At 37.9% G+C, this 72,089-nt stretch overlaps 2 protein-coding genes and 1 long non-coding RNA gene across 5 annotated transcripts; 2 read left to right on the top strand and 1 right to left on the bottom strand.

Moving 5' to 3' along the window:
• Window positions 1-15,265: 15,265 nt before the first annotated feature.
• On the bottom strand, window positions 15,266-42,968 carry LOC103445282 (uncharacterized). Of its 3 annotated transcripts, XR_011579917.1 has the most exons (32): window positions 42,692-42,968; window positions 42,276-42,605; window positions 41,934-42,096; window positions 41,660-41,797; window positions 41,192-41,273; window positions 30,714-30,988; window positions 30,482-30,595; window positions 29,760-30,019; window positions 29,292-29,540; window positions 29,022-29,183; window positions 28,249-28,386; window positions 27,886-28,122; window positions 27,269-27,396; window positions 26,725-26,848; window positions 24,789-24,950; window positions 23,644-23,791; window positions 23,449-23,549; window positions 22,771-22,932; window positions 22,414-22,461; window positions 21,963-22,070; window positions 21,760-21,834; window positions 21,160-21,210; window positions 19,859-20,002; window positions 19,626-19,756; window positions 19,024-19,111; window positions 17,962-18,021; window positions 17,636-17,888; window positions 17,186-17,337; window positions 17,009-17,079; window positions 16,211-16,288; window positions 15,958-16,114; window positions 15,266-15,845 (listed from the first exon to the last, which is right to left on the bottom strand). XR_011579917.1 is itself a non-coding variant. In XM_029100968.2 (31 exons), the coding sequence occupies exons 1-31, from the start codon at window positions 42,761-42,763 to the stop codon at window positions 15,678-15,680; spliced, it is 4,551 nt and encodes a 1,516-aa protein (XP_028956801.1). In that variant the 5' UTR covers window positions 42,764-42,968; the 3' UTR covers window positions 15,266-15,677. The 3 variants fall into 3 exon arrangements, 2 of the variants coding, with proteins under 2 accessions (XP_028956801.1, XP_028956803.1); XM_029100968.2 differs by lacking the exon at window positions 16,211-16,288; XM_029100970.2 differs by lacking the exons at window positions 16,211-16,288; window positions 41,934-42,096; window positions 42,276-42,605; window positions 42,692-42,968 and having other exon boundaries at window positions 30,714-30,890; window positions 41,660-41,693.
• A 2,341-nt stretch (window positions 42,969-45,309) lies between these two features.
• On the top strand, window positions 45,310-50,073 carry LOC103431465 ((S)-ureidoglycine aminohydrolase). Its single transcript, XM_029100967.2, has 13 exons — window positions 45,310-45,513; window positions 45,754-45,882; window positions 46,419-46,506; window positions 46,580-46,656; window positions 46,743-46,782; window positions 46,917-46,983; window positions 47,592-47,677; window positions 47,943-48,024; window positions 48,258-48,314; window positions 48,398-48,436; window positions 49,147-49,217; window positions 49,715-49,768; window positions 49,895-50,073. The coding sequence occupies exons 1-13, from the start codon at window positions 45,477-45,479 to the stop codon at window positions 49,962-49,964; spliced, it is 897 nt and encodes a 298-aa protein (XP_028956800.1). The 5' UTR covers window positions 45,310-45,476; the 3' UTR covers window positions 49,965-50,073.
• Window positions 50,074-57,616: 7,543 nt separating this feature from the next.
• LOC114824548 (uncharacterized) lies at window positions 57,617-62,943 on the top strand. Its single transcript, XR_003772836.2, has 5 exons — window positions 57,617-61,099; window positions 61,374-61,911; window positions 62,029-62,127; window positions 62,216-62,296; window positions 62,379-62,943. It is a non-coding gene; the product is annotated as an uncharacterized lncRNA (long non-coding RNA).
• The last annotated feature ends 9,146 nt before the right edge of the window (window positions 62,944-72,089 follow it).

Here is a 72,089-nt window from a genome sequence, read left to right as displayed (position 1 = left end):
TTCAACCTCCAGAGCAACCTCAACTTCTTCTCCCGGCACCTAGAACTGCCACAGACTCTCGCGATTCACCAACCTTCTCCGCAGCTCCCCTACAAGATCCCTTTGTTCCCTCATCGGTGGCTATTGCTGTTGTAACGACCAGGAAGATTGATTAAGATGTGTCTGCTGCTGCGGATCCGATGAAACCAGGGAGCTCTTCGTCCATGCTCGTTTTCTTCAACGGCCATCGTCAAACTCTTCGTCCAAACTTCACGACCTCACCGACCCTCAGGCCAAGCTAGTGTTGCCCGCCGTGCAGGGTACCTTCAATGTGCTCCAAGCCTCCTCGTCGTCTTCATCTCCTCAATCTAATACATGCAGGTCCAGTCTTCGATCCCTCACTCTTTAAGCCCAGCAACCAGGCCAAGGTTTCTCTCCGTGTTCAGAGCCCTAACGCTGCTTCTCTGCCGACTTCGTTCATTTCCAATAAGTCGATTGAGTTAACTCAGGACGCGAACTCGGTGTTAAAGTCGAGCACTGTGAGATCAAGGACGAGGATTATGGTGAACTCGACGCAAGTAGTGGATCAGCCGTCGAGTAAAACAAGTCATGTGGCTCCTAACGTGGTGGACGTCAATTTGGGTAATCAAAGCTACTCGATTTATGTCGGATCTGGAATGCTTGAGCAAGCCGAACTTCTTCAAAGGCATGGAGGTGGTGGGTCGCAAAAAGAGAGTGTAGTCTCTCAGCAAATCGAAGGATGGCGCCGCCATAACAGTCAGAGTTCTTCTCGGCTGCGTCTTCATCATCTGCTTCCCTAGTGGCTCCCTTTCTGTTTCCAATCCGGCCTCTATTCTCAATTGCAACTTCGCTAAGTCGATCGCCCAGCAGCGTCTCTCTCTCTCCTCTGCATGGCACAGCACCATTTCGTCAAGCTAGCTGCTGCTCCGTCAAGTTCCATCCCTGCAAAGCACCATATATATAAAAAAATAATAATAAAAAAAAAGAAAGATGACAGCCATTGGTGGTGCTAGCAAAAATAAATAAAAAATAAAAAAAATTGAGTGATAGTGGTAGTGCCAGCAAAAAGAAAAAAAAAATATATATATATATATATAAAATAAAAAAGAGGAGAAGGGAATGGTGGTGTCGGCATAGGCATCATGTAAATATATATATATAATGGATTGCGGGTCTTCATCATTAAAAAAAATAAAAAAATAAAAAATATATATATATATAAAAAAAAATTCTTTATGCTTTTGGCACTAAGAAATATATATATATATACATAGAATGAAATAAGGCTCATTTATTGATTTCTTTGAAAATTTACATAAGTGTACGTTTTTACATAAGTAAAAAAAAATGAAATAAAAAAAATTACAAGAAAGTGCAAACAAACAAGAGGGAGCCTTCATTGCTCACGAGAAGCCTCAGTACTCGGCGGAGCTCCAGGAAGAAGAGGCGCCGGAGGTTGACTGTTTGAAGCCTCACCACTCGGCGAAGCTTCAGGAAGAAGAAGCACCGGAGGTTGACTGTTTGGAGCCTCAACACTCGGTAGAACTCTAGAGGACAAAGGCAATAGGTGCCTCTGCAGTGAAGCCACAAAAATCTGATAGTCACTCTGAATCCGACCTTCGGATTCCTGCAGCTGGTCGAGCTTTCTCTTCATGCTCGTCGAGTAACTATTGGCAAGCATGTGCAACTCTCTGTTTTCACGCTTAAGCCATCTAATCTCTTGTTTGAGACTCATCACTTCAGCCGCCAATGATTCAACTTGACGGGTTCGAGCAAATAGACGTCGGGCCATATTAGACACGGAACTTGCACACTGCACACTGAGAGCCAGAGAATCCTTAACAGCCAACTCATCAGACCGTTTGGAAAGTAGTCTGTTATCTTTGGGAGTGACAAGATTCCTGGCCACCACCGTAGCGGTCATATCATTCTTCATCACCGAATCCCCAACGGTAAGAGGACCCGTAGGGGATATGAAGGATGGGCGTCATATGTTGTCTGGAAAATGCGGGACTGCCTCTTCACCAAGGTTCAAGTCAAAACGACAGTCGGAGGGGCCAGACATTTTCAAAGGTGTTGAAAGAAAGAAAAGGTCGGACAAGTCAAGATCGTAGAAGTGTAAGAAGGGAGTTTCTACAGGCAGAAATTCAAGTGTGCTTTAAAACGAACTGCGTTCCTCTATAAAAATCAGCACTCGACGGGATTTCAGAGATCGAATAGGCGAGCTCAGAATTCGAAGAGGCCAATTCAAAAATCGAAGAGGTGCTAGCTTTCTCAAAAGCTGGGCTTGCTCAGAAACCGTGGGCCAATCTTCCTTTCCAGACTTGTCTACACTTGTCACATGCAACCTCTGCACTCGACGGAGCTAAGAAATAGAAGAGGCCAATTCAAAAATCGAAGAGGCAAGCTCAGAAATCAGAGAGGCATCTTGCTTTTCCAGACGTGTCAGCACCTATCACACGTAAACTCAGCTTTGCGAAAATCACGGGTAATTTGTCAAAACGCCGATCCCAGATATCAAAGAGGCGCCGTCTTTTTCAGCCTCGTCAACACCTGTCACATGCACACTCAGCATGGCGGAAATTACGGACAATTTGTCGAAGATTTCTGATGAAGAAGAAAGCACGTGAAGCCATACTGATCAATCACTCAATGGTTGCCGACACGAGTGAAAGAATAGTACCTCTACAGGTATTAAAGAATTTCCTATAACTGTCCACCTTCACCCTCCATAACAAGGCAGACATACGGAACCTTTCTTCATCTCCGAGAATGTTTTCCCAACGAAGCCTCTCGAGTCGCTCAGTGTTCCTTATTCCTTGGGGTACCTCTACAAACAAATGACACCAAAAGCAAAAGTATCTCATATCACCAAGGTAGAAAGCAAGAGTATCTCATATCATGCTTTCTCCATGTCATTTCCTTTGTCCTTGTTCTTACCTGCAAAGACAAGGATAAAGAAAGCAATATGCTGAAACCTCCACTCAAACCCAGGTAAAGAATTGACTACCTGGAACCTTGGCCTGGTTGCTTACATGGTATTGCCCTCAGTACTCGTCTTCCACTGCTGCTGTACTTCCAAAGAAGCTGCCACATCTGCTTGAAGAACAGATAAGGCGAGAGAAAATGATACCTTGCAGTATATGGAGACAACGTGCAGAAGAAACAAGCAGAGAAGAATGCAGCCTGCACAGTCAACTCAGCAGAAGGAGTCTGAGTTGAGGAACTCGAGGAGATGCCACATTTCCCTGGAGAACAGATAAGGCAAGTGAAAATGATACCTTGAAGCATGTGGAGACAACGTGCTGATTTCCTTCAAAATCAAGTCTCCCCTTCCGTGCACAATCGACCAACCCAGCAAAAGGACTCTGAGTTGAATCCAAGAGCTCGAGAAGCTTCAACAATATATTGACGGCACCATCGTCGAAGAGCAAAGCCTCAATATGCAACGCTGTCAAATCGCCACCACTTCTTCGAAAGCAAGAGTATTTCATATCATGCTTTCTCCCTGTCATTTTCTTTGTCCTTGTTCTTACCTGCGGGACAAGGAGGAAAAAAGCAATCAGCCATCACTTGGTTTCAAAACTCCCAGTCAGGAACCGGCTGCTTGGAACCCTTCCCTGATTGCTTACCTAGCACTACTCTCGAAGTACCCATTATCTCAACATCTTATGCTTCCAGAGAAGATACCACATCTGCCCGAAGAACAGATAAGGCAAGGGAAAATGATACATTGAAGCATGTGGAGACAAGCACAACAAAACACGTGCCGATTCATCTGCTACTTCTTCAAAATCAAAATTATCTCATATCATCAGGGTTGCAATCACACTGGGTAGTGGACTTGTTTTGACCCTCAAATTCTCGGGTCGACTTGCTAGGCGTTGTGGGCGGCACGTGCCGATTCACCACCCTTGAATCAAATCCTTAAAGATCAAGTCACCAACTGGAAGAAGAGTCCATCAATCTTGAAGATCATATCGTTGACCAAACTGTTTAGGTGTGAATTAGAAAGATTGAACAAAGCAACAAGTCGTCACCTTCACCTCGTGCCCGCTTGCCATGTGTTCGAGTCAACCTTCAAGAATCAAGCCTCAACGACCCTTGAAGAAGCTTCCAGCCAAATTCAAGATCAAGCCTCGACGGCCCGTGAGGAAATCACAAGTCCGATTCAAGATCAAGTGTCTACCACCCTTGAATCAAATCCAGTTTAAGAATAAGCCTGTGGAAAGTCAACAATTGGAAGAATCCAAAAAATCCTCCAAACCCAGTTCAAGATCAAAGCTGTGGAAAGTTAACAAGCGCAACAAAATATGTGTCGATTCATCCACTACCAAAGCCAAAGATCATCTACCACATGAAGCTCCTTGTGGTCCGATTTCAACCCTCAAGATCAAGCATCGACGGCCCTTGAAGACATTTTCAGCCCATTCAAGATCAAGCCTTGATGGCCCTTGGATCGACATCTACAATAAGGGACTTCAAAACACATCTCCTACACATGACAAGCACATGTATGCGATGCACCTTGAAGTAGGGGCATTTGTAGTCATCAAAATTTCGGTAAATAAATGTTGACCGATAAATCAAAGTTTCAACGCTCATGTATTACATAAATTTTACACGTAACGTGTGTCTAAACAAAAAATCGAGAATCATCGGAAAAGTCATCAAACAAGACACGTGTCAACACCTGGCAGAAACGACTTATTTCATCTAGAATATTATATTCAAAATTAGGCCTTGGAAAATTCTATAAATAGAAGCCAATTTCATTCATTTCATCGGACCAATTCATATTACACCTTGAAGCTCTGAAGCTCTGAAACTCCGAAGCTCTCAAACATCCAGGTTCCCGAAGAATCAAGAAAGCCTTCTTCGTTCTTCGTTCGTCGTTCTTCCAAGATCAAGCCCCGACGGCCCTCTGATCAACAATCATCCACCTTCAAGATCAAGCCCCGACAGCCCTTGAAGAAAGTGTTCATCGTTCATCATCCGTTCATCCCGAAGAATCAAGAAAGCCTTCTTCGTTCTTTGTTCTTCGTTCTTCGTTCATCGTTCTTCCAAGATCAAGCCCCGACGGCCCTTGGATCAACAATCATCCATCTTCAAGATCAAGCCCCGACGGCCCTTTGAAGAACTTCCACCAATTCAAGATCAAGCCCCAAAGGCCCTTGAAGAACTTCCACCACTTCAAGATCAAACCCCAAAAGCCCTTGAAGATCCGTTCATCACTGTTCTTCAAAGATCAGGCCCAAAAGCCCCTTGAAGATCCGTTCATCACCGTTATTCAAGATCAAGCCTCAATGGCCCTTGAAGAAACACTCATCCTCAAGATCAAGCCCCAACGGCTCCTTGAAGATTAGCTCAAATCCACCTTCAAGATCAAACCCATGGCCCTTGAAGAACGTTCATCCTTAGATCAAGCCCAACGGCCCTTTGGATCAATCGCACATCCACAAATCAACACCTTACGGAGATCGAATCAGAGGATCAAATTTAAGAGAGATTGTAACCCAAAATCATCAAATACAAATATTATTTTGTGCACGTTGTTCTTGTCTATTTCCTTTTAGGAAATTTTCGTGTTCACATTTGTTTTTTACGATTTTTTAAGTTTGCAATCTCGGAATGTGTACAAATAAGTTTGACGGTTGGATCGTTGAAAAAAGTTTCGTAAAATGCATATTGCGTCAAAACAGTAGATTAAAGAAACACTTAGAGTTAATATTATACTTCTATTAAGTATAAAATAAGTTTTTGTGGTATCCACTAGTGTAAATACTGTAAATTAAAGATCAAATTTATTCATTACATTCTTATAGGGTTGAGGAGTGTATTTGTAAAAAATCATCAAAATCGGAGCTCAAATAACAGTTAAATTGTGATTTTTCGTTTATAACCGTCGAAAACTTTTGTTCTGTTACGTAATCTCTGAATGTTTGTTTTTTATGATTTTTTTTACGTATGCGATCTCAGAATGTGTACAAATAAGTTTGAAGGTTGGATTGTTGAAAAAAGTTTTGTAGAATGCATATTGCGTCAAAACAGTAAATTAAACAAACACTTAGAGTTAATATTATACTTCTATTAAGTATAAAATACGTTTTTGTGGTATCCACTAGTATAAATACTTTAAATTAAAGATCAAATTTATTCATTACATTCTTATAGGTCGAGGAATCTATCTGTAAAAAATCATCAAAATCGGAGATAAAATAACCGTTAAATTGTGATTTTTCGTTTATAACCGTCGAAAACTTTTGTTCCATTACGTAATCTTTGAATGTTTGTTTTTTACGATTTTTTACGTATGCGATCTCGGAATGTGTACAAATAAGTTTGCCGGTTGGATCGTTGAAAAAAGTTTCGTAGAATGCATATTGCGTCAAAATGGTAAATTAAACAAACACTTAGAGTTAATATTATACTTCTATTAAGCATAAAATAAGTTTTTGTGGTATCCACTAGTGTAAATACTTTAAATTAAAGATCAAATTTATTCATTACATTCTTATAGGGTCGAGGAGTGTATCTGTAAAAAATCATCAAAATCGGAGCTAAAATAACCGCTAAATTGTGATTTTTCATTTATAACCGTCGAAAACTTTTGTTCCGTTACGTAATCTCTGAATGTTTGTTTTTTACAATTTTTTACGTATGCAATCTTGGAATGTGTACAAATAAGTTTGACGGTTGGATCGTTGAAAAAAGTTTTTGGACCGCCAGCAATAAATAATTTTGTAGTAGTGAAACCTTAAATTTATTTAACCGTCGATTATCATTTACGCTTTATTCTTCTTACTTAATTTCATTTTTAAAATTTTATTTTTGAAAACATGATCATCTGGCGGATGTAAGAAGATGATATCATGTTTCGATATTTACGGTTAACTGAAATATGAGTCAATGTCATATAATTTGTAGAAACTTTATAAACGTCAAGCAATATTTTCACTAACCGTAAAACTCTAAATATAATATCAACGATCCAAACCATTCATCTACATGCACCCTCTAATAGATCATGTTTTCAAAAAGAAAATCTAAAAAAAACGAAATTTGATGAGAACAATGAAGCAAAAATGTAAACAACAATCAACGGTTAAATTTTGATATATGATTTATATGATTATAGTGGCGAATTTCGAAGTTAAGCTCTTCGTGAAAGTTATAAAGCTTGTCATTACGAGTGTTTATATATTTTTTTCTATATTTTTTAATACTTCTACATTAATTAAAAAACTATTAAAGACTTTAGGTAAGCGAAAATATACTTAAAACAAAATTGCGTTTTTATGTTTTCGATGTGATAATATGGAATGTATATACTTATTTAGTATTATGTTTTTCATTTCATTATTTATTGGTTTAAAATATATTTTCCTTAACGGGTAACGGGTCGGGTCATATTACCTGTTAATATTATCGAGTCGATTTCGGGTCGGATCATTTTACCCGTTTATTTTAACGGGTGTTACACGACACGACCCGTTAAGATATTGGGTATGACACGAAAACGACAGGAACACAGAAAACACGACACGAATGTCAAGTCTACACCAAACCTTATGGAACCAACTCTTGATAACCCATAGGAAAAATATCTAATGGAATGCAAGAACAAAATATAAAAGACACCAAGATTTTAACGAGGTTCCTCAACAGTCAGTATAACTGGAGTACGTCCTCAGAGCAGTAGGAGCTCACCCAATAATCCACTATCAACCAAATGGGAGTTTACAAAGTGTTGGCAAGCTCACAACCCAAAAACCCAATACACCCAATAGCTCTCACACACCACAAAAACAAATAGAGAAAAAAATATAATGAATAATTTCTTCTCTATACATATAGCTCAAAACTATTACAACAACAACTACTTTGGTGGATGATTACTAACCAAATGAAGTAGTAGCTTCTTCTTCCTTTTGGGCTCTCTGCAACTCTCCCTGCTCTCGACAGCTCTCACTTCTCTTTGCAGCTCTAAACTGAAAATGATCTCTCCTTCTCTTATTTCTTCTACCCGAAAAAAAAAAAACCAGTAATTATGGTTTTGAAAAAACCACAAAAGAAGGAAACATAATCATGATGCCTCCTCATCATGATGTTCCCTCATCATTTTGTCCTTCATTCTTTTGTTTTGTTTATTAGCCGAAAGTGGATGCCAAGTTGGCCACTAATTTGGCCACTATTCAACACCAAAATCAATCAAAGATGGTTGGAGAGTGGACTTAGTCTTTTGTTGAGGAGGGATGCACTGGAAGATTTGCCTAAATCCAACCTCGTCTATTTGATGTTGGAAATTTTTCTCGCTTTGAGGGAGTTGAATGCATAGAAGATTTTCTTGATTGTGTTGAAGTTGAGAAGCAATTCTTAGAGGAGATGACTACACAAAAGAAAATGGTCAAGTTAGCTACTTACCATTTAACGAGAAATCATGCTTTTTGGTGGGATCGGCTACAGAAGACGTGGAAGTAGAAGGAAAGTATCCAATCCGAATGTGGCATGGATGAAGTGACTTATTCTAAATACATGGTTTCTGTTTGAGTATGATTTGTAATTATTAAAAGGGTAATGTTAGGAAGATTAAATTTGGAGGCTAAATTTACAAATTAAATGATGTGTCACCAATATAAATGAGCACGTTTATCAACGCTTAAGTAATAAACCAATTATTAACTTCCATGTCTTTGAGTTTTCAAAATTTAGTCTACAAATTAAGTCATCCTAGACAAAAGTAAGCCAGAAACTGGGTTATTTTAAATGCAATGCAATTTAGAATAAAAAATGAAATGGCATTTAATCATGAAACCTAAATTATTTTTGGATATCATCGATGATTCAGAAGAATGTTGCACGCACTGTCTCTCCTTCACTTTGGTTTTGTCCCACTAAATTTTTCAAGCAAAGATTTAAAGAGGCAACTATATTATTGTATGGTGGACATCCAAAAGAGAGTATGATAAATGCATGACTTGGTGAATGACCACCATATCATACTAACTTCAATTCCTTGTAACTTATGCACCAAAAATAGGTGTCTCTACTAAAGATGAAATTAACAGGTTAGACCATCTCTAAAAAAAAGTCAAAAAGTCCACATCAGTAATAAAAGTAAAAAAAAAACAGCATTAGTGTTTTCAAATTGAAATTCTAATTCGTATGTGGCATGACATGGAATGGCAACTGAGGGAGTTGTTGTCAAATTTGACAACAACCTCAAATCTATTTTTAGTGGGTAATACATTTACAAAAAGATCAATGTGCTACATAAGCCTTCAAATTTAAATACATCTCATTTGGAGATGGTTTTAGAATGCAAAGTTTTTTTCTTTGTCATATCATTTTTCTCAATAATTTTTATTAGTTTTATAACAATGGAATTTTGTAGTTTTGAATTATAATATGGGTAATTGTAACATCTCACATCGTCTGGGGGAGTGATCGTTAAATGTATATTCTCATCTCTACCTAGCACGAGGCCTTTTGGGAGCTCACTGACTTCGAGTTCCGTCGGAACTCCGAAGTTAAGCGAGAAGGTGGCCAGAACACTCCCATGATGGGTGACCCACTGGGAAGTTGCTCGTGAGTTCTCAAAAACAAAACCGTGAGGGAATGGTAAGCCCAAAGCGGACAATATCGTGCTACGGTGGTGGAGCGGGCCCGGAAAGTGGTCCGCCCTGGGCCGGAATGTGACAAATGGTATCAGAGCTAATCCCTAGCCGGAAGTGTGCCGACAAGGACATCGGACCCCTAAGAGGGATGGATTTTAACATCCCACATCGCCCAGAAAAGTGATCCTTAAATGGGTTATCCATAAATTTCAACCCTCGTTTCTCATTTTCTAAAGAAACAGAGAGGAGAAAGTGAGAGATGGAGACAGATGGGGATATTCTGCTTGAAGTTGTGGTAGTGCTGCTACTGGTATGAGGATTGCTATAAGAATTACTCCACAACAACAAAAACCTCTGCATCAATTCTTCAGTGATGTGGGGGGAGTGGTTGCTCTCTCTCTTTCTCTCCCTCCCTCCATCCGTATTCGGATCTTCACAACAATAACAACAACCCATCTCTTTCCCTCCGTATTCGGATCTTCACAACAACAACAACCCATCTTTACTTTTTTCAACTCCCTTCCATTAATCGGATCTTCATAACAACAATCCATCTTCGCTTTTTTGGATATTTTTTTGTTTGGAAAAAATAAATTATTACCCAATTTGCGTCTCTTTCTCTCTCTCGATCTATTCTATTACTTTTCTTAGCACTTCCTATTGATACAATGGGTCATTTTTTTGGAACTCAAGGGTCATGGCAAAGATCGGAGCTTTCAATTTTTTAATTTGGGATTTTTGTTTTTAATGTGAGAAATTAGGGTTTTTGATGCAATATTTGGACTGTCAGTTTTGTTGTTGACGTGTATCATGCAATTAACGGCGTTGGGTGATAAATGGGGGCCTAGATTCTGAAAATATCTTAAAGATTTGTAGTTTAGATATGTAGTTTACAAATCTTTGACCAGAACTTAGATTTTAGAAATCCCATTAAAAATCATCTCTTTCCAGTGATATGAACAGAACATGCACACGACATGCTCATAGATATGAGTCAACCCAAAAACTCAGAGCTCACAACTTTCTCTTTGAAATAAAAAAAAAAGACATCATCACCTGTGAGCTTTTACATTTTATATGTGGGCATTTCTGTCATTTCGCTTTTGTGCATGGTCGGTTTGTCCTATTTCAATCTTAAGATTAAGAAAATTGGTCATTTTTTGGCAATTTCCCAAGAATTTAAGTAGTTCACCTCTAAAAAATAAGTTACGTTCACTGTAGTGATCAGATATATATTTAATGTGGCTTACTAGAGCATTTTACAACAGTGAAATGAAATTTTCCTCTTGTGGATCCAGTTGCTTATGAGGGGTACTCATATAAACCTTGAGTGAGCTCCTTAACTTTTAATTATCTACGGTCGTATTATTTGATGTGTGAACATGTGGATGTGGCCTATAATCTATTCCTCCATTATCTACTCGACATGCGGAGAGGAAGTTACATTTACACAGAGCGCATCTAAATTATTTACTGTTGACATGTAACGAGCGTAGTGGTCGTTAGAGAGTGGTCGAAGATCACTTTACTTGAGCGCTAGGTCTAATAGTATTATGTCCCTTCATAGACTTCTATTCATGTCGATGTCTAACACGTGGCTCTAAGTTAACTCCTGAACAGACATGTATATGGAGATTTGCGCCATAAAGTTGTCTAGTCCGCTAACTAGCTTGAGCGGTTAGAAAGTACTTAAAGTTATGTGGTAGTCTTTTTTTGTCGGTAGACAATCCAAAGTTATGAGTGGTCATTTGATGATAGTCGTCTTTCATTCCCGTAGTGTTGTTTTGTCGTCAGGATTCTTTGGGCTGGATTGCAAGCCAAATGTCTTATCCTTTAATGGGCTCTCTCGAGGCCCATCCATTTGGCTAAAAAGAAACTATATATTATTTAGATAATGCTAGGTTAGACCATCTCTAAAAAAATGTCAAAAAGTCCACATCAGTAATAACAGTAAAAAAAGACAGCATTAGTGTTTTCAAACTGAAATTCCAATTCATATGTGGCATGACATGAAAAGGCAACTGAGGGAGTTGTTGTCAAATTTGACAGCAACCTCAAATCTATTTTTAGTGGGTAATACATTTACAAAAAGATCAATGTGCTACATAAGCCTTCAAATTTAAATACATCTCCTTTGGAGATGGTTTTAGAATGCAAAGTTTTTTTCTTTGTCATATCATTTTTCTCAATAATTTTTATTAGTTTTATAACAATGTAATTTTGTAGTTTTGAATTATAATATGGGTAATTGTAACATCCCACATCGTCCGGAGAAGTGATCCTTAAATGTATATTCTCATTTCTACCTAGCACGAGGCCTTTTAGGAACTCACTGGCTTCGAGTTCCGTCGGAACTCCGAAGTTAAGCGAGAAGGTGGCCAGAACACTCCCATGATGGGTGACCCACTAGAAAGTTGCTTGTGAGTTCCCAAAAACAAAACCGTAAGGGAATAGTAAGCCCAAAACAGACAATATCGTGCTACGGTGGTAGAGCGGGCCCGGAAAGTGGTCCGCCCTGGGCCGGGATGTGACCAATGGTATCAGAGCCAATCCCTGGCCGGAAGTGTGCCGACAAGGACATCGGGCGCCTAAGGGAATGGATTGTAACATCTCACATCGCTCAAGAAAGTGATGAAATTTCAACCCTCGATTCTCATTTTGTAAAGAAAGAAACAGAGAGGAGAAAGTGAGAGATGGAGACAGATGGGGATATTCTGCTTGAAGTGGTGGTAGTGCTGCTACTGGTATGAGGATTGCTATAAGAATTACTCCACAACAACAACAACCTCTGCATCAATTCTTCAGTGATGTGGGGGGAGTGGTTGCTCTCTCTCTTTCTCTCCCTCCCTCCATCCGTATTCGGATCTTCACAACAATAACAACAACCCATCTCTTTCCCTCCGTATTCGGATCTTCACAACAACAACAACCCATCTTTACTTTTTTCAACTCCCCTCCATTAATCGGATCTTCATAACAACAATCCATCTTCGCTTTTTTGGATATTTTTTTGTTTGGAAAAAATAAATTATTACCCAATTTGCGTCTCTTTCTCTCTCTCGATCGATTCTATTACTTTTCTTAGCACTTCCTATTGATACAATGATTCATTTTTTTGGAACTCAAGGGTCATGGCAAAGATCGGAGCTTTCAATTTTTTAATTTGGGATTTTTGTTTTTAATGTGAGAAATTAGGGTTTTTATGCAATATTTGGACTGTCTCAGTTTTGTTGTTGACATGTATCATGCAATTAACGGCGTTGGGTGATATATGGGGGCCTAGATTCTGGAAATCTCTTAAAGATTTGTAGTTTAGATATGTAGTTTACAAATCTTTGACCAGAACTTAGATTTTAGAAATCCCATTAAAAATCATCTCTTTCCAGTGACATGAACACGACATGCACACGACATGCTCATAGATATAAGTCAATCCAAAAACTCAGAGCTCACAACTTTCTCTTCGAAATAAAAAAAATGACGTCATCACCTGTGAGCTTTTACATTTTATATGTGGGTATTTCTGTCATTTCGCTTTTGTGCATGGTCGGTTTGTCCTATTTCAATCTTAAGATTAAAAAAATTGGTCATTTTTTGGCAATTTCCCAAGAATTTAAGTAGTTCACCTCTAAAAAATAAGTTACGTCCACTGTAGTGATCAGATATATATTTAATGTGGCTTACTAGAGCATTTTACAAAAGTGAAATGAAATTTTCCTCTTGTGGATCCAGTTGCTTATAAGGGGTACTCGACCCCATTATATAAACCTTGAGTGAGCTCCTTAACTTTTAATTATCTATTGTCGTATCATTTAATGTGTGAACATGTGGATGTGGCCTGTAATCTATTCCTCCATTACCTACTCGACATGCGAAGATGAAGTTACATTTACATAGAGCGCATCTAAACTATTTACTGGTCGACATGTAACGAGCGTAGTGGTCGTTAGAGAGTGGTCAAAAATCACTTTACTTGAACGCTAGGTCTAATAGTATTATGTCCCTTCATAGACTTCTATTCATGTCGATGTCTAACACGTGGCTCTAAGTTAACTCCTGGACTGACATGTCTATGAAGATCTGCGCCATAAAGTTGCCTAGTCCGCTAACTAGCTTGAGCGGTTGGAAAGTACTTAAGTTATGTGTTAGTCTTTTTTTGTCGGTAGACAATCCAGAGCTATGAGTGGTCATTTGATGATAGTCGTCTTTCATTCCCGTAGTGTTGTTTTGTCGTCAGGATTCTTTGGGCTGGATTGCAAGCCAAATGTCTTATCCTTTAATGGGCTCTCTTGAGGCCCATCCATTTGGCTAAAAAGAAACTATATATTATTTAGATAATGCTAGGGAGACCAAAGTTTTAAACCAAATTTACAAAACAAAATGATGTGTCACCAATAGAAAATAAGCACATTAATCAACATTTAAGTAGTAATCCAATCATCAACATCCACAACATTTGGTTTATAAATTTGGTCTCGCTATGTTACTATTTTAAGGGTAATGTTAGGGAGGCCAAATTTGTAAACCAAATGATATGGTGGTTGATGATTGAATATTACTTAAGTGTTGATTAACGTGCTTATATTCTATTGGTTACACATTATTTGGTTTGCAAATTTAATTTAAAATTTTGGTCTTTCTAGTTTTATCCTTATTTTAAATATTCTAAAAGGACTATGCGTTAACAACCCATTCAACATGCAACAACTTTAATAAAAACCCTTCTAATTTATTTGCCTATTTTACCGTTCATTAACCTATAAGAATTAATTAAAATTCTTAACTATGCATTCTTCTATTCCCTAATTTGAATTTTGAATTATTAACAATGATAATTACGTGTGTCTAAGATATTCAAACTCTTATTTAGATATGAAAAAGATTAAACTAATAACTAATAATGAAAGATTTAGCAACCAGGGAACTCTTCGGTGTTTTGGACCATTTAGATTTGAAGCAATGTGGCTGCTGCACGCTGAGTTTAAGGATTTTGTGAAGGAAGCCTGGAAGAGTGTGGATGGTCTCACCCCCTTGGATAGATTTAAGGGAACTTTAACAAAAAGCTCCTGATACTGTTCACTTTAACGAAAAACCATATTTTTACACTAAAAAATCAATCCTCATACTATTCACTTTACCCTTTATTTTGTCCTTATCGTTAAAACTCAAAGTTTTCAAATCATTTTCGTTAGTTTTCATTTTTTTTCAAACGTCAGCAACAATTAGGAAAAAGAGTAATGAAATTTGTAAGGTAAAAGATGGTGCTGGGTTCTGGTGGAAGATTGGTGAGGGGCTAGAACAAGTTTTTGTGCAAGACTTTAAATTGCGTTTTTCTTGTGCTAACCCTCCTAGGCTTGCCAACATTGAAGCAATGGCCAACATTATTGAGCCTTATATCTCAAGTGAGCAAAACAACAGGTTGCTTATGGTGGTAGAGGAAGCTGAAATTTGGGAAGCTGTCAAAGGGATAGGTGCGTTAAAGGCCCCAGGTCCTGATGGACTTTGTGCTGGATTCTACCATGAATGCTGGGATCTAATCAAGGACTCAATCATACCAATGGTAAAAGATTTCTTCCAGAATGGCTCAAGCTTAAGACTAATTAACCATACAAATATTACATTAATAACTAAAGTGGAAACTCCAGAAGTCGTAAACCACTATAAACCGATAAGTCTTTGCAATGTTAGCTACAAAATTATTACAAAAATTATAATCAAAAGGCTAAAGCCTTTACTGGACTTGTGTATCTCGAGCAACCAAGGTGCCTTCAAGATAATATATTAATAGCTCATGAAATATTTTCAAGTTTTAAAGGTAAGAAAGGTTCTATTGGTGCTCGTTAGGAATTTTCGATTCCCGAGAGCTAAAAACCTGGGAAGGCAGGCACACATCTTAATCAAAGTGAAAAGTGACGTTTGAAGATTACATCTAGCATATTTCAGTTAATGGTACAACAGCCTCTGAGTTCCATGTTGCAAAATTGGCTGTTCAGAACTGCCCGTGTCTTGGGTTGAGAACGTTACTTGTATATAACCAAGCCAACAGAGCACGTGAGATGCCTACTGGGATGATCTCTGCTGTCGAGTATACTCCCACAGCGCAATGGCACCGCTGACATGAACATTTAAAGATCTAACAACTCCCAACTGTGGAATCTCAATGCAAGCATCCAGAATATGAATGATATCCACCGGTATACCTTCCTTTTCACGCCCAAGGACTAGTACCTATACAATTGATTGGATGAAAATTGAGTAAAGCTACAATGTCAACTGGACTTTCCCAAATCCGATCACTTGCTAGATTAAGATTAAAGACTGGGTTCACAGAGTAACGCACCGTCTTTTTAGGAAAGCTATACTGGTCAAGCGGTACACTATTTGCAGTTTGCTCCAGTCCCAAAATTGAAAAGCCTTCTCGTTTCTTTCTCTCAAGGAAGACCTTCAAACTATCCACTGGGACTTCAATGATAGGAACCCACTTTTCTGCAGTCACACTGGGGAAAAACAGTAACTAATTTACTAAGAACAACATTTGAAAAATCCACTTCAGAACACAAAATATAATAGACAAATAATAAGCCGAAATATACCATCATTAAAATGAATAGCCTTGTAGTATACAAGAGGGAGATCAGTTTGTCTTGCAACAAAATATGGACATACAAAACCTAATTGGCAATAAAGACATATTTAAATAATTTCTCTAGGGCAGTTACTACATTCTCTTAAAAGGAGGTTACATTGTTTTTACTTTAGATATTGTTGATAATTGGACCTTATAACCTTCAATTTGTTGCCGATAATCATATATCCTTCAAAAGTCTTCTATGTTTATATTATGTAAATGTATTGTGGATAACTCTTAAAAAAATAGAAGGTTTCGATCATTGGACAACATCTCAAGATTGGTCAACAACAATTCTTACTCAAATATAAACCAATATTCCAAGAAATAAGCAGTTTATTGCTCACCAGAAATCCCTATGTTGTGCCACAAGTAGACCACCAAAGTGACTGGAAATTCTTTTGCGAAGTCATAATGGTGTGCGACGTGCAGTGTGTCACAAGTGGGGGGCACAGATGTACCACACATTGGAAACCTAGAGGCTAGAAGGTCTTTTTAATGAAAGATTAACACCATTTTGGAATTTTTGTTTGATTTTATTTATGTGGGGGTTACTGATGAAGGACCAGGCTCTGCATCCCTAATTTTGGTACCCTCAGGTGTTATAAAACCCTGAGTTTACCAACCTATTTTACTTTTAAAAAGCTATACTATATTTCCGATATCAGCAAACCAACACAAAACAAAGCACTAGGATTAAGTAAGGACTTAGAGATGCATGTAATCTAAGTAACAAATGGATAGTGCCGAATTAGTAACAAACCTGATGAGCTGGAACTGTTTGTCATGTACTACGTTTGCATCCGCAACAGCCAAACCCGACACCTTAAACACCTGGAAAGAAAAATGAAGCAACAGAAACTCAGCTAAAATACTCTTCATGCATAAAATCAAGATCACAAGAGTGGATAAAATGCCCGTTATAATCCCCATCAAACACCTCACAAGTCCGTGCCAGGCCAGCAAGGTTAGGTATGCGATCAAGAAGAGATGCCACAAGAATGAGTTGTTGTCTGCTTGCTCTCTCTCTTTCCATTGCCTGACTTCTAGACTGCAGCACCTGAGCAAGAAGCTTATCTTCCTTCTCCATTTCTGTTTAATTTCAAATCAGATTACATTAATTTCATGTCTGTTAGAAGCCTGCTTTTAGAATGGAAACTGCTATGGAAGCCAACAGTTTTCCGAACTCTTGTTTTCTCAACCTACTAGGTATCTTCAAATTGAGCACTATAACAATGTCCCTTGCTTAACACAATGATCTGATGTGGTTATATCATGTGCAATGTGAGTTGGGAGAAACATGGAAATAGGTAGGCATTTTCCTTTAAAAGTTTGACTATTCACAAGAAATTTAACACCTAAGAAGTTATTCAACGAAGTTTTTACATACCTTCAAGTGGTTTGTAAGTGTCTTGGTTGCCAAAGAAGGAATTTACGGCTATATCATGCTTCTCATGTTTAGAGAGGGTAATCTTTTTTTGAAAATCCAGTGAAATATCTTTGGGCTGCTGGGTATGTGAGTTTCCTTCATTTGCATTAGATGGTATTGCTATGCAATTTTGATCTTCATCAGATCTTAAGCTTTCATTCTTAATAGCCGCAGCATCTTTTGCCATTGAACTCCGAAGATCTTCCCTGACATCCTACAATGCTAGAATCTGAGAAGCCGATCATAGAAGAAATAGCCAGTAGAAAAAAAATATAATATATACTTACATTTAAAAAGTTGAGCACTTGCTCCGTAAGTGACACTGGTACACATTCAAACTCGAGTGCCTTTAATACAACAAAAGAAAACTTGATTCAGATATCCCTGATTTACCAAAAGCAGAGGTAATCCTGACTATCAAGCACAAAGATTGTACACAACTGGCAGTAACAGGGAGGAAATGGCTTCGGTTGTCTTTGCATGTTAAAGTGTTACACAACTTTGTTAGGTTTTTCCAGCCCATGATAAGTTGTCCTAAGTCTATAAGGAATTATAGTCTTAAAGGATTAAATTGTTTTCCCAATTGGAGTTGTTTTCCCAATTGGAGTTGTTTACCCAATTGGAGTTAGTTTCTCAATTGGGGTAGGATTTATAACTAGATTCCAATTAGGATTAATAATCTTTATTGAAGAAGACCTTTATTATGTCTATATAAAGGGGCTATTGTACTAGTTTTGAATTGGAGGGAGCAAAACAATAAATTGTATACCACTCAAGGGATTAGAGTGAGAGAATATTGTAAAGTGTGTGCGAGAGAAAAGAAAAGAGATAAGTGTATTTCTTGTTCTTGTTCTTTCAGGTTTTTCGTCAAGTCCTAGTTCTAGAGATTTGGCAAGATTATTGGTTGTACCCATTATTGATATAGTGAAAGATTGTTGTTGCTGTCCCGTAGACATAGGCACATATTGCCGAACCACGTAAATTCTTGGTGTTATTTATCTTGGTTATTTGTTTTTCGATTTCCGGAGTTTGTTCTATTTTTCCCATTCTTAAATGCGATATTCTCAACAAACTTTATATTATATATATATATATGTGTGTGTGTGTGTGTAGAAATAAGATATGCGTATTATTCTTGCTTTATATTCTTTCAATTGTCTCATATTTTGATTATGCTTCAAATCCATCTTTCACTTTCTAGAATATTTTACTGTTACCTTTTCAACAACATATTAACAAGAGGAAAAGACAGAAATGTACAACTTTAAAGAAGGTAAGAACTACAGTGCTAAAAAAATACTTAATGCGAAGGATATTGTAACCTAACTGTAGCCCATCAAAAGACCCACCTCAACCCGGTTGATGAAAATCCCAGCAGGAGTGACAGAGCTACTGGGACTGTAGGCATCAAGAAATCCTCCCATTGATGCTCGTAGGCTGAAATGTAAACAAATCAAACTGATATCTCGGATCCCATTAAAATCATATGTATATGAGGCATGAACCAAAAGAGCCTTCCTTATGCTAAACTTGATTGCAAGCCAAAATACATACATTTGTACATATGTTTCACATGTAAATTGATTGACTAATCTACCAGTGAACAAACTTATTCCAAGTATATGGTCTGCTAGAAATCCATATATGTTGGATATAAATCTGATCTGATCATCCTACTTAATCAACTTGATCAATAGCCATTTATTTTTATTTATTTAATTTACCATTTTGGTTAACTTATTCTATCCTCGTATATGTACACCCAGGCACATAACAGCCATCCTCACCAGGTTAAGTAATGAAAATGTAGATCTTAACCAATAAAGCACAAACTTAACCCTAAACACTCTTAGGAATAGATAACTGGTAATGACAGTTTTTGGACAAAGAATTAATAAAAATGCAGGTGACAGTATAGTTTAGGGAGGAAAACCACATTGGGATATCATACCGCACACAATCATAGTTCTTTGCCAGGTAGGATTTCAAATCCTCAAAACACCTCTTCTCTAAAGTCATAGTTCCAGAGGCCCTAGAGTCCAATGGAGGAAACAATTTGCAGAGAACTTGGTAAACCAATAACTGCAAACATAATCAACACACAAGAAATGAATGAGCACTACAAAAAAAAAAATTAGAATAGAGTTAATTAACTATTTATTCACCAACTTTGAAATAGCCAACCTGGGCGAAACCACGCAAACTGTGGTGATGGGATGTTAGTAGTGGAAATATAGGAGGAAGTAATTCATTCAAATGCTTGTCTTGAACAGCTTGAGATGCATGGAGGATGACATTGGCTGCTATAAATACATATGAAGAGAGCGCCTGCATTTAATGTTTAGTAATTAGTAGAATTAATGTCTACTATACATCAAAGCATATTAACCTCGACTAATTGTACCAATGCACACAAATACAAGGAATTAAAGGGAACTTAAATCTCCTTAGTAAGTAATGGATCCGTGCACTTACAACAATCAATTGGAATGGTTAACCAATTCCTCTGACATCAACCAATGAGCCTTATATCGCATACCATTCTAAGATGCAATTCTGAAGAAAATGACTAACCAACGAAGAAACAAATAAGGTTTCTTATCGAAGATAAGATGTTTCTATAATTAGTATGACTAAGTTGTACCCACAACACAGCATGGAACAGCACCATTACATCAAAATTTCTAATTACACTGTTAAATGCTTTACAGTCACTTGGTCCATAGAGATTTGTTGATATTGGCATTATTTCTAGAATTTTCATCATATTTGCCGCCCCTTGCACTGAAACATGGGAAGTAAAACGAAGACAACCAAGAAAGAACTGCACAGGTTCAACTGACACACTCATATCATGTAACCATTCAATAGGCTCATCAATTTGGAGTACAATTTTCTATTCACTTTATTTTTCAATATTCAGTCTGTGGATCGGTCGTGGCAAAAATGCATAAGCTATATGCACCTCTTCGTATTGTGGCAGAAGCTATGCGATAGAAACACATTAGCAGCAAAGGTTAAATGAAACTGATCAGGAAAGTCCTAATTCAGCAAGTGAATTAAATGGGTTAAGTTCTTTTGAAAAATCAGGGATACAGGTTTTAATTTCAGTCTCAAGTAAAGTTCACCAATATTAACAGCTTAGGTGTCTTGTGTCCAAGCTTACAACGAATATTCATAAAAGTGACTGTAAGTTTCATCAACTTGGATTTGCATGAAAGAGGGTTCTAAATTACATCTACAAGGAACATAACGTTGTCAATAGACAACTGCAATCCCCAGAAGCTCTTCAGTAAGGTACCATTTAAAAGTGTGGTTCTGAGCAACAGTGTTCCCTTCTAACATCTCTTGCTCCTATAAAATCTAAAGATTCCAAGAGGTACTAAAAAACACTTTTCAACCAATAAGAATACGAGAGAACTGCAATAGTCAGAAACTGAGTAGTAAGGCCATAAACTCATAATGACTCCAAAATAATATTATACCTGAGGCCTCATCTCATAATCTCTTAATACAGGGACTAGTTGCTCCCCAACCTGCAAGTCCACCAATAATGTAGGAATTTATAAGTGTCGATCTCAGTTTTTAAAAGTGAGGATAGCCAAAAGGTAGTTTAAAAATTCATCGAAGACAAAAATTAAGAATCCAAACAGGAACGAAAGATCTCATCCTTCACTTAGGTCTTTGATCCAAACTACACAAACATAGTGCGACTGTCCAAAATATCTCCTCTGTCATTATCACTCAAACTCAACTTACGACCCGAGCCGAACCAAATAAGCAGATTTTCTTAATCAAAGTTTGTAAAGTTCAGTTTTAGTTACATGTCAATTAAATGAAAGTTATTTTATAATTAGACAAACCACATGCACAAGCCTACTTGTTCCCAAATATACACTTAAAAGTAGAGTAAGTGGGAATGTTACAGTTTAGCCACCTCCTCTAAAAACAAGTGCCGTGCAAAACATGTCCACTCTCATTGAATGAGGAAAAAAACATCCTTAAATGCCATAACTAATCAAACTACACCCGCATGCTCCCCTCGCTCTCTCACAACTATTATGAAATGCAAAAGAAAGCCTTACCAATGATGGGAACTTCAAGTACATATTAATTGCGAATGTTTCCAAGTATTGACGAACTGCAGGTAAATTGTTCATCTGCAATTAATTTTACAAGTAATTAATTAAACTAACAGATGAGTAACATTGTATCTCCCAAACAGTTACTTGCAGAGGGATATCTGCAGAGGAACGAGACCAATTGTTATGAGGCATTGTTTACTTACATAAAGGCATATGTGCAGGCAACGTGAAACTTCAGAAACTATATCTTGACATATGAAACGTGACAAAATACATATCATTTGCCACGCACGTACCTTACGCCTGTGGATCTGTTAAGATCAACAAAAATAAAAGTAAAATAAAAGAAATAAACATAAACAAACAGAGAGGTTGTAATCCCCACCTAATTATCCACAACCTATCTGCTTATTGGAAAAGTACAGTGTTAACACGTCTTATTATTGATTCAAGCCTGTTAACATGTCGTATTATTGTAAAAAAGTACAGTGTTAACTTGCATTTTATTTTCTTAATAACATCTTTCACTAGTCATTGACAGGAATTTCCATTGTAATTTTGTTTTTAACTTCAAACAATTACCATGGTTACAGTTTGAGCACTGAAAAAACTGAGCTCCCTATTCTAAAAAATTTAGAGGGAAAGGATACTCACTGCACTGTATTTCTTATACAGCTCTTTCGAAAGATCCTTGTCGTTTACCTACATTGGCAAATGATGTAATGGACATCAACACACCATGTTCACAATTTGTAGCATTCTATAGACAAAAGTAATATGAACCAGAGCAATGTATGGATAATGCATTGCAAGGAATTACCATTTTTGGAGATTTGAACATAATAGGATTACCTATTGTATGTTATAACACAATAGAAATTTCAAATGGGCATATGATATCTAATCAGTTACCAAGTAAATAATGCCTAAGTGCATATGGGGAAGCACATCAAGAAACATGGGAAAGCTATAAATTAGAAGACTCGGAAAACAAATTAACAAAATAAATACCGCAGAATCTAGAAGCTCAAGCAAAAATATTTTTCCAGATTCCAAAGCTGCATGGCAATCTTCATTTTCATTTGGTGATCCCACCATATCAGACAAGTCTGCTAGCTTGTAAAACAGAACAGCAACAGAGGCACGTGCATACAATTCTGTGTTGATAAATTCCTGATAAGAGATTCCAAAAGAATATTTAGATTATAAACTTCAAAAGTATTTAAGAAGTAACCTGGAGAGATTAAATGTGCCTACAATTCTGTTCAAGTTGTAACCAGAAAACATATGCTATCTAAGTGAACCAAAACAAATATAAAAACAAAAGAAAAAGAAAAGAAACAATTCCCTGCAGAGACTTATTATACTTGTATATGTTTTAAAGGTCCAGGTATTTGACTTGACCAAATTCGAGAAAAACATAATAAAAATAAATGACCTAAGGCAAGCAAGTTGCTTCTAAATGGAAAACCGATAAATATAGAAGTTTCTTAGTCATATGAACAAACTAAATTATTCAATACCAAAGGATCCATGTTGAAGGTGCCCAATGAAACTCTAAAGTATGCATATCAAAGGGACTATGCTGATGTCAAGGGTAAATTATTTGAAGGTGCCACAAAGCAGCTGTAAAGTACATATTTTCAACAACATATTATCAACAGTAATTCAATTACTAATGTAGCCTACTTTGGTAAGCTCAGGATCAGGGCCTTTCGCCAATAAAGAAACTTCAGTCCTTGTATCATGATTGTCAGCTAATTCACCTTCAAAGTCCTCATCGAATGCAACTGGGACAGTAAACATTCAGGTTAAAATTATATTGTATGAGAAGGAACTACATAAAGATCAACACAGCTCAATCATATAAGATGTGTAACCCACCAGAACCATGTAGTGACAGCAGCTTCAACTCCTTCACATAGTACTTTATAATCCTAGGATATGATAGAAAGAGGCCCGTTAAGTGTAATGCAGCAAGACGAATTGTGCGGGGACTTTTTGTGCCTTCCTCCAGAATTTTCTCAACAAACTGTACAAAACAAAAGGAAAAAAAAAAAAAACATGAGCAACAACCTTATACCTGTACATCGGTATTCAACAGAAATTCACTAGTGTGCATACATATGTGAACAAATTGTACATAGAACATCCTTCTATTGAGGGGTCCCTGAAATAACCTTGCGAGGCTCACTTCGTTATTTTTTCCAATGATCCAACCCCTATATTTTAATTCATACATCGTTGCAAAATTCTAGACAAATCTGAATCCAGTTGAAGTGAAGAATAGGCAAACATGGTGGTTCCAAGAAACATTAATATGACCACCAATTAATCCAATGGTCATATGGTTTCTGATTTGTGTGAATTTTTCCATAGATATGATCTTTGAGGGAAGACCTAAAAACTACACAGTTTAGATCAGTGAAATACAATTTGGTGTGGACGATACAAGGGTGCCCCTCAAATAAGCTTATTTGAGGGATACCTCAACCAGCTCACTAGATTATCTTTTAGGTCTTCCCATAAAGATCATCTCTACCTAAAATAACCTAAATCGGAAATCATTTAATTGTTTGATTAAATGGTGGTCATTTTAGTGTATCATTGAATCACCGTATTCGTCTATTTTCTTCACTACATTTAGATTATCTTTTAAGTCTTCCCATAAAGATCATCTCTACCTAAAATAACCCAAATCAGAAATCATTTAATGGTTTGAATAAATGGTGGTCATTTTAGTGTTTCATGGAATCACCGTATTCGTCTATTTTCTTCACTACATTTGGATGTCTCAATGGTTTTGAATATTTCTAACTTTTTGCAAGGATAACCTATGAATGAGAAATTAAATATAAATGGTTAGGATCGTTGGAAAAAGTGGCTGAGTGGGCCCCACATGTGTCCCTCAAATAAGGTTATTTCAGAGATCCCTCAATAAAACAGGACTGTACATATACATACATATATATATATAGATATATATAGAGAGAGAGAGAGAGAGAGAGAGAGAGAGAGAGACTACACACCCACTTCAGAGGCCCAGGTGCATTGTCATTCATATGCATGCTCTCATCACTAAATAGGGATGAATGCAGAACAGAAGACAAAAGTGCAGCAATAGGTGCAACCTTCCTCTTGTTACAACTGACATGCAAAATCCAAGAAGACTGAACCAACTGCCACATCATCTGAATAAAGCAAAAGTAAAATGAAGGTTTAGCTATTTCACCTGAAAATTTATCTATGAATACTTAAGACATCAATTTTGACAGAGGCGACTTATGCATTAAAATCAAATGGGTATATCAACAAAAATGAAAGCAAGAACACAGGAAAACAATGTAACAATCCTCATTATCCGGGAAGTTGTTCTACCATTTAACACCAATGGAAACAACATATCAGCTTCATACCAGGTTAGCTTATGATGTGGGCTTTTGAAAGCTTAACTTCTTCCCGGGTTAATAGAACTAAATTAACCAGTTAAACCTTGATTTTTGTTGCCCCCATTCGCATCCAGAATTTCCTTAACCATGGCGTATAGAGTACATATGAGTACCACCAAAGTTTCTGTATTTTTAAGGAGAACACTTCTATTGTAAGGGGCTTGGGGCCCAAATTGTTAAGAGCCTTTACCCCTCCATCCAAGGTCCTAGGTTCGAATCCTCCCTCCCCCACTACAGCATGTGTCAAAAAGGAAAATACTTTAAAAACACAATAGTAAAGATAGTAACAAGATATCCACCAAAAAACAGATACTGCAAATAAATTAAAGACTTATTAGCAGCCACAAACCAAACTTTAACAGTCAAATCATCCCATAGCTGCCTTCCAATGTAGCAGAATAGACTAACAAGAAAATCCCTGAAATTCTGACGAAACAGAAGGCCAAAGTGAAGACCAAAACCTCACCCTTTCCCACAGCCCTTCTACCCCTACCCCCTTATTTTTGTCAAAAATCCCCCTATACCTATCTATCCAAATCACCCACAAAATAGCCATCCAACAGCATCCCCACAACACTTTAGCCTTCTATCCTTTTGCCAAACCCACCATCTCCTGAGCAGATCCCTTCTTTCATTTTCTTGAGTAGATCCTACATATTGATCCGCTTATTAGCCACAAACCAACCCAGAATCTTCACCTTTGTTGGGACCTTTGCACCCCCACAACCGCGCCCCCCCCCCCCCCCCCCCCCAACCCCACCCCCCAAATCACCTTGGCTAGAATAAAGGCTGGATTCCGAAGAATTCATCAAAATGAATTAAGATTTGCAAGAGAAATCTCATAATGTTCCAACTTCCAATGCCTCCTATCCCCTCCCATTTTAACACACAACTCCTTCTAGAAGTGCCAATGGAGCTGATAGTTCATCTATCTCTTCATCATTCAAATTATTTCTAAACCCAAAACCCCAACTTCGCCGATAAAAGGGCAAAGATACAAATTTGGCAACTATATTCTGAAACCTGAATAATCTAAATAGCCTTCGAAAAAGCATGGCCAGTTCCCCCACCCACGAACCTCCAATAATCTAAACCACTGTAGTTAAAAAGGACATTAACTGAAATGCTTATATATGCAATTATACCATTTGAAAGGGGTAATTTTCTGAGTCCAGAAAGCAGTACTCCAAAACCATTTGAAAGCCAAAAAAGAATATGCAAAATTCACAGACATTTCTTTTCCCCATAAAAATATCCCAGATAAGTTAATGAGCTCTCACAAAGAACCATGTATGTGAACATTCTGAAGAGTGCAAAACCAATAGCCAAGAACAGTTTTACAGACAACATAGAAGGATTGACCCCAAATCCATGATTTCCACAGAGGGGAAATGGTTCAGAATGGGACTGAAAATTTATTTATAATTAAATGGTAGTTGACCAGTGCAATATAACTAAGTTGTCCATAGACACAAAGCATCCACACAGCCACACTTATTGGAGTTTCGGAATGAACCTGGGCATCCACCCCATCACATGAATAGACAAGTGAACCAGACTTTCCCTCGGACAATAGGCCCAAAACTAATCGGACAGATCTGAGCATTGGTAGAACAGAATTTTCTCCAGCATTCTCTAGGCTGCACATTTAGCGGAAGAAAGTCGGTGAGTCAAAAAGGAAAACTAACATCTCTGTTGGCAAAAGCTATTGCCATGCACTTAGACATCAGGCAATGGGAAACGAGTATCTAAAGTACATGTCTCAGCTATTCAGAGAAGCCAAGAAAATCTTTTTCTCATTGCATAAATATGTAAAAAAGAGTAATATCTAGGAAACCTATATGTAGTTAAACCAAATAAAAGTAAAACATGAACTAACAATTATAAAAATAAAAATAAAAATGAATTGAGCAAAAATTGCTGAATCTGGGAAAATAATAATGCTGGATAACAGCATTCTTCCCCAACCCCAAAACGAAAACCCAACAAAAGTTAGATCTCTAATGAGAGCAGAACAAAACAACAAAAGTGGTGGTACCAGTAGGCTTCTTATTTCTTACCTCTCAAGAAGATCAGTAAAAATCAATCTGAGAGTATCACCTGAGAGCAAAAAAGTATTGTCCTCTAAATGAAGCCCTTTTTTTAAAGCATAGCAAGGAATTGACAGTAGAGATTCTAGGCAAATCCACTGCACCAGTAACAGGAAACTAGTTAATATAGAAAGATCCATCAATACCATAAGAAATTAAGAATAAATTAAGGGACCGTTTGGGAAGTGCTTTTAAATGACTATAAGCGCTTTTAGAGAAAATGTTTTTGGGTTCCAAAAGCACTTGAAGTGCTTCCTGCAAGAAGAAACAGTTATGTGCTTCTTGTAGGAAGTACTTCAAGTGCTTTTCCAGGATTAACTTGCATTTTTACTAAGGATTGGTTCCAAAAACATTTCTCTAAAAGCTCTTTTAGTCATTTAAAAGTACTTCCCAAACGAGCCCTAAGCTTTGTAAAAATGACAAGCACCAGTACAAAAATGCCATAGAATATTAAGGAGAGAGAATAATAGCTGATGTGTTAGTAGTATATAGCAGAGAGACTTCATTTATGAAATTCCAATTTTCAAGATTGTAACAAAAAATTTCTCTTTTTAAATACATGTAGCCAAGACATTAAGATTCCTCACCTTCCAATTCATTAAAACTGCACGTCGAGTCCGTACAAATACTCCAATTGCTAGGAGATTATTTATGTTCTGAAGAAAAGAAAGAACCAAGGAATCTAACAGAGGTTTTCCATCTGATAGAAACAGATTGCCATTGTTCTTGACAAGATCCAACGATTTAGGAGAAAACATAGACACTAGTGCTGTGAGAGCAGGAGCTAATGCTTCATATGCTGCAAGACTTATTTCCGCCCCAGTCTGCTTTGAAGCACACAGACAAGAGACTAAATTAGCTCGTGAAAAACTAAAATCTTTATAAGTAAGTCTTCATTACAACAGAAATCTGCAATTACTTTGAAAAGATACAATTAACATGCAAATTACCTCTGAATCAGTAACTGGAGATGAAACAGTTTTCCAGTAGAATTCCCACATAAAATTAAAAGCAAGATCAAGTGATGCATCAGCTATAAATTGTGCACACCATGATGAGATAGTTGCAAGAGCCTTCATGGAAATTATCTGTTTTTACCAACAGAAGACAGAAAATAAAATATCAACACTAAGATTTTGTAAAAGCACTACCATTACTAAAAGGAAATAATCAATGGTTGCTGAAAGATATTGAAAATGAAAATGCACATAAAACCCTACGTGAATGTTTTAATCATATAAGGTACCACAGTGAAAAGGGCAAACACTAAAAAACGAATGCACTAGATTGAATCCAAAAACAGCTGCTACCAAAGTAAAAAAATTTCTTAAATAACAATCTAAAATATCAAGTTCCCATCATTGATGTAAATCACAATCACAACAAATAAAAACATGGAAAATGGAATAAACAAAAATGAAACATTCTATAAGAAGAGGCACCAGAAGGTGCATGAACAACAAAACATTGTTGACTAAGCTTAACTGTAAACATTTAAAGGTTGCAGTACCAAAATGAAAATGCTAAGGGAAAGTAAAAAGGATCACTCTTACGCTATTAAGTAGTCATATTAACAAAGATATCTGCCAACCGAAATTTGCATGAAGAAGTAAAACAGTAATTAGGTATATAAAACAAAAAGATAATATACACCCAATGTGTTTGCAGATGGTGTTTCAAATTTCAAGCAAGCAAAAGGTAACTAGAGGATACATAATCATACCGCTTGCAACACAGCAGTGGTGGTAGAGGATGACAAACGGCGTTGACTAGGGCCTCCAAGTTTTCCTTTCACTGAACCAGGAAGGCTGGCATCTGCCATCTTAGTGGTATTGGCATGTGAGAATATAGAACAGGACAAGTTTGCCAAAGACACCAACTCCTTCTGCAAGCCAGAGTCCAGACAAACAGAAGAGCCATCAATAACAACTCGAAGGGGAACCACATTATTAAGGAAGAAGTTTACAAGCTTAGTCCAATTTGTTCCCCATACCATTATAACAATAAAAACATTGGTAAACTTCTGGTATAAGTTAAGAGCATCTGGATGACCAAATTGATCCATTAATTCAAGCGCACGAGATTCTGATTTGGTTCTAACTGTAGATCTATATTCAGCGACTCTGTCTTGCATCATCTGAAGCTCCCGCACCAAGCTCAAAGTGACAATGAGAAACTTCACAGGAATTTGATCCAAATTGTTGTTTTCTTGGCAGAGACCAAGAGCATGAGTTTGAATAAACTGAATAAACCAGAAAAAGCAAAGTCAACACCTCCTAGTAGGAAAATCATGAGTAGTTCCACAGAAAAATATGTAAGAAACAGGCCCCAAAAAGATTTGATTTCTCAGACAGAGCATAGTCATGTACTAACCAAAACTGGAAAAATATAAAGGGGACAGAAGCAGAAATTAAATTTGAAGACTACAAAAAAAAAAAAAAAAAGAGGAGAAAAGGTTCACCATCAGTGTAGGTATCAATTGATATTCCTCCTGGCATGTAAGAAAAAGCACTCGTGCCCACCGCTTCGCTTCAAATTCCCAGGATTCCAAGTCTTCATCATCAAAAGTGATGGAACTATCAACTGAATAATGAACTGTAAAACTACTGGGGAATTCATGGAGACCCTTTAGAAGCTTCGTCTCAGTACTGCAGCAGTTGCCATAACAATTCTTCTTACTACACCCCATAAGCCATTCTTGTAATTTCACTCTTAAGGAACCTAGAATTAAGAGAGAGAGAGAGAGAGAGAGAGAGCGAAACGTTGTGAATATCGCGTTTAAGAATGGGAAATACAAGACAAACTCAGGAAACCGAAACACATAATCAAGATAAATAACACCAAGAATTTATGTGGTTCGGCTATGTGCCCACATCCACAGGGCAGCAACAACAAACTTTCACTATATCAATAATGAGTACAACATAATCTTGCCAAGCCTCTAGAATTAAAATAGTAAAGGTAAGACATGTACTTGAGTACATGGTGTACATTGCCAGAGAGTCCGGCAGGGAACATTTATTTATGTCTTGTATAATAAGTGAAAATAAAGACATGTACTCAAGTACACATGTGAACAAGTACGTGCCTGACACATGTGGCATACAATGGATAACTACCTTTACTATTTCAGAGATCCAAAGGAAATTAAGCTGAACAAAAAATGACAAGGATAAAACATACCACCGAAGTCGGTAAATTCCCAAGGAAATGTTGAAATGAAGTGCATAAGTATGTCAAGAGGGAGATCACATGCACACACCACTGAGGTAGCGGACTCCAGGATTTTCTCACAAACTGGAGATATGAAGATGATCAGCTATGCTCTGGTCGTTTAACATATAACAGTAGCAACAGAAGTATTCAATTGTAAGAGACAAAATATTATGATCTAACCGGATTAGTGATTAGAGACCTCGAAGGCGATAATTAGGATTGAAATGTTGTTTGCTGCTCTCGATAAGAAATCTCAGTGCATCAAGTAGAACAACTTTGTCATTGGGAACACTTTCCACTTGGATCATGCCAGGAATCACATCTTCAAGCCACTGTCCTTCACTTTCATTATTATCTGTACGAACTTGACAAGCAGCTGAAGAAATGCATTCAGCAAGACACATTAATCCAACTCTACCAAATGATTGCACCTTAGCAGTGCGTGCTAGATTGATCAGAAATGCAATGCACGTCCTGTCACAATAAGTAGGAAAACAGAAACAGATATCAACCTCATCAAAGCTCAATAAGTCTGTTAAAAAAATAGCAGGTGAGATGAACATGAAAACTGCCCTGAAATTGTAACCATAATTAATGATAACTTATCAATGACACAAGTACTTTCCATCCCTAGCAATAATATGCAATGTAACTTTGATAATAAAAAAACCTAATGAAGGGTGAAAACCAAGTAGATAGATAGTATACGAGAGAACAAGAAAACATAAAACTGAGTGTACAATCTAGTAGCTGCAGAACAAAGAAGTCGTCCAAAACTGACAAATAAAGGCAGGATAGATATCTAACAATAGAGAAAACATAAATATTAAATATTTAAAAAGGATCTGTGTTCCAACTAATTAAACTAATTATTCCCTTCTGAGTGTGCCAAGATTAATCCACTTCAAAGAAAAACAAAATATGACCTAATATAAAAAAGAGTGCAACACCTAATAAAAGGCAGGAACAGTTACAACATATGCATCAAAGCATAACAACAACAACAAAGCCTTATCCCACTAAGTGGGGTCAGCTGTATGAATCCTAGAATGCCATTGCTTTTGGTTTTGCACCAAGTCTTCCGTTAACTCCAAGTACTCCATGTCTTTTCTTAAAGTCTCTTTCCAAGTCTTCCTAGGTCTTCCTCTACCCCTTTTTCCCTAAGCCTCTGTCTCATAATCGCATTTTCTAACCAAAGCATTTGTAGGTCTTCATTTCACATGTCCAAACCACAAAACTGAGCGTAGTGACGTTCTAGGATTCATGTAGCCAACCCCACTTAGTGGGATCAACTAACTAAACTAATTATTCCCTTCTGAGTGTGCCAAGTCTTCCTAGGCATCAAAGCATAACAATCCAAAACAAAAAGTAATGCATTCAATCAGCCGTACATGTACTATAATTTTTTTTTAAATGTAAAATTTATAGTGCTATACCTAACCAATAAAAAAAAAAAAAAAGGTCGTACCCAGTGCACAAGGCTCCCGCTTTACGCAGGGTCTGGGAGAGGTGAAGTGCTATACCTAACCAATATGAGCAGAAATCAATTAAAATCAGAACAGAGGGCTTCCACACAAAAGGCACTAGATATAACACACAACATGAATCTTTTTTCATTTTTATCTAAAATAAAATCTTATTGACTTCTGATGAACCGAAGTTACATAAATAATCGAACAAGAAGGCAACTTCATTGTAATATTACAAAATCCCCACCCCCAGTAAAACAAACAGCCCCACTACATCCCTTAACAAATTAAAACACTCATTACCACAGACCCCAGTCCTATCTTACAGCAACCTCTGATCTGGCACTATGATAAAGACAGATAAATCCCCAAAAGCATGGAAGCCCATAACAATGACCACAATCGAACTTTTTCCCACAACACCTCCATATCATCCCCAATATGACCCTGAATAAAAATAAAAATAAAAACCTTAAATTTCTCCCCCTCCAAATCACCCAAACTATTGCCAACCGCCACAGTTCCACAACACATTACCAAGGCCTTACAGTTTTACCACAGAAAAAGGAGGAGGGGGAGGGCGTCAGGTAGTCGACAGCCGGCACTCCATGATCACGTTGAATCCTTATGAAAATGAATCCAGAACGAAATCGCGCTAAAGCTAGGGCGTCACCCGTAAGTGGCGCGCTGTGTGGCCCGAGCACAGTGATAAGTGAGCAAGGGTCGCTGTATCTCCATCGGCACCCGGATGCAGTGTTAAATGAGCAAGGGGGCCATAGAAACTTCTTTTCGAACGACTCCACTCAAAGTTGTTCGGGAGCATATGCTCCTATCAACTTTACACGGGACACACAAAAGAAGTACTTTGATCCTATTAGACGGGGGAGGGTGAAGAAGCTAGGATAGAAGGGTAGAGTTCAAGAGAGCAAAATGCGTTTAGGAACGTGGAATATAGGAACCTTGACGGGAAAATCTATGGAAGTAGTGGAAGTTATGGTGAGGAGAAGGATAAATATTATGTGCCTACAAGAAACTAAGTGGCTTGGTCGTAAGGCAAAGGATCTAGAAAACTCAGGGTTTAAACTATGGTATTCGGGCACAAATAGAACGAGAAACGGTGTTGGCATCATCGTGGACAAGACCTTGACACAAGATGTTGTAGATGTCAAGAGGGTAGGAGATAGAATCATGGCAATCAAGATTGTAATAGGACAAGAACTTATCAATGTGATTAGTGCGTACGCACCTCAAGTAGGGTTGGATACGAGTTCGAAGGAGAAATTTTGGGAAGACCTTGGAGACTTGGTGCAAGGAATTGCTCAGACGGAGAAGTTATTTATAGGAGGAGATTTAAATGGACACGTGGGCAGGGAGACAGGCAACTATGGAGGTTTTCATGGTGGCTATGGTTTTGGGGAGAGAAACGAGGATGGGGAAGCTATCTTGGATTTTGCAATGGCATATGATCTCTTCTTAGCCAACACCTTCTTTAAGAAGAGAGAAGAACATGTGATCACCTACAAGAGTGGGTCGTCAAAAACACAAATAGATTTTCTTCTAATGAGGAAAGGGGATCGTATAACTTGTAAGGATTGCAAAGTTATACCAGGAGAAAGCGTGGCTAATCAACATCGCTTGTTGGTGATGGATGTACATATCAAAAGAGTGAGAAAAAAGAACAAGACTTGGAAGTGCCCAAGGACTAGATGGTGGAATCTAAAAGAAGAAAAACAACCCATTTTCAAAGAGAAAGTAATCACCCAGTGTGTGTGGGATAGAGAGGGGGAAGCTAACCAAATGTGGGATTCCATGGCTAGTTGTATCCGAAAAGTAGCAAAAGAGGTATTAGGAGAGTCCAAGGGCTTTGCCCCACACCAAAAAAAATCTTGGTGGTGGAATGAGGAGGTACAAACAAAGGTGAAGGCTAAGAAGGAATGTTGTAAAGCCTTATACAAGGATAGGACCGATGAAAATGGTGAAAGGTATAGAAAAGCGAAGCAAGAGGCGAAGAAAGCTGTGAGAGAAGCTAAGTTAGCGGCTTATGACGATATGTATAAGCGACTAGATACCAAAGAAGGAGAGTTGGATATCTATAAACTAGCCAGAGCAAGGGAAAAGAAGACAAGGGACCTAAACCAAGTGAGGTGCATCAAGGATGAGGATGGAAAGGTTCTTGCTACAGAGAACGCGGTTAAAGACAGATGGAAAGGTTATTTTCATAATCTTTTCAATGAAGGACATGAAGGGAGTGCATCTTTAGGGGAGTTGAGTAACTCAGAAGAGTGTAGAAACTACTCTTTTTATCGTAGAATCCGGAAGGAAGAAGTGGTTGTAGCTTTGAAGAAGATGAAGCATAGAAAAGCAGTAGGCCCAGACAATATACCAATCGAAGTGTGGAAAGTTTTGGGAGAGACAGGTATAACATGGCTCACTGACCTTTTCAATAGGATTTTGAAAACGAAGAAGATGCCAAATGAGTGGCGAACGAGCACTTTGGTGCCTATCTACAAGAATAAGGGCGACGTACAAAATTGCATGAACTATAGGGGTATTAAGCTAATGAGTCATACAATGAAGCTCTGGGAGAGAGTCATTGAGCATAGATTGAGGCAAGAGACACGGGTTTCGGACAACCAATTCGGGTTCATGCCAGGGCGCTCAACCATGGAGGCAATCTATCTCTTACGAAGATTGATGGAAAGATATAGAGATGGGAAAAAGGATTTACACATGGTCTTTATAGATTTGGAAAAAGCGTATGATAGGGTCCCAAGAGACATTCTTTGGAGGATTTTAGAGAAGAAAGGAGTACGAGTAGCATATATCCAAGCTATAAAGGATATGTATGAAGGAGAAAAGACTGCTGTAAGAACTCATGAAGGACAAACCGAAAGCTTTCCCATAACTGTAGGATTACATCAAGGCTCATCCTTAAGTCCTTACCTTTTTGCGTTGGTAATGGATGAGTTAACAGGACATATTCAAGATGATATTCCTTGGTGTATGCTTTTCGCAGACGATATAGTGTTGATAGATGAAACTCATGAAGGAGTAAATGCAAAGCTTAACCTTTGGAGAGAAGTGTTGGAATCTAAAGGTCTTCGCCTAAGCCGATCAAAGACAGAATATATGGAGTGCAAGTTCAGTGCAAATGCAGGCCAAAACGAGTTAGGGGTGAGGATCGGAGATCAAGAAATACCAAAGAGTGACCGTTTTCGTTACCTAGGATCTATCTTGCAAAAGAACGGAGAATTAGATGGAGATCTCAACCATAGAATACAAGCTGGATGGATGAAGTGGAAGAGTGCATCCGGCGTGTTGTGTGACCGCTGTATGCCATTGAAGCTCAAGGGAAAATTTTATAGGACGGCAATAAGGCTGGCGATGCTGTATGGCACAGAATGTTGGGCGGTGAAGCATCAACACGTACACAAAATGGGTGTAGCGGAGATGAGGATGCTTCGTTGGATGTGTGGGCACACGAGAAAGGATAAGATTAGGAATGAGGATATCCGGGGTAAAGTAGGAGTAGCCGAAATTGAAGGAAAGATGAGAGAAAATCGGTTACGATGGTTTGGACATGTGCAAAGAAGGCCTACTGACGCTCCGATTAGAAGATGCGACTATGGGACAGAGGTTCAGGGCCGAAGGGGTAGAGGAAGACCTAGGAAAACTTTGGAAGAGACCCTAAGAAAAGACTTAGAATACTTGGATCTAACGGAGGACATGACACAGGACAGAACACAATGGCGTTCTAAGATTCATATAGCCGATCCCACTCAGTGACTTGGATTTTCCAAGTCTCCAACCGAGAAGTTTTCTTCACTCGGGAAATTAAGGGAACACTACCTCAACCTACATGCTCCACTCACAAAGCTTCAACATACAAGCTTCAACAAAAGAAAATTCAAAGAACTTAGCGAAGAAGGCTTTGGTGTATTTAACACAATACATTGAAATGAAGGAAAACTTATTTATTGATATCCCCGATAAGTTACAAATATGTACATATACATGAGTCAAAATAAACAAACAAGAGGGAGCCTTCACAAAGGTTGTTTAGGAGAAGTCTCAGCAGTCGGTAGAGCCCCAGAAAGAGACTCATTTATTGATCAGCAGTCGGTTGATCAGCACAAGAGGGAGGGGGATCATTCGGAGCCTCAGTACTGGACAGAACCCTAGAAGGAGAAGGCATCAGAGGTTGATCATTTGGAGCTTCATTATGCGGTACAGCCCCAGAAGACGAAGGCAATAAATGCCTTTGGAACAAACCCACAAATCTCTGATGATCAAGTAAAACCTGACCATCAGATTTCTTCATCTGGTCAAGCTTCCTCTTCATGTTTGTAGCATAGTCATGTGCGAGCCGGTGCAACTGTTTATTCTCATGCTTGAGCCCTCTAATCTCCTGTTTGAGACTCATCACTTCAGCCGCCAATGATTCAACTTGGTGGGTTCGAGCAAATAGGCGTTGGGTCATATTAGACACAGAACCTGCACACTGAGAGCCAGAGAATCCTTAATAGCCAACTCATCAGACCGTTTGGAAAGTAGTCTGTTATCTTTGGGAGTGAGAAGGTTCCTGGCCACTACCGCAGCGATCATATCATTCTTCATCACGGAATCCCCAACGGTAAGAGGACCAATAGGGGAGACGAAGGATGGGCGCCATATGTTGTCTGGAGAAGGCGGGGCTGCCTCTTCAACAAGGTTCAAGTCAAAACGACGGTCGGAGGGGCCAGAGATTTTCAAAGGTGTTAAAGAGAGAAGAGGTCGGACAAATCAAGATCTTAGAAGTGCAAGAATGGAGCTTCTACTGGTGGAGATTCAAGTGTGCTTTGGAACTTAATGCCAGCCCCTATAAAAATCTGCACTCGACGAAGCTTCAAAAATCGAAGAGGCGCCTGCTCAGAAATCGTAGAGGCGTTTGCTTTCTCAAAAGCTGGGCTGCTCAGAGACCACGAGGGTCGATCTCAGTAATCGAAGCGGCGTTTGCTTTCTCAAAAGCTGGGCTGCTCAAAGACCACGAAGGCCGATCTCAGAAATCGAAGAGGCTTGCTTTCTCAAAAGCTGGGCTGCTCAGAGACCACGAGGGCCGATCTCAGAAATCGAAGAGGCACATACTTTTCCAGCCTTGTCAGCACCTGTCACACGCACACTCAGCTTTGCAGAAATTATGAGCATTCTGTCGAAGATTTCTGGTGAAGTAGAAAGCACATGAATCGTACTGTTCAATCACCCACTTCCCACACGCAACAGTAGCTCATGGGTACCACAGATAACTTTGCCAAAGTTATCTGACAAAGTTGAGACACGTGAAGCTTGCAGCTCCCACTACATCGCTCTGACCAAGAAAGGTAAAAGAATAGCAAAGAAACAACACTAACAAAGTTTAGACACATAAATTTTGAAGGTCTAGCTACCATATTATTACCCACAAGGGTAAAGGAACAATACCACTGCTGGATAATTGGAAGGTCCCGGTGTGTCAACCTCTGTACTTCGTGGCAAGGTAGACTAGCAAACATGCCCAACCTTTACTCATATTCGAGAAAACACTCCCAACAAGATTGCTTGCTCCAAAATCGAAGAGGCACCGCCTTCCGAATTTCGAGAGCCAGACTCCCAACATGATTACTTTCTCAAAAATCGAAGAGAGGGTAAAGGAACAGTACCACTGCTGGATAATTGGAAAGTCCCTGTGTGTCAACCTCTGTGCTTCGTGGCTAGGTAGACTAGCAAACATGCCCAACCTTTACTCACATTCGAGAAAACACTCCCAATTCTCAAAAATTGAAGAGAGGGTAAAGGAACAGTACCACTGCTGGATAATTGGAAAGTCCCTGTGTGTCAACCTCTGCGCTTCGTGGCAATGTAGACTAGCAAACATGCCCAACCTTTACTCACATTCGAGAAAACACTCCCAACAAGATTGCTTGCTCCAAAACCGAAGAGGCACCACCCTTCGAATCTCGAGAGCCAGACTCCCAACATGATTACTTTCTCAAAAATCGAAGAGACACCGCTCTCCGAATCTCGAGAGCCAGACCCCAGCATGATTGCTTTCTCAAAAATCGAAGAGGCATCGTTCTCCGAATCTCGAGAGCCAGATCCCCGACAGGATTGCTTGTTCGAAAACCGAAGAGGCACTACTTTCCCAACTTCAAGAGCTAGATCTCCTTGGATAAAGCTTGTCTGTAATCTTCACACACAACATCAGCTTTCCAGATACCACAGACCACTTTTTCAAAGTGCTCTGACAGAGTTAAAACATGTGAAGCTGACAGCTCCCACTACCGTGCTATGACCAAGCAGGGTAAAGGAATAGCATTATTACTTGATGTTAGGGAGACTCCTATATATGTCGACCTCCATCCCCAACGGACAGGCAGACCTGCAAAAATGCTCAACACTTCCTCTTATCTGAGAGGGCATTCCCAACGAAGCCTTTCGAAATATTCAGCTTTCTTTCCCCCCGATAATACCTCTGCAAACAAGCTATACTAGAGCAAGAATATCTCATATTATCAGGGTTAAAAGCAAGAGTATCCCATATCATGCTTTTTCCCTGTCTTTTCCTTTGGCCTTGTTCTTACCTGCAAGACAAGGAGAAAGAGCAATCAGTCAGCACTTAGAATCAAGCTTCCAGCCAGGAACTGACTGCCTGGAACCCCTTACCTGATTACTTACCTGGCATTGCTCTCGAGTACTCATCTTCAACATCTTATGCTTCCAGGGAAGATACCGCATCTGCCTGAGGAACAGATAGGGCAAGTGAGAAGGATACAAAGAAGCATGTGGAGACAAGTGTAACAGCACACGTGCCGATACATCCACTACTCTGTCAAAAGCAAAAGTATCCCATATCAGCAGGGTCGAACGTACTCTAGATTTGATGGACTTGTTTTGACCCTCAAATTCTTCAGTCGGCCTTATACTCTGGAGGAAACCAGAAAACCCTCCAGCCCAGTTCAAGAATAAGCCTGTGGAAATTTACTTCTTCAAAAGCAAAAGTATCCCATATCATCTCTTCTTATTTTTCTTCTCTTTATCCTTCATGCTGCCTGCAAGATAGGGAGAATGTGAACAATCAGCCGGAGCTCTGATTGCTTACCTTGTCAGTCACCTCTTTCAGCATATCCCCTAGCTCGGCGACTTGGGGGACTCCTACTACATGGTTTGTATCGCGCTTGACCAAGCCTGAAACCACAAGTAAGCTTCAAGTGAAATTGATACATTACCTTGTGCATCTCCACCAGTTAAAGATACCACCCCTGGATGGAGGAAGAGTACTTCCAGAGAAGATGCCACATCTACCTATGAGACAGATAAGGCAAGTCAAGACGATACCACACTCCGGTACTTAGAAGTTTCGTGATTACGAGATCATTCTCCCACAATATTTCCTAATGTCATTTGTACTAAATCATTCACTTGTACTCACTAAAGGAGAGCTTGAACCTATGTACTTGTGTAAACCCTTCACAATTAATGAGAACTCCTCTATTCCGTGGACGTAGCCAATCTGGGTGAACCACGTACATCTTGTGTTTGCTTTCCTATCTCTATCCATTTATATACTTATCCACACTAATGACCGGAGCAATCTAGCGAAGATCACAAAAAGCGATCGTTTTCGCTACCTAGGACCTATCTTGCAAGAGAACGGAGAATTAGATGGAGATCTCAACCATAGAATACAAGCTGGATAGATGAAGTGTAAGAGTGCATCCGGCGTGTTGTGTGACCGTCGTAGGCCACTGAAGCTCAAGGGAAAATTTTATAGGACGGCAATAAGGCTAGCGATGTTGTATGGCACAGAATGTTGGGCGGTGAAGCATCAACACGTACACAAAATGGGTGTAGCGGAGATGAGGATGCTTCTTGGGATGTGTGGGCACACGAGAAAGGATAAGATTGGGAATGAGGATATCCGAGGTAAAGTAGGAGTAGTCGAAATTGAAGAAAATATGAGAGAAAATCGGTTCCGGTGGTTTGGACATGTGCAAAGAAGGCCTACTGACGCTCCGGTTTGAAAATGTGACTACGGGATAGAGGTTCAGGGCCGAAGGGGTAGAGGAAGACCTAGGAAAATTTTGGAAGAGACCCTAAGAAAAGACTTGAGTACTTGGATCTAACGGAGGACATGACACAAAACCGAGCGCAATGGCGTTCTAGGATTCATATAGCCGACCCCACTTAGTGGGAAAAGGCTTTGTTGTTGTTGTTGTTGTTGTTGTATTATATGTATTTGTGCGACTGTCTGGGTGCACTATGCAAGCATATATCTATTCTTCTATTCTATTAAGAGAAAAGGCCTTGTCAACTTTTTGCCCCCTTTTTTCTTATTTTGCCCTCACTTTTGATACACAATGTTGACATGAGGAAGGCAAAATAGTAATTTTGTATATTTTCTCCTTTTTCCTATTTTGCCCTCACTTTTGATACACAATTTTTACATAAGGAGGGCAAAATAGTAATTTTGTATCAAAATATTTACATAAGATAAAAAATATGCACTTATTAAGAGAAATTGTCCCACCATCATTTTTTCATACAGGTAAGTGAAATCATGATGTTTTTTGGATAGTTTGAATGAACTGAAGTGATTGCACTTGAGGAGAACGTGGGAGGAGGTGGGCAATTGTTCACACACACAGATTGTGTGCTCATCTGCTAGTTACATCTGAACATAAGTCCAAGTAACCTGCATTTCATGCTACATACTTTCAACAAACTACAAAATTTGCTATTCATTAGATTGGACAGCTTCTATTCATTAGGTTGTGCCATGTGATTATGTTTTAGTGTAAGACCACATCTGTTTCTATATTCCAAGTTTTGTTTATGCTCTCCATGTTGTGGCCACCTTGTCCACTCCATTCGTAATTTAATTGTTTTATGCAATAAAATTTGTATCTTTTCAAACAAATAAAGTCAGTCTAGGTAACCAGCATGTCATGCTACATGCATAAAACTAAGAAATATTAGAATATAGAAAGGTAATTCTATCTAATACTGCCAATTAAAGAAGAGAAAAAGGGACTACAGTACAGATACCCATACAACCTTAGTTCAAGTGAACACATTCTAGACCACTTAAACTGAAATATAATTAGCTTTCATATGAGACAACTCCTTTTTTTTTGTAATTCTCTATTAACACTATATTCATTGGCAGAAAATCATCAAGCATATCATAGCATACCTCGCATTTAGGCAACTTGTATACTGGCATAGAAACCTAGCTGCACCTTCAATCGTCGCTGAGGAGTATAGTCCTTTTACACCTATGTGAAGCGACAGAGTAATAAGTAAACCTAATGTATTGTGACACAATTATTAAAATCTATGCTCATAGAATTAGCAAAATGAAGACAAGGCATTAGGTCATCTTATTTAAAAGGAATATATGACAGGGACACACAAGAAAGCAAACAAAATGAGATAATCACATATTCACCATCATGATATAGAAGATAAATAATACTTGCAAAGATTATGATAATCGAGACATAGGAGAATGACCTATAAAATTTATAATGAACCAGTAATACCTTATAAGATTATGATGCAAAAGGGTCAACTATCATGCTGAATTTTATTGGATGTCCCCGAGGGGACGGTCATACATACTGAATTAAGATGTAATATAAAATTCAAAAAGATAACAAACCAAATTCTTTGTGGTGCACAGGGTCATTTAGCCCTTCCATCAGTGGACCCAGAACAAAAGATCTAGGCACTGATTTTGCATGATTTCCATAATTCTTCCAATCAATGCCCAAAAATGACTGCATGATCAAGCATCTAACTGCATTATACACAGCGGGGAATTATGTCATGATAAATCTGTTGTATAAATTAAACAAGAACAAGTTATTCTGAGTAAAATAACACTCCCATGAAATGAAAAATGATGGGATGGTTGACATTCAAGTGACTGTTACCTTGAGGATTATCGTGATGAAAACCCCGTTCCCACAAAATTGCTAACCAACTAAAGCTTTCACCTGGGCTTTCGATCAGGTTTTGATGAAGTACTTCTCCACTGACAGAGCTTGCCACAATACCATTACTTTGTGTGGTAGAATATTGAAGCAACAGAGATATCTGGGAAACAGAATGTTGTTAACATTATTACCTCCCCATCAGTGCCAAAGTTCCAAACATCTACTTTACTTGTTCAGCAAGTAATTAGTTAAATTTATACAATACTGACATTTCACTATAATGATAACGGCAGCACGACAAACACATTCAGTTATTAACCATTTTTAAAACACACATACCTGGAAGTTCCAAGCTGCTTCAACCAAATGAGTGCCATACTCTTCTAGCATTTCATACAGCAGTACAAATGCCTCCCACTTCTGCCGGCTGTTCAGAAAAGACTCAACCGGGCTACACATTTTCCCAACACCCAATGACTTGGCTTCCTTATCAGCCCAAAGCTCCCTCTTTGTCATGCCACCACCGCTACCGCCACTGTCACCACGAGACTGATTTTCAGCCTCCGAAACACCACCGGAGAAGGACTGAGCTTGGCCAGACTCATTTATGCCCAGTGCTGTCTTGAGCATATGCAACGACTGCTTCCTCACCAAACTCTCCTTATGAACCTGAACAGTAAAACCCAAAATTTGAAACACCAATTCAATGCGTTTAAAGCAATAATCGATGAAGGTGCTAATGATAACGTGCGTACCAAGCCTCTTTTAATTCCGTCACAGTATTCATTTTCTGCTCTGGTATCAAATCCTTCGAGTTTATCAGCCATGGAGTCAGCTCTTCCACTTGGGTTCGGTCTGGTCTGAATGCAAAGAGTGAGAAGGTGACGACTGCCGCGAAAGGGAGGCGGAGAGAATTAGAGTGAAAGCTGTGGAGTTACAGTGAGGCAGCTTGACTTGAGAGGTGACTGAGAGGAAGAGAGACGACGGCGGCTTGAGAGAGAGTGAGATAGACAGAGTCGAATTGAAATTTGAAATGGGCCAAAAAACCGAATGGATGTCGGGTTAGGTCCTAATGGGTCCAATGGTTTGAAAGAAAAAAAAAACTAACGAATAGAGTTTAAAAATTTTAAGTTTTAATAATAAGGATAAACATAAAAGATAAAATGAATAGTATCAATATTGACTTTTTAGTGTAAAAATGTGGTTTTTGGTTAAAGTAAACTGTACTATGAGCTTTTCGTTAAAGTTTCCTTGAAAAAAACCTATTTCCTGTTTTTCATAGGCTGCATTTTTTTTTCTTTCAAAAAAAAAAATACTAGCTGGTGATTTCGCCGTGCCAATTCAGTTTAGAATGATGCTATAACATTATATGTTTTTTTAAAATGAATCTTAATATTTTTGAGAAATGGTAATTGTAGAATGCATTTTGAGAATTCCAAATTTGCAATTCTGAACAATAACTGACCAAGTTTTCTAGAGGGTTAAAATAAAATAACCAAAATAGAAAAACATCGATAAATAAATGTTTATAAATTGATTATTTCGATTAAATAAAAAAATTTCCAGCCGCAACTCGGTCTAGTGTGATAAAATAATAACTTCGTTAAATGCATAAGATAATAATTCTTCTTAAATTTCTTGAATCCCAACGAATATATAATATAGTAATTAGTGAAATACATAAAGGAATAGCACATAAAATTCATAACTCATATTAAGGAACTTTTTACTTAAAATATTAAGGCCTAGCATGGCCTTTATATTGAGGGGTTTTTAACTTGGGTCGAGAGGAACCGTCGTAGTTTTTGCCTACCCTTGTTGCAGATCTTAAAAGTGGCGCCATAGAAGGATGTGTGGTCGCCTAAATTAAGGCATGTCACTGATGCTGAATTGCGCTTTTGCAGAAATAACCCTAATATTAGAGCAACGTTGACGGCAAACACTTTGGCAGCCAACATGCCGACGGCTGTGGGTGCAAAAGCTGATGAAGGTGTAATTTGCTCATTTTGTGCTCAAGACTTATCACGATATTCCAATCATGATCATGAGTTTGCTGCTAAGCAAAGTTCCTTGTGGTCATGTCTACCACCAAACTTGCATGGTAAAAAGGCCCTTCATTTCCAATGGCTCGTTTGGATGTGTTTTTAAATTAACTTTTAAATAAAATGTTTTTAGGTTCCAAAAACACTTGAAGTGCTTTCTGCAAGAAGTACCAGTTATGTGCTTCTTCTAGAAAGCACTTTAAGTGCTTTTCCAAGATTTACTAACATTTTTACTAAGAATTGTTTTTAAAAATATTTTCACCAAAAACACTTTCAGTCATTTTAAAAACACATCCAGACAAGCTCTAACTCTCCCTCTCTAATAATCATCCCGATCAACCCAAATAACTAATAAATAAAGAGATAATTCTCTAGAGTTTATGTCCAATGCTTTAATCTTATTTAAGATATTCTTCTAAATTCAACTATTTAAATGGAATTTGTTTCTTTTTTAGATATCTTTTTTATTTTTTAAAGTCAAATTTGAGATGCTTTTGAACCTCTCGAATAATATAGATTGAGTAATTATTTTGTTGTTTTGAGAAAACTTAGCTCATTCACGAAGAAGTAGGCAAGCTAGTTTACACATTAGGTGTTGAACTGAACTGCTAATGCAACTTACTCTTTCCTCATATTCCAAGCAATTGAAAAGTTTCGATGAAACATTCACTATCTAAAAGGATTTATCTATCTAAATTATTTTTGGGCGTTTCTCATTCATCTGTTCTTATGCTTGTATTCGTATTTGTTCATGATGTCTGAATGATTTCCCATAAAACAAAAAAAAATTAAGGAACACTTTCGGTAATAAATGCTAAGAAATTATTTACATAGAAATTATATTCCATGTACATGAAATATCTTGAAATACTTTATCTTCTACATGAGTAAATTTTAAAAACATTTGATATTTTAGGGTTTTTTTTTTTTTTGAACAAACGATATTTTCTACAACGGGCTAGAAAAAATGTGATTTAAATTCGTTTTTGTCGAAAATCGAACCTAAGATGTCTGAAGAGGAATACTATTAAATCGTAGTATTAAATGACATCTTTTAGGTTTTATATTATTATGAAATTTGTTTGCGAATAAATTATATGGGATGTGATATCCACATACTTTTTTTTACTTTTCACACACCTCTTATTTGTCTTTCTTTAATTCATTTAATTCGACAATCAAAATTTAAAAAAAATATATGATAAGTAAAAAAGAGTGTGCGAATAGTACTTATTAAATTATTTCCACCCCAAGTGTTTCAAAATGTTTGGTTTCGTCTGCCCTTGCGCCACTTCCTAGTCACCAATTTACCAACTTTCCAAGAGGTACACACGATGGATTCCGTGTCAGCCTTTGTTCTCTTCCCGAAGTCCAAATTTTGGTACAGCCGAAAAACTCCCCACTTCACATCCCCACTCACTCACGGAGGAACACTGAACAAACATAACTCAGATATCTCCAGATCTCTCTCACTTCCTCGCAGTCACACAGACTCACGATGAATCACGCTTTGCTCATCTTTGTCATCACTCTAAGTACTAACCCCAACCCAACTTCTGTTTCTTTATCTGCTTCATTCTGTTTGGTTACCGGGAAAATGCTGAGAAAATGAGAAGGAAATTCGATATGAGTTGGATTGATCATTGTGTCTCAGTTGTACAACTAATTTTCTGACTTGGGTTTTCACTATTTGATCAATATAATATAACTTAAATGAATGATTAAGTTTTCAAACTCTCTAGTGATGGAGCAATCTTTAACCTTTTCTTTTTCAGGATTGCTCAAAATGGCAGTGGCTGATGAGGGTATTTGCCCTTCTACTTCAATGGTCGACTCGGGTTCGGACTTGAAGCATTTGTATTGGAAGGTCACCAATCCCACACTCTCTCCTTCACATCTTCAAGGTTGGTATGTAAAGATTCTGCATTTTGGTTAGAATTGTGTTTGGGTAGTTGTGAAGGTGGATTTTATTAGTGATGATTGTTTCAGATAGTGAAATTTTTAAGAAACAAAAACATACAGTGCTTCGGATATCCAGAGCTTTACGAGAATCTTGCTTTGCATTTTCCTATTGGGATTAAAGGCAATTTTTACAATCAGCTTTATATGTGGATGGCTAATTCTTTCTTCCACTTAGGTTTTTTTTTTCTTTTCGATTTTCCTTTTTCGTTACATTGTAAACCTTTGCCATTAAACCCTCCTCACCAAACATTCCAAGGTAAAATAGTTCATGCAGTTCATGGGATGCTTTGAGACTATGTAAGTGGCATTAGGTTTGCTGGATACCAGTTAAGAACATGAAATTAGCAATCAAACAGCTGGAGTCGTCGTGCTATTTATTCTTCTTGTGTTTGTGCTTCAGGTGGAAATTTCAAAGCATGTTGCAGCTAATTGAAATTTAAAAATTAGCTGAGGTTTATATGGTTTCTTTTCTTCTCAGACTTGCCAGGGTTCACACGCAGTGTTTACAAACAAGACCATGCTTTAATAACACCAGAGAGTCACGTCTTTAGTCCTTTACCTGACTGGTACTTCTAACTCTGCATTATACTAGTTAGAAGGGTTCTCCACTGCTGCTGTAATTTAGATTTACTCTTACAGGACTCTGACATTAGGAGCGTATTTGATAACGCCGGCCATGGGTTCACACTTTGTAATGTACCTGGCAAAGATGCAAGGTTAGATAATTGATACACTGTGCTATGGTCACTTGTTTTCATCAATTGCTGATATATATATATACACACACTTTACCAATGCGCAGAAAACTCACGATCTGGACTCCCCCCAAATGATGTTGAAAGGTGTGGGCATCTTCTTTTCCTCAATTTTCCGTTTGTACTATATGATAGCGAATTTCTTGTGTACTTTACAATGATTTATTAGCTTCAGGCATTTGATTTTCTTCATAAGTCTTTTGCTCTCTTTTTCCTACTAGGTTCATATTTGTGGTCCAGGGTGCTGTCACTCTCACTAATGTTTCTGGTACTAGCGACATATTAACGGTAAGAAAGCTCGATATATTTCAGTGTGAGATTTCTAGTTTTGGTGGATAATAAATTTGATACTCATTATCAGTTGGTACATATGTCGTCTAAACACGCACCCAAACACACACAAACACATATTATGCACTCATGCATTTTTTTTATTTCCTTAGTTTTTAGAAGTAGATTATGTTTTGATGTATGACCATCTTATTATCCCAACTTGAGCAATTCGTTTTTTGTGTTGGGATTTTTAAGTATAATGAAGGCTGCTAGAAGTCTGAATTCTGAAAATATAATTGAATTGTGTGACAGAGAGCACTGAAGTGTCATTTATCTGTTTATGTAGGACACATTATAATTTCAAGAGTACTATTAGGAAACATATAACATACTTTTATAGGTACAATGAACTATTTACGAGTAAGCATCCTTTGCATCGAGCAAGGACTCCAGACTATCTGATAGAAATGCTGCTTTGCTTCCAGTGCTTTTAGTAATGATGTTCGTAGTATTTTTCCTCTGTGGTAGAACAATTACAAATCTAATTATCTGTGATGTGGTGGTGTTCTTGTGAACTTAAGTAAAGGTGAAAAGAAGTCTGATTCCAATTATATGAAACACAGGTGGACTCATATGCTTATCTACCTCCGAATGTTGATCATTCCCTCAGGTGTGATGCATCTGCCACTCTTGTGGTATTCGAGAGAAGGTTATCTCCCTAATACATTATGATTGCTTGGATTTCCTGTTTTCTCATTCTTTTAACTCTTGTTATCATCGTGGAATGCTGAGCACTGGAGTGCACTCAAAATCACCATTACATGGCACTAATGCTTTCAAATGGAGCGAAAAACTTCGTTTGTCAATGACAGTTTTCTTGATAATGAAATGCTACTGAAACCAATGGTGTTTTCCTTAGAAGTTAATAATAGTACTCTTCAAATGGCTAAATGCTCTACAATGTTTCCATATAGGCATGATTCTCTGGAAAATCAATCTACTGACCAGATTACAGGTTCAACAGACAAGCAGCCTCTCCTGGAAACTCCAGGCGAGGTAAGTAGTGACTTTTTTACAAGGTTTATTTTTATTTGGTATCGATAACCACCTACGAAATTCTTTGTGGTTGCTTTAGAGTCAATCCTTGAGTCATATTGATGAGGAACATCTCTCCACGAGATGTATCTTTCTTTGTTCTTCCTTATTGTTTAACTTATAGTTGAGTTTGTCTTGATGATAGATTTAAGATTTTGTAGCCTGTGTTTCACTTTTTCATTATTCATTATCAGGTCTTCCAATTAAGGAAGCTTATTCCAACATCTATATCCTATGACTTCAATATCCATGTAAGCCATTGGTTACTATCTGTGTTCAATCTTTGTATTCATGCTCGTTGCCATCTCTGATAGTGTTCATCATTTTTGGGCAGATAATGGACTTCCAGCCTGGGGAGTATCTTAATGTGAAGGTATTAATCTTTTCCTTGCTGTTTGAGTCTATCTTTTTGAGTTCCATGATTCACATTCTGAAACTGTAATTTCGGTGTTTTAGTTGATGAAATGAGTTTAAGCTGAGGTATGGAGACCCTCGTCACTTTGGTTTGGTCACTGCTAGAAAACGAACAGAAAACTTATTGAAGCTTAAGACCATGTTAGTATATTACTAGAAATTATCTGTTAAGGTTGTTGTTGTTGTTGTAACTGTTGTTTAGTATATGACTTGAAATTATCTGTTAAGGCTACCCATAATTTTCAATGAATTCTTTTCAAAGACGTATCCACTGTCCATTACTGTTGGATATTTTTCTTTATTTATTTATTATTATTAAGGGAAGGGGGGAGTTCGAAACTATTAAAATAATGTAGGGGAGGGGGGAGTTTCAAACCCGAGACGCATGGTGGAAACCCAACACCATATCCACTAGGATATTGGACCACATGCCCATAACTGTTGGATTTTTTTAGCCAATAAGCAGTGATATCATTCTTGTTGCTTGCCTCAACCAATCAAGAGACTCCAGTTACCCAGTAGGGGTAGTATCTACATTTGATCTGTATATCACTACACCGTCTTTGAAAGCTTTACTTGTGTTATTTACTTTGGTCCCCAGCTTGAAAAGGCTTTCTCTCAAACGTGGGTCGTCCGTGATACTATGTGTTTGGTTTATTTCTTATGCAGGAGGTGCATTACAATCAGCATGGTTTATTGCTCCTGGAGGGACAGGGTATTTACCGATTGGGTGATAGCTGGTAAGAGATGCATTCACTATCGATACTGCATGAGATTGACATCCATTACTTGCTTCGGATCATATAGGACATGGTTATTGAATTTTATTATTCATATGCTAGTTATGCATTAGAGTTTCTTATCACACTGGCCAAAATGGAATCATCAAATAGACTATGAAAGTACAAATCATCCCAGCAATTGCCCTTTTTTTTTCTTCCCTGAAAATGGGGTATGCGGATTAACCAACAGATCACTCTCATCACACGACACACCCTTAAAATCATACCCCTCAATCCTCAAGGTAGATTACTCTTTGTATACAGTTGATGCAAATAGTTCCCAAAATATCAGTTCCTCAAGACAAGATGACGGTGCATAAGTTTTGTACCTGTTACCAATCACAAAATTTATGACTCGTGTCTTTTTCAGCTAAATGACAGCATTCTACCTGCAGTTCTGCTATTTTCTGCTATTTAGTTTTCATTGAATCTTTTGTTGATGATTCTGCAAATAGGTACCCTGTTCAAGCAGGCGATGTCATTTGGATGGCACCATTTGTGCCTCAATGGTGAGGGATGACGGGAATGCATAATTCTAGCTTTCGATTTGATATATAAGGATTTTCTTTCCGCATCTCCACATTATATAGTTGCCAAATCAAATTCATTTCTGTTGCAATTTGCAACTGTTACAGGTATGCGGCATTGGGTAAACACCGGACGCGATATTTGCTGTACAAAGATGTGAATAGGAATCCACTCTAGTCATATGTATCGTTAGGATGTCTATGACGCTTTATCAAGACAGATTTGTGTGTGTAATGCAAACGGAAATCTTACATATGGAACGCCAATCGAACTACTGTTTCTCGAAGGTGAATGCTCTTACTCAACTAAGCTAGAACCTTGCAAATGGATAACGGTAACTTTGATATGCATAAGTTATGACAGAACCAGAAATTTTTGGGTGCGCGGTCGGGTATTCTTTCATGAAACAAATTTCCATGTTACATATATTCTCTCATTCACGAAAGAAACTCTCATATAATATGTTATTGTATCCATGTCTGTCTCTCTAGACTATAGTCATATCATGAGACGATAGAAGGTTATCATGCACTCCTTTCATGTAAAACAAAAAAACGTCTATGTAACATACACTAGTAGAAAAAACAACTTGCGCAACGAAGAGTATTTTGTCGCGCAAGACGTACTTGAGCGACGAAAAATATACTTCGTCACGCAAAATAGAAAAGATTGGAGACAAAAATAAATAAAATTGCGCGACGAATAATTGTTGGCGTCGCGTAAAGTCAGCAAGAAAAAGCAGGGTAATTTTGTTTGGTGCGAAAAATTTGTGCGATGAAAAGGGGGCATTTGCGCGATCAATGATTCGTTGCATGAGTTCTTGTCAGTTTTGACCATTTACTGCAGGTGAATTCGAGGAATCAATACCACATTTAATATAGGTGTTTGCGCGACAAAGGCTTCGTCGCGTAAAGGTCCTAACCTTCCTATAAATATGCGATTTTGCGGTCCTGATTCTTCACAATTCTATTATCCTTATTCTTCAAAATTTTGTTCGTGTTGGGATGGCGGATAAAAACAAGGATGAGAGTGTACACGACAACAACTCGTATGATTTGAGGGAACATTTTGAGTTTGTGCATGTGATCGCTGTAGCCATGGGGAATAATTGTCCCACTGATGAGTGCCATTCTTGAGAAGATATGCCTGGGAATGTGAAGAAGGTTGTGATGGATGAACTATTAGTTAGTATATTGTTGATGGATTAATAATTAAGTTTGTGAAATTTTTAGTTATATGTTGGAATTAATTATTTGCATATATGGATAACAATGTAAGTATACTCTTCATAATGATACGAACGAATAGTAGATGAAGTTGATGGATAATACGTTGGAGGGAGGTTACAATCGATGGCATTATGAAGTCTTGCGGAATGGACCAGGACCATCCAAATAGTAGTTTTAAATTTATGTTTTGTATGGCAATATTTAAATTTAAGGTTTTTTTTATTAGTTATGTATTTGGAATTAATTAGGTTTCAATTCCTGTTGGGTTTTTTTATTGAAACCTAATGTAAGCACCCTATCCTCGGTTTATATGTGCTTAATTGTATGGATTAAGGCATTAATTATATATAGAATAAATATTTAAGTTATTAATTATTTATAAATAATATTTCAAGTATTAATTATTTATAGAATATATATTTAAAGTATTAATTATTTTTAGAATAAATATTTAAGGTATTAAATATTTTCTGAATATTTGTTTGTAATTATAAAGTTTACGTAAACATAGATATAGTTTATGTAAACATAGATATATATGTTTACGTAAACTTTATAATTACAATTATTCTATATTGCGCGACGCTACCTTCGTCGCATAAGACATCTTTGTGACATGTGTTTGTCGCGCAAAACACGGTCAGATTGCCTTCAAACCTTCCAATTTATTGTGCATTTATGACGCATTTTGCGCAACGAACTTGGAGATTTGCGCGACGAATATGTTTGTCGCGCAAAGGTGTTCTAGTGCTATATAAACACAATTTCAAAGCCCTAGTTTCAAAATTTTTTTGTTTAAAAAAGAATGGCCGGTTTTGGAGAAGGTTTTGGAAAAAAACAAGCTTGTGGTGCAATTAGAGAGATATCAACGGAAGCAAGTGCCGTACTTTGAAGGCAAAAATTTGGCTGAGGCGTACGTCGAATTTAAGCATGACATTGGGAATTTGGTGCCGAGTTTGAGTCTTGGAAAAATGTCCCTGAGGAGTTGAAGAAGTTCATGCTGGGAGAGATCGGTAAGTTTGTGGTAAATAATGAGCAATTATTTTTGTTAAAACGTAATATTTTTTAAATTATTAATTTATTGTTATTGACATTAATGTAGGTTCATTGGGATGTTAATGAAACCGATGAGAAGCAACAAAATTATGGGGATGGGCTTTTCAAGCAGAGTTTCCGGTAGTGGAAGTTTAATGTGTTGCGAGTGAGGAAGGATTGAAGTTGATGAGGGTTGTTTTTTTTTTTTTTTTAAAATAAGATTTTGTGGACTTTATATTTAATTTAATGAATAAATATATGTTATGTGGATGACTATTAATATTTGCATTAATTATAATTTCTATTTGGGATAATAAATTAGTTTTGTTAATTAATTTAATGTTTAATTAGGTTTTATTTTTTGATTTATAATAAAATAAAAATTTACAATACATACAAATAAAAAAGAAAAACATAAAAAAATTAAAAAATATGCATTGCGCGACGATACATTCTTTTGTCGCGCAATGTGTTGAAAAGAATAAATTGTAAAGTAAAGGCATAAACTAAAAAATTGGTAAACTTGCGCGATGAATGTTTTTTTTTTTTGTCGTGCAAATGACATTTGCGTGACGAATACCATCTTAGTCGCTCAATGGGTGTTTGCGCGACGAAGGCCTGGTTCGTCACGCAAAATCGTTCGTCCAAAAATGAACTTTTTAATCTAGATTCAACCATGTGCAGAGGCAAACTGCAAAAAAAATTGCATATTGTGCCTCTGCACTCATCCCTTCGATTTTGCTCAATCCGGCATCCATAATTTCTATTTTATCTCAATTTCATCATCTAATACTCCCTCCATCTTCTTCTCTAGGTTGATCGAGCCTCGGTGTGTCTGGTAAGTGTTTTTTGTCGTTAGGGTAAAAATATTAATGTAAATTCACACTAATGCCATTAATTTCGTTGTTTATAAGGATATTGTGTGTGATTAACGATTGGTGGAGAATGATTGAGAAGGTATTTTCTTCTTTTTATTTTTTAAACATATAAAATTAATTAAATTATATTGAACTTAGTTTGTTATGTTTATATTGTGTTGTGAAATTATATTTATATTATGTTGTTAAATTTGTACGTGATGTACAAATATGTGTTGTGATGTACGAAGTTAATTGAAATTAACTTCGTACTTGTTTTTTATTTTTAGTAAAACTTAGTTTCCCATTCGAGGATTAGTTGGATTTCGCACATGGATGCGAAAATATGACTGTGGTCCAATTAATTCTTGAATTGTCCCATTATTTGGACAGTTTGGGAATGTACAGTTATGACGCGTAGCTTATGGTTGAAGGATTAGGTTTCGGTTGTGGAGATTTCGGTGTCATCTCTGTACGTTCTTTGGGTCGTACACCTGAAGAACTGTATCGAGATGCTGTCGAAATTCATCCACGTCGAAATCTAATCTGATATAGCCGTAAATTACGTGACATGACTATGCATTCCCCAATGGGATAGGGCCCTCACCGGAGGCATAAGATGACACTATCATTTTGTATGACGTTGTGATTGTTGTATTGTTATTGTGGTTCCAGGAATTATGGACAGGACATGGATACAGAACCCGAATAGATGAGCAGATGAATACTTGGATGGAATCGAGGATTTTATTGACTTTGCACGTACACACAACCCGAGTGCAACTAAAATCCGGTGTCTTTGTAGGAGGTGTAACAACACAATTGAAAATGTTCAATTTCATTTAGTAAGGAATGGAATGATTGAGACATATAATACTTGGAACCATCATGGGGAACAATTAGACAATGCTTCGCCTTCAAACGCCACAAGAGTGGACAATGTTGTACCTATTGTGGATCCTAATGAACAAGTCATGGATATTATAAATGATGCTTTTCCATTTGCATCGACAAACACCAATTAGGAAAGGGAAGATGACGTGCCTACACCAATGGACAATGTAGAGTTCGAACAATATGAAAAAGTATTAAAAAATGCCAACCAAGAGTTATACCCGGGGTGCGAGAGCTTTTCCGTTCTCATGGCCATTGTAGAACTAATGCACGGAAAAATAAAATATCGTATGTCGAACTAGTGTTTTGATTACTTTTTGGGGGTTTTCAAGAGAATGATTCCGAAGGACAATTGTTTGTTGAAAGACCATAGACATGCGCAAAAGGTGTTGAATGGTCTTGGATTAGGTTATGAAAAAATTCACGCTTGCAAAAACAATTGTATTTTATTCTTCAAAGAGAATAAAACATTGGATAAATGCCCTGTATGCAATGAGTCGAGGTTCCAAATGACATCTCAGAATATAACGACTAAGATCCCACAAAAAGTCATGCGTTATCTTCCCCTGAAACCTAGGTTGTAGCGATTGTATATGTCAACGCATATTGCCATGGACATGAGATGGCATAAGGAAAAGTGGGTTGATGACGATTTCCTGAGGCATCTTGCAGATGGAGAGGCATGGAAAGAGTTCGATCGAACATTCCCTGATTTTGCTTTTGATTTTCGTAACGTTAGATTAGGACTTGCCACTGATGAATTAATCTGTTTGGGGTTTTAAACCAGCACCACAATACTTGGTCGATTTTCGTATTTCCGTATAATTTGCCGCCATGGAAATGTATGAAAAAAGAATACATGATGATGACTTTATTGATAACTGAGGATGCTGGTTAGTTAATCGATGTATACTTACGGTCATTGGTGGATGAGCTAAAAGATTTATGGACACACGGTCTGTGCACATACGATAAATGTAATGGTAAGATGTTCACTTTGCGGGCTGCAGTGATGTGGACTGTGAAAGACGCATATGTAATGGTTTCTGGGTGGAGCAATAAGGGTTATATGGCATGTCCTGTATGCAAGGAAGACGTAACATTTAGTTGGTACGTCGTAAAAGCTTGTTACCTTAGTCATCGAAGATGGTTGCCTTGGGACCACGAGTGGCGAGTGAAGGATAAAGAGTTTGATGGGGAGAAAGAGCACCGCCTTAGACCCAAATAATGGTCTGGTGATCATATTTTGGAACAACTTAACCGTTTGGATTTTGCTTCTTTCGAGAACAATATCAGTAGGACAAGACCTTCTACACATATGAACTGGAAGCACAAGTCTATATTTTTTGAGCTCCCGTATTGGTCCAAACTAAAATTGAGGCACAACCTCGATGTTATGCATGTTGAGAAAAATGTATTTGACACATTAAAAGACACGATTCCAAATATTGAGGGCAAGACAAAGGACACGATCAAAGCTCATCTTGCTTTGGAACGAATGGGAATATGACAGGGTTTATAGATGAATAAGGACAATGATAAAGCCAGAAGAGATCTTGCATTTTTTTTTCAATGAAACCGAATGACAAGAAAGAATTTTTAAAGTTTTTATCATCTGTAAAGTTTCTCGATGGGTATGCTTCAAATATCACGCGTTGCGTGAACGTTGATAGGGGTAAATTAACTAGCCTAAAGAGTCATGATTACCATATGTTTCTGCAACGCCTACTTCCTGTGGGTATTCGACATCTCTTGCCAACCGATGTAGTGAAACCAATCATGTTGTTGTCCAGTTTTTTTTCGCAATTGACGTCAAGAACGTTGCGAAAAACGGACGTTAATTAGTTGTGCCATGACATTGTGCAAGTTCTATGCAAGTCTGAGATGATATTTCCTCCAGCTTTCTTCACAAGTATGATACACGTGATGGTTCACTTACTAGATGAGGCATTGCCTGCTGGACCAGTCAACTTTCGATGGATGTATTCAATAGAAAGGTATATATTCCTCGTCTTTTTTTTATTAATCAATATTAAATATATTATGATTAGTAATATGTGTATTGTATTGTTTTTTTTTTTTGGCAGGCTTCTCGGAGTCTTGAAGAAAAGTGTACGAAACAAAGCGAAGCCCGAAGGATCCATTATACAAGCTTAAGTGACATATGAGGTGCTTACATTTTGTGGAATGTATTTAAAGGATGTTGAGACAAATTTCTATCGTCCTCCTCACAATAATGATGGGGGTGTAATAAAGGAGAAACTTTCAGTTTTGCGCAAATCACTCGACCATTCGGAAATCCGATTTGTGGCGAGTCGTTTTCCAAGAAGGACATGGAGGTAGCACATTGGTTCGTACTCAACAATTGTGACGAGACACTGTCATACCTAGACGAGCATGAAAATATGATGAAGTAGGCACATCCTTCACATTTGTATGCCAAGAAACACCATGAATTGTTTTCGCATTGGTTTCTTGAATATGTAAGTTTGAAGTGTTTTGTATTAGACATATATATTGTACCAATTAAGTTGCTCGAACTAACAAATTTAAATGTTTTTCTAATATTAGGTGAATCAACTGAAAGCATCGAATTCCCCTGCGTACAGTGAAGAGTTATATAACTTGGCGTTCGGACCGATTCGCGTTGAATTGTACTCGGGTTGCCATGTCAATGGTGTCAAGTTCTTAGTAGGTGCACGAGATGACAAGTTGTGTAAGCAAAATAGCAGTGTTCATGTCCCCGGGGGAAGCAAAAGTACAAAGACCGGAGCCAAGTGATCCTATTTAAGTGTCGATGGTTTGATACAAACCCAAATAGGCATGGAAGTGTGAAAAGCGATCATGGATTACTATCAGTGAACACTACCAAAACTTGGTATTATGACGACCCTTACATTTTAGCAAACATGGCAAAACAAATTGTGTATCTAAATGACCCTAAAGCCGGGAGAGGTTGGAAAGTTGTTTAGAAGATGGATCATTGGAGCGTGTATGCTATACTAGAACAAGACTGTACTGACGACGACATCGGCAATGTTGTTGACCAACGTCTTGAATCTTCGATGGAAAGTGGTGTGAAAACACTCCGAGATACTAATCTTATCCAAGAACCATTTAAGGTAGAAGGAGTATCTTCAATCGAAATACCGATTCAGTCGATCACAATTGACCTAGGTAATATTCCACGATACAATGGTCCAGTGCACACAAACGACGATGGTGACGTACCTATAGATGATGAGGAATGGAACATTGAAAATGGTGATAACGACGAAAGTGAAAGTTATTATAGTTCGGATGAAGATTAAGGCAATTTATTTGTAACTTTTTTTGTAAAACACGTGAAATGGTTAATGCATTATATAGAGTGATGGAAAAAATGGTATGAATGATTCCCATTTTATATGTGAATTACTTTGTAAATAAATTTGTTTTATTTGTATTTTATAATCAATTGTAAGCAGAATAAAAAAAAATTTTAAAAACCAGTTTAAAACATAATTGCACGGCGTATAACAATTTTTGGTCGCACAAGCGTTTTAATTTTACACCGGAATATTGAAATTTCAAACACTTGCATGACGAATACATATATTTCGTCGCTCAAAGTATATTTGCGCAACAAAATATATGTATTCGTCGCGCAAGTGTCTGAAAATTCAATCAAGGCATTTTTTTTCGCGAAAATTTTAAAAAACTTGTGCAACGATTTTTTAGCCTTGCGAGACAAAGACTCTATTGTGCAAGATTCTATATTTTAACCTCTTGTCTCTCCTTCCACCCCTCACTTCCCTCTTCTTCCTTTTTTCCCCGTGCGATACCCTCTCTCTCCTTCCTCCGTATCTTCATCTGTCTCTCCATCCCTCTCTCCAGCCGTCGCGTCTTCGTCTCCAAAAGATAATTTCCTCTTCAGCTTTTATTTTCAATTTTCTTTATTTACCATGTTAATTAGGGTTTTTGTTTTTTTTTTTTGTTTGTTTTGTATTTCAAATTGGGGGTTAGAATTAGGGCATTTGGGTTAGATTTAGGGTTCATAAATTGGGGGTTACATTTAGGTTCTTAAATTAGTTTTTAGGGTTCTTAGTTGGGGTTAGATTTAGGTCTTAAATTAGGGGAACGATTTTCAGCAATGAGGTTAAATTAGGTTTTCTTAAATTGGGGGTTAGATTTAGGGTGCTTCATTGGGGGTTAGATTAGGGTTCTTAAATTAGGGGTTCTATAATTTCAAGTAAAAGGTTAGATTTAGGGCCTTATCTCACTCTTGATTGAATTTTTTTCTTATTACCATGCAAAGTGATTCAGTGTGTTGAGAAATAATGGAACTAAATGAACTTACTACTATCTTTAGCTTTGTTCCTTGGTTTTTCGAGTGGGGTTTTTGCTACTTTGATGTTGAATTTTGGAATTGGATGTTGGTTGAAGTTTTTGGTTGAAAAACTTGATGTTTGTTGCTATATGTAGGTGGAATATGCGGAATGCAGAACCTGATAAATGTTTACACTCTTTCTTTCTTGGAAAGTAACCTAAGTTAGACAATTGGTTTCCCACCCTATAATAATTTTTATTCGGTCGTGCCATTATGGTAATTGAGTTGCAGTTCCCTTTCCTACAAACGAATGCAATGACATTGATTTTGTAACATCCCACATCGTCCAGGGGAGTGATCCTTAAATGTATATTCCCATCCCTACCTAGCACGAGGCCTTTTAGGAGCTCACTGGCTTCAGGTTCCGTAGGAACTCCGAAGTTAAGCGAGAAGGAGGACAGAGCACTCCCATGATGGGTGACCCACTGGGAAGTTGCTCGTGAGTTCCCAAAAACAAAACAGTGAGGGAATAGTAAGCCCAAAGTGGACAATATCGTGCTACGGTGGAGTCGAGCCTGGGATGTGGTGAGGACATGGGCTGGGATGTGACAAACGGTATCAGAGCCAATCCCTGGTTGGAAGTGTGCTGACCAGGACGTCGGGCCCCTAAGGGGGGTGGATTATAACATCCCACATCGCCCAACGGAGTGATCCTTAAATGTATATTCCCATCCCTACCTAGCACGAGGCTTTTTGGGAGCTCACTAGTTTCGAGTTCCGTAGGAACTCTAAAGTTAAGCGAGAAGAAGGCCATAGCACTCCCAGGATGGGTTACCCACTGGGAAGTTGCTTGTGAGTTCCTAAAAACAAAACCGTGAGGGAGTGGTATGCCCAAAGTGGACAATATCGTGCTACGGTGGTGGAACGAGCCCAGGATATGGTGGACCTGGGGCGGGATGTGACAATTTGGTATCAGAGCCAATCTCTGGCCGGAAGTGTGCCGATGAGGACATCGGGCCCCTAAATGGGGTGGATTGTAACATCCCACATTGCCCAGGGGAGTGATCCTTAAATGTATATTCTTATCCCTACCTAGCATGAGGCCTTTTGGGAGCTCATTGGCTTCGGGTTCCGTAGGAACTCCAAAGTTAAGCGAGAAGGAGGCTAGAACACTCCTAAGATGGGTGACCCACTGGGAAGTTGCTCGTGAGTTCCCAAAAACAAAACCGTGAAGGAATGGTAAGCCCAAAGCGAACAATATTGTGCTACGATGGTGGAACTGGACCGGGATGTGGTGGACCCGGGTCGGGATGTGACAGATTTCTTTATCTAAGTAGAGTATTGTTACAACTAAATTAAATGTACTAGTAACTAAACAAACAACTTGCTGCTTGGTCCGCTGTTCTTAAACAAGAAATCATGAAGACAACAATTTAGCTTTGTTCCTCAGTTTTTCAATTGGGGTTTCTACTACTTTGGTGTTTGATTTGGATATTTGTTGAAATTTTTTATGTTGGTTGCTGGATGTAGTTGTTGGATTATGTAGAATGCATAATCTAGAAAATTTGTAACTGCTTCCTTCTTGGAAAAGAACCAAAGTTAGAAAATTGGTTATGGATTTCTCAGACAAGTAGAGTATTGTTACAGTTAATATAAGTTAACCGAATGTACTAGTAACTAAACAACCAACGTGCTACTTATCTTTAGCTGTGGTCCTCAGTTTTCGAGTGGGGTTTCTGCTACTTTGGTGTTGGATTTTGGAATTGGATGTTGGTTTAAAATTTTGGTTGCAAAAGTGGGGTTTCTGCTACTTATTTTTAGCTGTGTTCCTCAATTTTCGAGTAGGCCTTGTCTCGCTCTTGATTGAATTTTTCTTATTAACTGAGGTAACTTTTTTTTTTCAATGTGATGAATGTATGACTATGTTAAAGAAATAATGTTGTAGCTTATTTAGTCATACAATCGGACGTAGATAGTTATAGAAATAGGGCCATGGGGTTTTCTAATTTGAAGATCATAAACAGCTTAATTAGCCTACTAATGGTTCTCTCTCGAAAGTCTTGACTCCTAAATAGATAGAAAGTGTTATTTGTTGCTACTCACTCTTTTATAAATATAGTGCATTGTTAATTATTCCAGTTAGCAAGCTCTATTTATATCCAATAGTCATATGATTTCTATATGTAATGTGGATGTTTAAAGAGACTAAGAATCACTTTGGATGATCCCTTTTCTCATTACTACCTGTGAAACTATTAAGTAATTATGGTGGAAATTGTTTGAAATTATGTTGCTTAGTACATACACACACAACTTGCATACATCAACACACACACACACACACCCAAAATCAGCATATATACATGGACACACACACAGACATAGTACATAGACACACACCCACAAACATAGAGCACGTACATACAGACGGACGCATACACTCATAGGCTATGATTTTGCCTCCAACTACTCCTTTATGCTAGTTTCTTCTTATAAGTTATAATTGTTGGGTCTATATCCTATCTGAATTGATTAGTTTGTGTATAGTATATCAGTTTTAAGTTTTGTTTCTGGCAAACTTGAATTGGGTTTAGAATTAGGGTTTTTAAATTTCGTTTTAACTTTAAGTTGAAATTATTAGTATGTGTACGGTAAGTTAAATCTTTGTGTACGAAACAAATTGATTTCCAATTTTGTAGATGTCACACCTTATTAGAACCCAGAGGGCGATGACTTCTACACCTAGTCAGACGGTTACACCCAGTCTGACGACTACACCTACTAGTGTCACCACTGCTCCGGCAAAGATTGACCATAGGTCGGTCAATCTAATTGACCCAGTTTGTCCTCCAATCCCACAAGTGCAAGCATCGTCGACTTCTTCGGTGACGTTACCTGTTAGCGCTCGACGTACTCACCGGCACCTTCGCACTACAGACCAGATGTCGCCATCGGGATCCACAACTGATGCCTCAGGTACATGGCCAGGTATACAATCCTAATTCACTCCCTCATTCCCATGCTAACTGAGTTTTGTTATTTTAGGTTCAATTTGTTAAGTTATGTCATGTAAGGATTAAAAAGTTGTCATCGTTCCGAACCTTTTATTAAATTGTTGTGATCACTGTGTTCGATACATATATTGTTTATGTTATTTTCAGGGTTTTAGGAAATGTTTTAATTATAGGGGAGGTTATGCTGAAATTTTAGTAGGATTTGTTATTAGTTTTGAGTTAATGATTTTTTTTTCATCTCTTTGCAGTGAAGAAAAACACACGGGGACCTTGTCAGCAATTGAAGCCGGTGAAGGTCACTCGGGTGACCAACGGTTGTATCCCAATCGGATATGATGAGCGACATCGGGCAGCACCAACGGCGGAGGAGCATAGTGCATTGACATGTCGTGCGGACCTTTTGCCCTATGCAGTGGAAGTCTTGGAAGGCGATGTTGGAGGAGACGAAGAACGTGATGCACAATCAATTGTTCGTATGTAGTGTCGCCTTTTTAATGTTTTTCATGTAAAATTTATATATTTATATTTATTACTGCCTTTTATTACTAATACTTTCAAATTATTTGTTACATTGCACACAAACTACAATTTGGAGGACATGGACGAGGACATGTCAATCGGCTCTTCTCTGAACGTTACAAGCAGTGGAAGAATGACCTACACCAATGTTTCCAGTAGTTTGATGATCCGCAGGTCGCTCTCGAGGAGGGTTGTCCAAAAGAGTTGGAGGACCGATAAGATAGTTGGGTTTGGCTTTGCGATCATTTTCAGAAGCTGGGCTATATGGTGCGTTTTTAATTACGACTTCTTTCATTTTACTTTTTTTAATTTTTAATAATGTTTATTATTATTTTTTCTAACTTTTAAGTATTACAACTAATACGTTTATTTTTTGTATAACAGAAGAAGGCGAAGGCGAACAAGATCAATCGAGAGAAGAAGACTCTTCACCACCATTCGGGTTTGAGGCCTTTCTCCTATAGGATGGAGGTATGATGAAAGGTATATATTACAACTTTCATTTCCAATTTTAAAATGTCGCTAATTTTTTTTTTCGTACTAACATTTTCCTTATCTTTTTCGATTTTAGGAAGGTTCAAAATTTCCAGAGATCGACGTCTTTGCTGACGTTTATGTTTAGCCTGGGGATGAGTTGACCAAGTCCCTTCATGTAAGTAATTTCTTATGCATTAAACATTTATACTAATTATTTCAAATTGTTTTCTATGAATAATGCTTTTTTTTTTTCACAGGTGACTATGGTGGAGAAGAGTTAGTCGGTGCTTCAGGAGTCTGCCTCCCAGCTTCCCTCGGACACACTGATTGAGTTTGTGGACTCCCCTGAGGATGCAGGGTTTCACATCATCACAGAGATGTTGGACCAGACTTTCGGTTGAAGGCCAGGGACATATTGTCGGGGGATGGGAAATGTCAGGCGGCGGGAGAGTGGAGCCTCGTCATCCTCGCAGTCAAAGAGCTAGGTTACGAGTTTGACGCGGGAAGTCATTGGCCTGAGGAATGAGTTGGCATCGTACAAGTCTCAAATGTCAATGCTTATACAAGCCCTCAGTTCCTCCGAAAAACGTCTCCCCGGTTTTTCTGCACCATTGCCCTCAGAGCCATTCCACATTGAGCAAACACAGCAATCAGGCCCGTCGACCTCCGACCCCGTCCCCAACTAGCAGCAAGATTACCAAACACCTTCGAACAACATGCCTATAGATTTTTTTCATAGTTTTGTTCCTGCTTTCTTTTAAAACTTTATATTTGTACGTACATTTTTATTTATATTATAAATAAAAAAAATTTATTCAATAATTTGCTTTTTTTTTGTCATTAGTATGAAATCTTTTTTTATTTTTTATTTTTAATTTTCCTTTTATTCTATTTATTTATTTTATTAAAAATTACACTTGCGCTACGCCGACCTGTCGCGCAAAATTAAGTGCGTCTTACTACTTCGTCGCGCATCACCACTCACCTCTTACATTTTTCGTCACGTAAACTTTTCGAGACAAACTAATCACAAAGCGCACTTGTACCTTTTTATATCGTACGACAAAAACCTTTGTCCGTATAACTTTAGCGCCACGAGTAATAAAGCGTTGCGCAATTGTTTAGATGCGCGACGAATTTGAAATTGTTTGTCACGCAATGTCTTTTTTCACAACCTTTGTGCGACAAAATCTACGCGACGATTTTCTGGTCGCCATAGTTTTTGTGCGACCTAAGAATGCTTTGTGCGACAAAATCTCCTTCGTCGCACAAACTGTTTAATTTAGTAGTGATATCGTGCAACCCATCTCTATTACACCATGACTTATGCGATGAAAGAGAGAGAGAGCAAAGGTTACTACATGAGATATACAAGTTTCTCTCATCTTCCACAACTAACCTAGAGGTTGGTATGATCCGGTATGGATTGGTTTCACCACTCAAAACGGCAGCCAAACCAATTAACATATAACAAATTGGTTTGTTTTGGTTTCAACTAAAATTCTGAGAGAAACCGAAAGATCAAGGAAGATCAAATAAAAAACTCGAGGATGAGTTATTGCGTAGCGGAAGTGTATGACACCGAATTTGGACTCGTCTAATTATTAAATGGAGCATTCATCATATTTAATTCAAAGATGGTTCATGTTCTCATTTAAGTTCATGAATAGTATTATGTTCAAGCATAATAACCTATTCATGGAAGGTTGAAGGTTCTTCCATGCCTAGTCTATTTAAAATCCCTACTCACTTATGGAAATATTTCATTCAGAAATTAAGAACGACTTTTAAACTTGGTTGAGTGAAGAGCGTTTTTTTCCTATCCTTAAAAACTCTTATCTCTTTGGTGGATTCCTTAGGACTGTTTTGGCATTGCTGAAATTATTTTGAAAGCAACTTTTTAAATAAATTGGGGATAAAAATGTGTTTGGTAATGAAAAAAACAGTGTTTTTTGTCAAAATTATGGATCCAAAACACCAAAAAGCAAAAGTAGTTCTACCCATTCTTCTGAAAACAACGTTTTTTTTCCAGCACAACAACCCCAATGACGAGTTGTTTATCTTTTAGTGTTCATTTGTGATTTCTCATTGATCGTCATTACCTGGTGTCACAAACTAAACCAATGTTGTGTGGTTTGGTTCGATTTTGGTTTTGTTTTCGAATTAGTTAACCCCAATTCCAAAGCATACTGTCATTCTAATTTGTAAATCTCAAACTTTCTAAAATTCATCATTTCATCTAATAGCAAATTTCTAAGGAAATAAAATGAAAGATGATAAGTGTAAAAAAAATAAAATATAAGAACGGAATGGTTCCGTTAGGTTTGAAGCGGTTTATAAAAGTGTAAAACCACGGTTGGACCGGACCAACTGTTTGGTTATGTTTTGAGATTCCTTGGTTTAGAGAGATTTTTCAAAATGACCGTTACATGAGGTGGTACACCACGTGTCACTATATAAATAGTAGAATATGGGTGTTAAAAAGTTAAAAGTTAAAATATAAAATTTCTCACAATGAAAATTTTCTCCTTGGTTTATTGATGATCCAAGCGAAATCAAACAGTCCACAGTTCGCATTGGCCGTTCTGGACTGTTCGACTAGTTTGGTTTTCCTTGTGCTATTTAATACAATAATATATTTACATTAAGAAGTGAAAAAAATATCGAAAACGTTTCAGTTGGACGGTTTGACCTGCTCGACGAGTTCGAATCACGAGGACATTTAACACTGAAGATTTGATCATTTTCTTGTGGTTCTTGTCATTAGTTTGAAATGCTTGACTTCAAATCTCAGGATTACAGTACGTATAATTAACTGTTTGAGAACAAAATAAGTACATTAGTATCAAATGACTATACTGTATACAAATCACTTTAGATTCAACATATTACGAGTTCGTTTGGATGTACTTTTAAAATGACTGAAAATGCTTTTGGTGAAAATATTTTTGAAACCAATCCTTAGTAAAAATGTAAGTAAATCTTGAAAATGCACTTAAAGTGCTTCCTGGAAGAAGCACATAACTGGTGCTTCTTGCATAAAGCACTTAAAGTGCTTTTGGAACCTAAAAACACTTTCTTTAAGAGCAAGTCCAGTGAGGCCTTTAGCCTGATGGACCGTGGACAGAACAAGACCAAATTGTTGGGGCAATCAAGTTCAGACCATGTGGGCTTCAGCGCCGGAGGGGGCCCAAGCGACAGGCCCGACACGAATCGCTGGCCCGAGAGCCCGAGGTACGTTAGCCACGATTTAAAACATGGGTCACCGGACCCCTCAAGGGAGAACCCTGGAATATTTGGCAGGGATTCATCCCGATTTTGATCTCGACTTAAAACTCCATTAAAAATTGTAATTTTAGCACAAAAATGATGCTAAAATGAAAAGGAGCAAGATTCTACCACTGTGAGTAACAACCGTGGTCGAGATTGGCCAGGTTTTGTCACGGAGCTCACTGGATTTTCTCGGCGGATTCTGGAAAAATGAAATAGAAAGCATGCACAGCGAAAAGAATAAAATTTAACCATTAAGTCTTCACTCGGAATCACAACACCAACAAGAAAATCCCAAATATTCAAAGGAACAAGGAAATCTCACCTGAAACTACAAGCTAGAGCTTGAAGCTCTCGAGTCTAGGATCACTGCACTTCCCAGTGCACCGATGGTGCATGCAAGGACCCAGTTATGTTCCTAAAGTTGTCAGGAGTCCAAATATACGAGTTCCAAGTTCATGATGTGACGAAATGGTAGGGAATTATTGTGATGCTCTCAGTGCTTTATATGAAATTACAAATAAAATTATTTTGTATTATTTTATAAAATAAAAAATATTAATATTTTATTTCCTATTGTTAGGGCTATTTAGTTTTAGGGGTGGAGATGCAAAAGACAGTTATTGTTCATTAAGGGCAATTATTGTTCATTGGGTGGATTCAATAGTGAATAGCCCTAGGGGGCTTTGCAACGCTGGAGTTGCTCTAAAAGTGTTTTCAGCCATTTTAAAAGTACATCCAAACGAGCCATACATTGTTTTTAGTCTTTTCAAATTTATTGCATTTTTTGTTGCTTAGGCTAACTCGTAAGAGAAAGATTTTAAGTTTAATTTTCGTAAATGACTAAATCGATATCAACTTATTCCTCACCTTCTTAGTGTACATGTCGTTATATATATAAGATGTAGAAAAAACTATTGCATTTTGAATTATAAGTGCTGCCACCCCAAGAATATGGTTTCGGTGTCATAATATTTAAAAAAAAAAATTTAAATTAAATTATCTAAAACCCTAGTAGCCGACCGTAGCAACTGGTGGACTAGTTCGGGTCCCGCGCGCATATAGAATGTGATGACCGAGAGAGAGCACCAAGATCACCACCGCCAGCAAAACCACCATCGCCATCACCACTGCCGCCGGCTTTTACCCTCCACCACTACTTTCTCCAAATTTCCATTAATCTTCTGTGAGATACCATCCAAATCAGCGTTTTCCAAATTAGAATATTGTGGCAGAAAACATTATCTGCCTGTTACAAAAGAAAATGATTTTTTTTAATGCTACAATATATTTACACTAAGGAGTGGAGGAATAAACTGGTGGCAAACTCGTTATTCACAAGATTCGAACTTAAAACTTTTCACTTACAAATGAAAAAAGAAAAAACTATTAGACCGAAATATTAATTGGCTCAAAAATGATTTTACGATCTTTCTTTCTGCTAAAGAGCAACTTCGTCTAAAGTTGTTATTATGGTGAGATTATATTGTTACAATTCCCCTCCTACAGGTTTCCTCTTGCACTACTAGAAAATGGGGCAATAGCCACCTGTTTTCGCTGCTAGATCAAATTCTCTAGCATTCATTTTCCTCTTCATCAAATTTATTTCGGTCGGAAAGAAAACGAATTCGTGGTACAGCCAGTTATACCTGACTCCTGCAGGGTGCTTTTGTCAAGAAGAAAGTCAGCATTATATTTCATTCCTGATAAATCGTATCCCTTAAGGCCTCATTTGATGTTTAGACATGTTGATTGATAATCTCATAATAAACACACCAATTAATAGTTTAAAGCGCACGCGGACAACTGATGCTAGATAAAATAGATGAGTTTGAAGAGGGGATGAAATATAGGAAAAGCTCTTTTTGTAAACCCTTCATCAAGTAAGAATTGGGGCTAAACCTATTCTATCTTTTAGCCTCATAATTCTTGTCTCAAATGAAGTTTTGCAAAAGTTAATATATGTGTATGCTTATGTGTATCCGTGACACTACTTTTGACGCGTTTTTGTGAAGCCCATTCCGTAACGTATTTTAACAATCTGAACTGTCTATCTTTTAGAACATCATTTATAGATCATTCTTGAAAAAAAATTTGATAAATCCAAGACCATTAAGACGTTCATTTGTAGCAAGGTTCTAAAAAACACTATGCACTAGTCGGGCGGTGGGCTGGTGCCTAACGCTTAGGCGGCTAGGCGGGGCCTAGGCAGATTAGGCGAGTTTAAGTATATTTATTATGTATCGTATAAATAAGTGTCTAATATACTTAAAAAATACATAATTGTATTGTGATACATAAATTGTAAAATAAAATGACATGCAAATTATAAAGTATTAGAATAGATTGAAATATGGGAAACAAGCATATAATGGGTGCATCCAATTATTTAACAAGTCTCTTACATTTTACTAAAAAATAAAATGCAAAATGAAAGTTATCAGTTTTTTGTCTAAGTGAGAGTTGTGACCTAGGCGGGTGCCTAAGCAGGTCTATGTGCCCTTTTTTAATTTTCAAATGTCTAGGGATTAATTAGGGGCAGCGCTAGGCTGAGATTTTTAGAACAGTAATTTGTAGTGAAGAAAATACACAAATATGGTTCTACAAAGATACCCCAAACACTTAATCCGACAATCATATGATTTCAGATTTTGGTGATTTTTGGTAGACATGATCTTTGAGATAAGACCTAAATGACAGACGGTTCAAATTGTTGAAATACATTACGAAGTTGGCCCCACAAAAACTTGTGTTGTGTAAAAAAGTAGTGTCACAGATTTGTCCCCATATATATAGGGTTGTGCTATCCACACACCTCATTTTACTTCTCACACACTCCTTGATAATTTATGTCCGTTGATCTTCTTCAATTCATCTGATCCGACATCCGAAAATTAAAACGGTGTGTGAGAAGTAAAATGTGGTGTGTGGATATCACACCCATATATATATATATATATGCAAAATGCATGTCTGGCTAGGCAGGGGTATCGTATGTTGCATTAAAATCTTCAAAAAGCAAAAGATTGATTGCTAGTTTATGGCATGAAACACACCCAAAACCCTACTTAATTTTTAAAAAACATACATGCAAATAAGGCAAGTAGAACACTTTCGATGGGTGATACGCATGGGATAAAGAAAATATTATATTTGGTATGGCGTGAATCATGACAACACTATTTTAACAATGCTCTTTAGCCGTTTTACTTTTTTTTTTTTTTTTTAGTTTTTATATTTGGCAGAGAACTGTTTTCTTTTGTTTTCATTTGACAAATCCTTAGTACCGTTAATAATCCATCATTTTCGTGACAGAATTATTATTATTTAAATCTTCTTTCTTGCTTTCTTGTGATGATGAGTCAGTGCACTGCTTACTCTAGAACCCATTTAATATCTTAGAACCAATAACAAACCTTAAACCCTGCGCAAAATACAAGAATTGCATGTACAAAAAGGTAAAGTAACGTGCATACGTTAGTTTTGCTGACTATGCTAACAAGCTGGATGAAACTACCATGTTGTTGAGAAATTCTAAACAATTGCATGTCAATATTAAAAGAGAAGTGATTTTCACACATCTTTTCCAGTTTTTCGCAAAATTCTCTTTAAATATTTCTAGCCATCAGATTGAATAACTTTGACAGAAGCAAATGACAAGATTAAGCATTGATGTGTGAGAAACTAAAAATGATGTGTTTATCATTTTCTTGTTAATATTCATGGCCTCTCCTATTTGACAACCATTGAGGTTGCGTTTGGTATGCATATAAAGGAATTTATAGGAAATGGTTTCCCATTTCTTTTTCTAACAACAACAAAACAATAACAACGCCTTTTTCCATTAAGTAGAGTCGGCTGTATAAATCCTAGAACGCTATTGTGCTCGGTTCTGTGTCACGTCTTCCGTTAGATCCAAGTACTCTAAGTCTTTTCTTATAGTCTATTCCAAAGTCTTCCTGGGTATTCCTCTACCCCTTCGGCCCTAAATCTCTGTCATGTAATCGTATCTGCTAACTGAAGCGTCAGTTGGCCTTTGTTTCACATGTCCAAACTACGATAACCGATTTTCTCTCGTATTTCCTTCAATTTCGGCTACTCCTACTTTACCTCGGATATCCTCATTCCTAATCTTATCATTTCTCGTGTGCCCACATATCCAACGAAACATTCTCATCTCTGCTACACCCATTCCCATTTCTTTTTCTAAGGGAAGGAAAATGCAAAATTCGTTTTCCATGTTTGTTAATATTGGGAAAGTAAGTAGGAAATATCAAATTTTTGGAGATGTATGATGGATATTTTTAATTGTCAATGATGACATATTTGCCATAAAGAGATATCAATTAATGTTCTTTTTGTTTCCCTTGGAGAAGGAAAGTGAATACCACAGAGGTGGAGGGATTCATTTTTTCTCCTACGTTCCCATGAGTTAGGGAATCATTTCTCAAGTCCGGACTTACATATTGAAAGGCAGTACTTTCTCATTTCCCAGCTCTTTTTACTCATACCAAACGTAGTTTGAAGATGGTGTTGTGAGTGTGTTGAGAAATTAGTGAAACGAAACTATCTTGTCAGTCGTCACTAACTAACACACTCTAACTCAAAATATCCACCTGGATATCTAAATCAAGATGTGTTGGTCGACACCCGGAGAGTGATAAAGCCAATTAGTATGGTTGATGTGTAAAAGTGAGAATAAATTTAAACTTTAAATAAATAAATCATAGTGCGCAATGTGATTGGGTGGTAACTCTTATTACAAAAAGTGAAGTTCAGAGCATAAAGCAGAAAGATAAAAGTAGTCTCATTTCATATGTGTTTTAAATTTGTTTGTACCATACTTGATCAATCCCGAAACTACTGAACACCGGTCAACGTTATACCGTCAAGGACCCAGAAGAGTTTCCCTCCAACCAGGAGGCCAATCACAGCGCGACACGTGTCGACATCAGAAGCCAATCATAGCGCGACACGTGTCAACATCAGAAGCCAATCACAACACGATACGTGTCATTGTCAGAATGAAACTAGAAACTCTCTTTTATAAATAGAGATCATTCTCTCACAATATTTCCTAATGTCATTTGTACTAAATCATTCACTAGTACTCACTAAAGGAGAGCTTGAATCTATGTACTTGTGTAAACCTTTCACAATTAATGAGAACTCCTCTACTCCGTGAATGTAGCCAATCTGGGTGAACCACGTACATCTTGTGTTTGCTTCCCTGTCCCTATCCATTTACATATTTATTCACACTAATGGCCGGAGCAATCTAGCGAAGGTCACAAACTTAACACTTGTTGTTGTACCAAAGTCCTCGCTGATTTTGTGCATCAACATTTGGTGCCGTCTGTGGGAAATGACACTTATTCCCACTCTCTTCAGCTTTGTCAAGCTGGTTTCCACCATTCGTACACTCTATTTTGACCAGACATCCCTTTCCAACATGGGGAGCAAAGGAAGCCACATCACACAGAATGACACCCCTCTTGCACCTAGTGCGAAGCAACGAAAGAAGGAAGGAAAGAGGGTTACTCTTCAAGCTAAAGTCGATGAGCTAGAAGCTCAAAACAACAAGATAGCAATGAAGAATAAGGTCCTCCAGGAGCAGTATGAGAAGCTCTTTGAGACGCTCCATGAAACTATGTGTACTCAAACATGCGAGCTTGTTGCCCCTATGGACATCAACCATCATCTAGGTGCCCCCCAACATGGAGGGTCACCTTCATTCGACATGGATATCCCTGATGAAGAGCGAGCTAATCATCATAACATTGATCAACATGAGACTTCTCTCAACCCAGCTGCTTCGACTCGAAGCAGGAGAAGTGGAGGAAGACACCTCCTTACAGAAGGGTTGGAAGGATCGAAAGCCGTTTATCGTGACTGCCGAGAATTCCTAAAGCAACGTCGAGAGAATCCCCTCCACATATGCTCGAAGATCAATGACCCAAGGGTTAATGAAAGGCTCGGTCCCCTCCCACGACCCAGGCCAGCTGCCAATCTAGGGAAGGAACAACATGTCCTAGAGGAACATGAAGGTACAGGGGACTCTGAGGTATTCCGACAGACTCACCTTAGAAGTCAGTACGACGAGTCCAAAGAAAAATCACACGCCCTTGCTCAAACTTTCCTACTTCCAAGAGGCGATGGAGACTTACAAAAGAAAATCCCAGTGGTACATGACTCCACTCAAGACCCCCTTGTCCTACAGCTCATTAAGGAAGTAAACAAGTTGAAGGCCGAACGTCAGGCCGAGATACCTGACTGGAACCAACCCAGGCCTGGCCCTCTCACAAAGAGGATCCTCGACACCCCCTTCAAGCGAAGACAAAACAAAAGCTTGGTTTACAACTCTATACTAGAAAGGAGGACCCAATTGAACACCTTAACCTTTTTGAGTCCACCATGGCATATCGGATGCACACCGACGAAGAGCGATGTCTTTTCTTCCCCTTCACCCTCTCTGGCGGAGCTCTAAATTGGTATTGCTGTCTTCCACCTGAGACAGTAGACTCATTTGAGGAACTGAGGAAACTGTTTGTCTCTCAACACATCTTCCAGACCGATCGCTTGCATTCTGCAGATGACTTGTACACTATTCGCCAGAAGCCGGACGAGTCACTACGAGAGTATGCTGGTCGTTTCAACCATGAGTATTCTCGCTGCGTTGAGGTAGATGACAAGACCAC

Source organism: Malus domestica, chromosome 04 (genome assembly GCF_042453785.1).
Source record: "Malus domestica chromosome 04, GDT2T_hap1".
NCBI lineage: Eukaryota > Viridiplantae > Streptophyta > Magnoliopsida > Rosales > Rosaceae > Malus > Malus domestica.
The sequence above is the reverse complement of the archived record's forward strand: the minus strand, read 5'-3'. Positions and strand labels throughout refer to the sequence as shown.

What these genes read in the sequence shown, in the direction of transcription:
- LOC103445282 (XM_029100968.2), bottom strand. Translation starts at nt 42,763, where the DNA reads ATGGCTGATAAACTCGAAGGATTTGATACCAGAGCAGAAAATGAATAC. An exon ending in CTCCAGTTACTGATTCAGAG is followed by an intron (nt 28,123 to 28,248) that starts GTAATTTGCATG and finishes GCTTCAAAGCAG; the next exon opens with ACTGGGGCGGAAATAAGTCT. An exon ending in CACTTACAAACCACTTGAAG is followed by an intron (nt 17,338 to 17,635) that starts GTATGTAAAAAC and finishes GAAATTAAACAG; the next exon opens with AAATGGAGAAGGAAGATAAG.
- LOC103431465 (XM_029100967.2), top strand. Translation starts at nt 45,477, where the DNA reads ATGAATCACGCTTTGCTCATCTTTGTCATCACTCTAA. An exon ending in CTTGTGGTATTCGAGAGAAG is followed by an intron (nt 47,678 to 47,942) that starts GTTATCTCCCTA and finishes GTTTCCATATAG; the next exon opens with GCATGATTCTCTGGAAAATC. An exon ending in TACCGATTGGGTGATAGCTG is followed by an intron (nt 49,218 to 49,714) that starts GTAAGAGATGCA and finishes TTCTGCAAATAG; the next exon opens with GTACCCTGTTCAAGCAGGCG.